The sequence below is a fragment of the Adiantum capillus-veneris genome, chromosome 3 (assembly GCF_014529385.1).
Source record: "Adiantum capillus-veneris isolate H3 chromosome 3, ASM1452938v2, whole genome shotgun sequence".
Taxonomy (NCBI): Eukaryota; Viridiplantae; Streptophyta; class Polypodiopsida; order Polypodiales; family Pteridaceae; genus Adiantum; species Adiantum capillus-veneris.
The window spans coordinates 12175608-12247696 of NC_140933.1; the positions used below are offsets into that span (position 1 = coordinate 12175608).

A 72089-nucleotide genomic window follows, 5' to 3' on the forward strand; every position below is an offset into this window, starting at 1 on the left:
CGAAGTCCGAAGTTTTTATGTGCTTCAAACAATTTCTGGCTATGGCTGAAAATGTGTGGAAATGTACTATGGGCACCCTCCGTTCCGATCGAGGAGGGGAGTATATGTCTCATAAATTTAATGCATTTCTGGCTAGTCGTGGGATAAAACACCAATGTATAGTGCCTTATACACCTCAGTAAAGTGGTGTTGCTGAGAGGAAAAACACGTCACTGACAGAAATGGCACGATGTATGGTCAAAAGTCAAGCTTTGCCGCATTCTTTTTGGCTTGAGGCCATCATGTGTGCCACTTATGTACTTAACAGGTGTCCTACGAAAGCTTTGCAATCTATTACTCCATATGAAGCATGGCATGATAGAAAGCCTTCTATTGAGCACATGCGTGTTTTTCGCTGTTTGGCATATGCTTTGGTGCCACAAACACAGCGCAGAAAATTGGATGGTAAGGTTGTCAAATGTATTTTTGTTGGTTATAGTGTTGAAAGCAAAGGTTACAAGTTATATCATCGGCAAACAAAGCATATTCTGGTTTCACGGGATGTAGTGTTTGTGGAAGATTCTGTTCAGCCCTTGCTATCATGTACTAGAGATAGTAATGTAGGCTCACAGGACATTTATGACACTTTGTTGCCTCTTTTCAGTGGTGGAAATACGAATGTAAGTTCCAATGAGGCAAATGTACAGCCTATGGGGGTTTCTGAAAATGTTTTAGATCAGCCTATTACTGATGCAGATGTACATGATGTACTTGATGAGGAAAGGACTGAAAATGAGCAGGCTAGAGGTATGCCAAAATGGCTGGTGCACACATTGCGTGACAGTAAATTGGATGCACCTTTGTCTAGTCGTACTCGTTCAGGCTCTCGCCATGCATCTTTATGCATCAGATTGTTATGCTTTGGCTGTGTCTAGCTTACATGATGTTGAGGAGTCTCTGTCTTTTGATGAAGCATAGAATTCAGAAAATCGGATGGCTACCATGCAATCAGAATATGATGCACTTATAGAAAATGACACATGGACTTTATGTGATTTGCCTCCTGGAAAAAAGGCCATTGGCACAAAGTGGGTTTACAAGTTGAAATGCAAGCTAGATGGTGAGATCGATCGCCATAAGGCTCAACTTGTTGCAAAGGGTTATGCACAGCAAAAAGGCATAGATTATGAAGAGACCTTTGCTCCCACTTTTCGTATGAATACTGTGCATTTTCTATGTGCATTTGCATCTCATTTTGGTTGGGATGTACATCAATCAGACATTGTTACTGCTTTCTTCAATGGTGACATATTTGAGGAAGTTTACGTAACGCAGCCTCGCGGTTTTGTCAAGAAAGGACAAGAGGACAAAGTGTGCAAATGTAACAAGGCTTTGTATGGGTTGAAGCAATCTCCTCGACACTCATTTGGTCAGACAAGGCTTTCGTAACAGTCCAACAGAAAGCACATATTATGTAAAGCGTGAGGGTGATGTACTTCTCATTGTGGTTCTTTATGTAGATGATTTGCTGATCATTGGACCGAATGAGAGACATATTGCTGAATTTAAGGTTGATTTGAATGCTGCTTTCAAGATGAAAGATTTGGGGCTATTGCATCATTACTTGGGTATACAGTTTAAGCAGTGTGATGGTGGTATTGCCTTGTGTCAGAAAAGTTACATAGAGACATTGCTATGTAAGTTTGGACTTGAGGATTGCAAACCTATTGCCACTCCCATGGAAACAAGTTTGAAGTTGAGTCTACATGATGTTGGCGATCCTGCTGATGTCACTCTTTACCAAACCGCTGTTGGCTGCCTCATTTATGTATGCAACACGAGGTCAGATATTCAGTTTGCAGTCTCACAATTCAACAGATTTATGCATAGCCCAGGGTCTAAGCATTGGCAGGCTGTCAAGAGGATTTTCCGCTACCTTAGTGGCACTTTACATCTTGGCTTGTTTTATCCGAAGGGGGGATCATTGCCGCCAGACTTACATGCTTTTTCAAACTCAGATTGGGCTGGTTGTTTTGACACGTGAGTATCCAAAAGTGGTTTTTGTTTCATGCTTGGTAGTTCATGTATATCATGGTTGAGCAAGAAGCAACCTACTGTGGCCACTTCGAGTTGTGAGGCTGAGTACAGGGCAATCTTCACAGCTATGGTTGAGTGTGTATGGCTCAGACGCCTTATGGCTGATTTGGGTGTTGGACAGGACACTGCCAACACTATTTACACTGACAGTCAGAGCGCATTGGTTGCAAGGAACCCAGTTTTTCATGCTCGCACAAAGCACATTGAGGTGCATTACCACTATGTCAGGGAGAGGCTCTCAGCAGCAGATATCAGCTTGGCTTATGTGCCAACACAGGACAACCTTGCAGATCTTTTCACAAAGGCATTGTCTCGTGAGAAGCTTGAAGCTTTTCGCAAAGCTTTGGGCTTACTCCCGTTTGTGGTCTGATTGTGTCCTCAGGGCATGGCACTTCCCTTTACTCATGTGCCATCTCTCGTTCACCACATCACTCCAGGGGGGATTTGTTACCATATACATGTGGTAGTGATGTGTGTGAACACACTAGGACTGCCCGGGCATTTTTTCCCTCTTTAAGAGGTTTTTCCCCCCGAGCATTCCATTGCATACTAAGTAACACACTCTCTATTGTGTGCCTTGAGCTTCCTTCGTCTTCTCCAAGCTGTGTGCATTTCTCTGCAACACTAATTCCAATATTTTATGTATAAAAAGTTCATGTCTTAAGGGCCATGTGTGTAGGCTCAATTTGATTGCAGTGGATATGTCAAACTCCAAGTGTGGGAGCCGGTTCAGTATGAAATATGGTATGGTCAAGCGCTGAGATCCCTCATGGATTATGGTTGTGATTTTAATTGTGGAAGTCGGTGTGTCTCTTAGATCTGTTTTTTGAGATATGGTTGGGTTGCCGAAATTTTGCAGCCATGTTATGTGCTAAAGTGGTTTTGCAGGCTTGGATGTGTATCACCCTGAGTTGGGTAGGTGCTCACCCTTGTGATGTGATTGGATTATGGTTTATGGTTTGGATTTGAACATGAAGTGGTTTTGATGGTTTATGGTGAACGTAGAAGGGTAGAGACACATTACAATCTAAGTGTTTGAAAGGATTGTTTGTGCATATGGAAGTGCTACTGTGATTGGACTCACTCACGTGTTATGTTTCTCGTGGAAGCATCACTACAAGACTAGGATCACCTACATCGCTTAGCCTTAGATAAAAAGGTCGATGACCCGGGGATTTATTGGACTCGGGGTGTTGCCTAGGTCTTCTATTTTTGTTAGGCTCATCTACACAGTTAGTGCATCGAGGGTTGAATGACCTACATGGATAACTTGTTAGGGACCTTGATGGACATCGAAGAGGCATGGTGCCTAAACTGGTATGGTTGGTGTTGATACCCTACCACCTGCTAGTATTTGGGATCCTTTTAGAGCTCGAGTTCATGGAGGGAGGTGAAGCGGCCTCAGCGTATGTCTGGCTCAGGTAGGTTAGAGGTGTTTTGGCTCGCTCCCGATGGCAAAATGAAATTATCTTTGTCTGTAGTAGAGCAGCCTATGTAAACACTTCTGTAGCCTTGATGAATTGTATATTGAAAATGGTATAAAAGTGTAAATTGTGTGTTTTGTGCATAGACCTCGGGGAGGGGTATCTCTCAGCTACCAATTAGAAATAAAATTCAAAGGTGTCTTTGATGATCGTATGATTGTAGGATTTGAGCAAGTGGTGAGTTTCCATCTGAATGAGCACATGCAGGGGCTTTTTAAAGCATATAGGGAGAGTTGGGAGACTTTTGAAGAAGAGCCGATTCACAAGTAAGTGCAGGTTATCTGGATTCACAAATAGAGCAATCTCTTTTTTATAATGAGGATGCTCTAGAAGAACCATATCCAAATAGGTAATTGATTACTTGGGCACATAAGCCAAGTTATATTTTTTTTTGGGAATAAGTTAGTGCAAAGCTAGAAGCAAAGAAAGATGCATGTCTTTTAAAACATGGTAACCTTATGGAATTCATAATGAAAACATAGCTAAAGACTTTTATACAACACTGGAAATAGTAGACCTAATTCCAAAGGATCATGCTTTGGGGAATTCTGTAAAAGTTGAAGACGTATCCGAAATCCAAATTGAAGGCGATGCAATTTGTTTAGAGATGGCTTACGCTACAAATTTCATTAACATTGGTTCCAATGATTATGTAAATGAAGATGTAGGTTGTTTTATGATCGGTTTGTTGGGAAGAACCATCTACATGGAGTATTTTCAGGTTTACCATGATTCTATGCATGCTAATGAAGATGTAACTATTGGTTTAGAAGTTTCTTGTGAGCAAATGCATGAAACTTTGACAATTGTTGAGGGGATGGATGCAGTTGATGATGTCTTAAAGAGTGCCTATTCAGAGGGGGTGCATGAAGATGTGCAACCTCTTAGTATCGAACCTACAAGGATATGTTATGCAATGTAAAGAGAAATCAATTGCATTTTTGTGATGCATATTGAGTTTTATGTTAGTGAGGTTCAAAGGTAATGAATGGGAGGAGGTAAGTAGGTTGAGGATCTGCATAGAGGACAACAAACCCCATCCTAGTTAGATTCAATGTGGCTCATGTTATCCAATCTACAGATAATTTGGAAAATTCTTCTTTAGAGGAAATGGATGAGAAGATTTTGGCTCTTCTAGATGATGTCTTAGGGGAATTTGAAGCTCCTTATGGTAGGAAATACCAACAACACGATGCGGAATGTGATTTAATGTGATAAAAAAATGAGGAAGTGGATGTTGGATGAAGTCTTAGAATATTTTGAGCTTATGTCTCTAAGAGAAGATTTACATGTAGTTTCTTGGGGTTTTGGATGAAATGACAGATGCTCTGAAACCCCTTGATCTATTAATGCATACTATTGAGGTTCTTGATACTAGAGGGGAAGTAGTCAAATCCCTATTGTCTTTTCCTATGATGGAGAATTTGGTGTTGCTATTCTATGATTCAGGAGGAGCTGCAGACTATCATGCCATGCGTTTAGGAGATCTTAGTTTAAGTTTACCATTTGATCCTTGTGGTTCTACATATTTCTTGGACCAAGCAAGAATTTATGTTGACTATATGATATAGAGACTTTCTCTTATGCCCTATGATCTAGGTGGAGGTTATGATGCTTATAACCCATGTAAGTTGATCTTTATGCCGTTATGTGCATAGTTCATGGAAATTTATTCGTACGCTTAATGAAGCAAAGTATTTATTGGTTCTTGGATGCCTATGCTATGTTGATCATTTTTTTTTGAGATTTCCTTATGATCTTAGAGGGGTTTTCGCTTACATGAAGCCCAAGACTAGGTGCTTATTGACAAGATGTTTACAATTTGGCCATGATTGGGGGTTTACAACTTTTTATGTATTCAACAAGATGTGTAGGTTCAGAGGGAGTGAATGTCATGGCGTATATTGAGCACGGTGAGAAAACTAGGGATTGGATAGGTTCAAAATAGTTTCTACGAAATTGGTACATTGCAATGTTTATGTGTGTGCCAGACACAGCTGCAAATGGTGGGCTGGAAGTGTTTAGTGTGCAGAGAATAGTGGGTTGGAAGTGTTTGATGTAGAGAATAGTGCTAACCTGTCGGCATTCAAATCCGTGATTGAACCGGATTTTTTAAGCTCCAATCTGGTATGGAATGGGCCTAATATGCCCAATTTTGATCCACTTATGACGATTTTATGGGTCCGTGAAATTATGAATGCATGCTAATTCAATGCAATGATCAAGGAATTTGTTGGTTTGCAAGTAGAAATTAGTGTTTTAAGTGATGGACATTGGAATCGGCGTTTGTTTGGGTTATTCCTGGTCCAATTTGGACTCAAATTGGATAAACTTGTGTGTGGCTATTGAGAGCTCAAACGGATGATCACAAGGAGGTTCCTCGTGGCAAATGATTTAAACCCACATGCCAAAAAAGCTCACACAAAACCAAGATATATATGTTATTTGGTGGCTTTGTTTGGGTATCTCATTAGGAGACTCCCCTTGTGAGGGAGCTCTCTACGTTGGTGGCTATGGCGTGGCCTTCATCGACCTCATGGGGGTGTTGTTGGGCTTTGTCCATGCTATGTTTGGTGGAGCTGCTAGCTGCCCATTGCCTGTCAAGTCCGTCGATCGGCAAGGTTCACACACACACACCAAAAAAGAGGCCACCCTTATGCTTGGGAAGCTTCAAATGGAGTGAGCTAGCTCTACTAGATATCCACCTAGTGGCCAAAGGAATGGACAAGTGGGAGATAAGAGGACGATTGCATGTGCATGACAACTAATGGTTGGGACCTTGAGTGGTTGAAAATATAAAAAAGAGTGGTACTATCCTTTTTGTGGGGTATTTTCTAAGGATCCACTAGCCAGGCAAAGGGGTGATTTGAGGGTTATTTGGGAAAATTAGGGATTATTTTTGGGAAGGGAAGCAAGCATCAAGGGGAGTTTTCCCCTCTCTCTCTCTCTCTCTCTCTCTCTCTCTACTTGGAGGGAGATTCATGGCTAGGACAGTTTTTTGTCAGGGTATGATAGGCATGATGGGGAAATTTTTGGGGATGATTATCGTGGGAAATCAAGCCTTCATGGAGAAAGAGGAGAACTAACCGAATGCTCTTGAAAACAAAGACAAAGAAGTTTACGGGGGCTCTTTCAACGAGCTTTTCTCTTATTTTCTTTTTGGATTGTGAAGTGAAAGGTGAGAAGGTCAAGGGGGTTTCTTTATCATTGATCATGAACATGTCTTAATTCTCTGGAAGTGAGGAAGAAGAAGAATTTTGGGGCTCTTTCCCTCTTGTTCTCTTTCCCTTGGTTATGAATATGAAGGCCGACAAGGAATATTTTGGGAAATTTTGGGAAGGAAAACACCAAGTTGTTTTGATGTGATTAGAGCTTGACGATCAAAGTACTTCCTATTGGGATTGAGCCTATTAATTGATTTGGGTTTGAGATTTTGGTTTTGAGTTATTCAATTGAGGTGTACACTGTCAATGCGTGTATGGTCGATTTTTCTACTTTGGTTATTAGAGATTATGAATTGGAAGCGGTTATGGTTTGCAAGTTCAAATTTTATCTTATTCTCAATTATCTACTATAATTATCATTAAACTACACATCATTTCTCTATTATTAGAGATTATAAATTGGAAGCGGTTATGGTTTACAGGTTCAAATTCTATCTTATTTCTCATTATCTACGATAATTATCATTAAACTACAAATCATTTCTTTGTTATTTCGATCTAAATTTCTTATCGTATGCTACAATTAGCACTAGATAGAGGCCCGACGCCTTCCCAGTCTCCCCTGACGAACAAAGCACTCCGACATCATGGCCCTCATTCTGCATTGTTCACTTTGTTGACGGATGAGGTTTGATTAAGAAATATATACTTTTCCTGATTCAAAATATTGACGTGCTAAGGGACATTCTCTACCCTTAGATGTAGCATTGCGTGATGATGTTTCTTTTTTTGTTTTGTTTTAAGTTAGTGGGGTGGGGGGGAGAGAGAGAGAGAGAGAGAGAGAGAGAGAGAGAGAGAGAACCCTAGAACCTCTTCTTCATAAAGAGCAAGTCGTCATAAGGCCTTCTGTATTCTTGGCTACATAAAGCCTACATAGATATTCATTAGTTTTATCCCGGTTGTATCATGCCACTTTATTGGCTAGAGATGTACTCACTCAAAACATGTTTTTCACTTTTTGGTGCTTGCTTTGCATATGAGTTTTGAGCATTGAGAGTCTAAAGAACACTAATTTTGTGGGGGTTTTGCCAATAACACATGAAGCTATTTGTAACAAAGGGTGCCGATACTTGTAATAATTATTTTGAGTTGATATGATAGAGGCCATGAGATAAGTCGGGGATGACACCTTAATGACTAACATCGTTTGAACATATATTGGTGACACTTTTCTCACGCATGCGTAAGAAATTAAAACTACGACTGCGAAAGATTATGGGGCTATATATCGGTAATCTTCTTAAATGGATTACGTGTAGCCATCGCTTTTCTAATACCTCATTGACTAAGGATGAAGTAAGAATCCCCCTTTTATGGGGTAGTATGCATGGTTGCAATTCTAAACTTCTGAGGATTGTTCTACATAGCGACACATGGGATGATTGGTGGTGTTATATAAACGTGCAATGTACTAGCATGGTGCATCTTACTTCTTAAAGTTTGGACTAGGTGGTCATGTGGTATAATGGTTTTGGGGGTCAGGAAAGTGTTGTGGGAGTGCTTGCATTTTACCATAAGCAACAAGAGCCATAACTTGTGACAATTGTAGGTTGTTCATACGTTCTGAATAAATCCTAGGCATCATACGCCTTCCGAGTAGAGCTCTATTGTGAGCTCTCTGACTTAGGAGCACTACTAATGAATGACCACCCAACCATAGGAGTCCCTTTATTAATAGATTGGGCCTTGGCCGTTCACACTTGGCCGAACATGAATGATACTCGTGGTGTGTCTCACGAGCTACACACCGTATGGTCGTATATGCCTTCTCAAACCCCGTGTGGACTCCACCTCCAAGCTCTACACGAGCAGTGGGCACTAGGCACCCTACCTGCGTGTGCCATGTGTGCTCCGTGACCCTGATGCTATAGATGACATGACATTGCCTTCCTCTGGAAAAAATTTCACATCCTCGTAAACATCCTTGGACCCTTGAGGAGAGAAAACCATAACGTGAAAAGCTTACAACACTTTTCCTTTTTGTCTTTGAGGACTGCTTATCACTTCATGAGTTTATGTAAACTCTTATATACACGTGAGTTCTCTTATCGAAAACTCCTTGTTACTTTGAAAGTTTACTCTCAAAGTAACAAGGAGTTTACTTTTTGTAAACTCCTCTCACATCTTGATGGAAACTCCTAACCTTTTAGGTTTTTAGTGGAAAAAATTACATGTGGCCCTTTGGTGCCTAAAATACATAAACCAAGCATCCATACTACTTGGTTGGACAATATGATGTCCCCTCTTAGGTAATTGTAAGCTACATATCTTTAGAGATCTATAAGTCACTGCCATGTGAGATGTCCAAAGATGACACAATGCTTGCTTAAGACATTCACTATTATTGACTTGGCATCTTTGGCCATCCACCCATTAATTTACTTCTTTCCAAGCCAATAATCTTCCTTTTCCCATAAGTGTGTACACAATTCCTAGTTAGGAACTGACCATTCACCAATAGGTGGATAGGTCCTATAAGTCTCTCTGTCACTCAACAAAATGAACATGTCTTTCCTTATCCTAGGCTTCATACATGTCTCGAGTAGATCTTGAGTGTCTCTTTGACTTAGGAGCACTGATAATGAATGACCACCCAATCATAGAAGTCCCTTTATTGATAGATTGGGCCCTGATTGTTCGTACATGACCCATACTCATGGTGTGACAGGCTACACACCGTATGGCCATATAGGCCTCCTCAAATCCCATGCGGACTCCACTCCCAAGCTCTCCACGAGCAGTGTGCACTAGGCACCCTACTTGTGCATGCCACATGTGCTCCATGGCCTTGACACTATAGATGACGTGACAATTGTATTACATACAAATCACGACATCTACCGACAAAAGGATTTGTAATCTTAATTTTAGCATAACTCGTCCTCTCCTTGTGAGGAAGTTTTTTTTATTTACACCAAGTAACAATCACAGACTTCAAATTTTGCAAGAAACTAATAATTTTTTAACAGCTTACTAGAGGTTTTGTTATTGCTTTAAAATTATGTGCACCCAAAAGGTTCTCAAACTAAGAGCTAGACAACTAGCCTCTCTAATTTCTTGGCATAAATAGTTCTAATTGTGGATCTTCAAAGGTAGTTGATCTGATGTGCTAGCAAGGGGTTATGGCCTACTATTTTTGGAAAGATGTGGATGGTTCTCATTCAAACTAGATTGGCACCATGAGAATTTCCAAGGTACTTAATAAGTGTGTTTTTATGGCATGAATCGCCGAGTCTTGGTCTCTTGTTGTTTTACACTATCTTGACAAGTTGGTACAAGCGTGGAGTTCATGATAAATGGTGTCATTGAGGACATGACCAAGTAATGTTGAGCAAGTTCACCACAAACCAAGGCAAAAGATGTTTACTACTTTGTTATGCAATTGTTTCAGTATGTAAGGCTTGAAACTTGCTGTTTTTCTAGAACTTCATATGAATATGATTAGACATCTCACGACAAAGATTGATGTGATCAGCTATCTCTTGGCTAACATACAAGGATCTATTGTTAGCAAGTTTTCAACAATTGAACAAATATGCACGACAAAGATTGATGTGATTAGCTATATCTTGGCTAAGATACAAGGATCTACTGTATAGCAACATTTCAACATATGAACAAATATGCATGACTTGATATCAATGGGCCAAGCTAGGTTGAGGAGGCTATAATGCTCTAATTCTTATTTCTAGATTTGAAACAATCATGGAGGAAGCTTGAAAAAGAGGATCTATTGCTACATCTGATATGTGTGGTAAAGGTGAGGATACTAAAGGGATGTAGGGGTCCCCGTAGAGATACAATGGAATTCTATACCTTATTTCAGATAGTAGCAACCTCAGTACAAGTCATGCAAGATCCAATATCAGTACCATTGAAAGATATCTACATTATGTATGCTAGTTGGGAATTCACATATACAATGTCTCAATTTATATAAAGAGGTGGGAAAAGAGCTAGTGTAGCCTGGTTGTTGATGCCAAGATTACCTTATGCAAACAACCTTGTACTTGGATCCCTCGCGCAAGAACTTCAAAACAATTTAAATGCATTACAAAGTTTTTGCAGGGTCGAGATCTCAACAGTGAATCTTAAAAAGACCAAATTAGAATCCAACCAAGCTTATATTCATATGCAAGTAGAAACATGCACTTAGGGCTGAGCCCCACAGCCAGCCCTTCAAGTCCATGGTTATTGCCAAAAAAGGATATGAAAGCCTTTTCAGAGGTGCTCAGAACACAAGTGAGCCACAGTTCAGAGAACTCGAACATCTCGAAGCTGAAAACCTGATAATTTTTGCTGCATAGCTTCTCAATAGTACAAAGATAATGGAATTCATTGATTTTAATATACATCAATGGACAATTAGCCTCTGGTGTACAAATGCTTGATATATGCATTCCATTAATCTCCAGCTCTATGTAGGCTTCGAGCTCACTTGATCATTGTGAGAAGTTAGAGGCCTTGAGATAATACATGACTTCCAACTTTATTTATTGACCCAATTAATTGCTCATTTATGTTTCAAATCATACTCATATCTGCCAATCTTGCCTTTAAGCTTGCATGTCATCTACTATGAGGAATCCCCTCTATTAAAGAAGTATGGCCTTGTTCAAATAAAAACATCAATTTGCACTAATACAAAAGCAACCAAAATTGAATTTTGCAGTAAAATGACATCTGTGCTTCAACTTTTAAGTTCTCTCTTCTACTCTTCTTCATATTTCAGGAAAAGACAGATGGCCAAGCAAATGCAGTAGGAGCCTCAATGATGAATCAAAAGTTACAGGACAAGCAAACATGGCATTCATACTATTCATGCCTAAAACTCACGTTGTCATCCCAGGCAACGTAAGAGATACACAAGGTGCTTACAGTACAAGCGAGCATAGCATTCATACTATTCATGCCTAAAACTCACGTTGTCATCGCAGGCAACGTAAGAGATACACAAGGTGCCTCTCTGTCATATTCTCACCTGCACACTAAGATATCAGAGAGATTCTCATTGAATTGGGGAAGTACGACCATTCTTTGATTCACTTTGACTCTCTGTCACAATTGGACTCACGAGCCTTTGCTTTGCTCCACCACTTGAGCTGCATCGGCAAGCATTCTTAGGGATGAAGGAATCGGTTGATGGCACTCTTGAAGCACAGCAATCAGCTGTGAGGCCAATGGTGCTGTTGCCCCACTACAGAAACTATAGAGCACACCGTTGATGGTATTACGAGCCATCCTCATCAGAATTTGTTGGTAAAACTCGATACTGGCTGGAAACTCATAAAGCACGATGATGCCTATGTCTGCAAGATCAATCTGGCTCACACAATCTTCAGTCGCTATTAACACTTCCACTTGCCCATTCCTGCACCACAGAATAAATCCATGTCATTTGCAGTGACTTCTTAGTTCAACCAAACATCTTTATCGAGCCCAACAGAAACAACTGCCCGGGGCCAAAGAGACATGTTTGCAGGAGAGAACTCACACACACCAATACTTTGCTTTGTCTGTGCCACGAAAGGGTATTTTGCAGCTGGGTGTACCTCGTAGACAGGTGCCAAAGAGTAAAAACAAGCGATAGTACGAGTGTGACATGAAACGTTTCATGGTTGTCTGTTTCGGGGTTTCAAGGTTTTCAAATGTTTCGTTTCAGGGTAAGAAAAAAGGGAAACGGGTTTCCTAATAATATGTATAGGTTTATTTATTTATTTATTTTCATACTTTATATTTATACACCACACACACACACATACATATATGTGTGTGTGCACACATGGCACACCCACATCTATATTCATAAGTGCACACATATAGGTGTGTGCATGCAGACATGTATACAAATGGAGAGAAAAAGGAAGGTACAGTCCACTATGCTGGAAGCTTGAGGGGAGCAAATTTCATTTTCTCGAATGAGAAAAAACACAAATCTATTCTTTCGTTTGTGTCTACGAAAACTCTTTATTTTGTCATCTAAATATAGCCCAAAACTATATACCTTCATAAGTTCAGAATAGTCTGAACTCACGAATTATAAGAGGGAATAAAGCACTCATAAAACTATAAAAGCAAGGGACACAAGAAAAGAAAAGAAAAACAAAAACAAAGAAACAAACAAACTAAATCACTTTGTTTGCTATGAAACAAAACTAGATAAAACAAAGCATTATTAACTTAAAAATGTTTTTAGAAAAGGCATGTGTAAAATAAGATGACGCAACTTACTTGGCTTAAAACAAGTAGTCAACTTTAAGCAAAAAAAGGATAAGACAACTTAAAAACTTAATCCTAGAAATCAAACTTTACACAACAACTTCTAACGCAACACATTCTTAAGTCCTCAGGTAATCTAAATACGAAAACGAAAAATGAATACTACTACAAACCTACAAAGAGCAAAGAACCAAACTTGACAATATGTGATCTCAACTTCGTTGCTTGTCCAAACAGGAAGAATAAGATTATCACCTTTATCATGCATAGCTTGGACAACAGCTATGACATCCCTACTCACGTCGTCAGTGCCCAAGAGTAGGTGCAGGTTTATATAGAGGTCATTCATGCTTTGAACGTACTCTACAAAACCAACGAGTTGAGTTTCTATCACCCTCCGGAGGTGATGGGCATACTTAGCCATGATAAAGGCTAGCATTTGTCAAGCTATAGTAAAAATACTAGAAGCGCTAAAGATCAAAACAACAACATAAGGTGTTATTAAGTCAAACAATAAGTGGGCTTTTTAGCTCCCCACTTCTATTGAATTTACTACTGATTATCTTGAATATTCCAAAAGAAGAAACATTAAAAATAAACTTACTACGATGCAAAAATGAACGAACATTTTTCATGATTCTTTTGAATGAGTATCCTTTTTCAACTAGTAAAGAAATAAGATGGCAAGATTGAACAACAAAAGTAGATTTACTAGAACAAAGACGAGAAAATCTAAAACGTTGAGAGCAAACGACATCGTACTCAACTAAAAGAGAAATGTTCGAAGAAATGTGAGGCATACGGATGATTTTCAGATTGGCATATTCTGGTTCGAGGAGCTTATCATAGATATCTACCTCTAATCCCAAGGGAGTATAAAAATCTTAAGGTCTAAAAAAGCACAACAATCACTATTTGTGGTACAGTTAAGTTCACAAAACTCCTTAGGATAAATTCCTCCACCTACAGAACTCGAATTCAAGTACATAAAATCTTGAAAAGAAGGAACGTCAGGGACAAAAAGATCATCTACAAAGCGTCTTTACATTGCATAACTTGTGCAAAAATATTGGGCAAGTGTTAGCAAGGATAAGACGCTCCATAAAATCAAACTCATAAGTAAAAAGATAGAAATTAGCAAGAAAAACAGCACAATTGGTGCCCATAGGGATACCAATTGTTTGCTTGAAAAGAGAGTCGCCGATGGTTATATATAAATTGTCCAAAAGAAAATCTAACCAAGATATGATGTCAATGTCATCTACAATTCTGGTGAATCTCTTTCTGCCTTTGTCTACATCTACATTCTTATTTTTCAGCCATAAGAAGTCAAAGTTCAAGGCTTACTTTTCTACTAGTAATGCCTTGTACCTATCCTTCTCAAGCTTGTACGCAAAAACTTTTGAAATAAGAGACTTGACTCTAAATTTAAGGTCCTCCAAATTTAGCTTCATGTGTAGCGTTGTAAAGTCAAAAGTTTGGAGACATAAACGAGAAGATTTCTCCTTAAGGCTTCTTGAAGAGTTCAAAAACTTTACAACAGGAATCACACCTAAATCCAACTTGAGTCGGTAGGTACGTCTGCTTCCTTTAACATATTTTTCACAATTCATTTACGCTAGGTAAAATGGCTTTGAAACAATAACTAAGCCATTTGGAAACCTCGGTCAAAAAGGTGTTACAAGAAGCAGCTATAAATCTAGGCTTTATAGGGTTCTTGTGGAACTTCCAAACGGTATATAAAAAAGGTAATTTAGGCTGACACTTGAAACTAAAAGACTTACAAAAGTCTTGATGTTTCAAGATAACCTCTTGAATTGAAAGATCACAATCATTGTAAGTCTGAGAGTTTACTTCACCTAACAAGCATTCTAAATAGAACTTTTTGCACGTAACAACTAAGTTATTAGAGCACTTATCTACATAAGAGATTACAAAATCACGATGAAATTTCCTAAGAGCATCACGATCAGAAGAAGATAAGCTATTCCTTCCTGAAGAAACGTTCCGAGAGCAAGATGCTAATTTCAAAGAAGCTTTCTTGAAGATTACAGACTTCCAATGGGTAAAAATACCTTGCACTCCTAAAGACTCCTCAAACTTTACTACGAAACTAGAAATTCCTTTATCTATGGCTTTGAGAAGGCAAGAGTCATTTGAGGAAGGGAGCCTATATTTAATACCTCTTGAGAAAAAGTCTTTCAAGAAATCCGATGGAAGGATAGAACAATCGGCAGTAACTACATGACCCAAAGCTCCATTTACGTAAGAAGAAAAAGCAGTTTTACTACAAGGGCAATCAATACTTGAGATTGCTAGCCTCTCTTGCCTTTTAAGATTACGTCCTATGTCACTATAGTTGAAAGCTTTTTGTCCTAAAGTTTTCACATATTTGAAAGCTACGACAGGATGGTTCCAAACCTTTCTCACACAAGGAGGGAGAGCATCCAAAACTTCTTGAGATCTCAAAATAGAGCTTAATCCAATCTTGTCTAAGTCAGGGGAGGTAAAGATAGTTATCAACAAATCTTTCTTTCCAACCAAGGGATTTTTCAGACTAGGACATTTGGACTTTGGAAATTTGCCTAACAGTACTCGAAGTTGAGTACTATGAGACTCCCTTAGCTCCAAATCTTCATAAGAGTAGTTCTCAAGGGTATACAAGAGCTTAAATAGGATCCTTATATTATACCTTTCAAATAATTTATAAGAAAAATAACCCAATTCCATGGCTTTAGATAGGTAAATCATTCTCCGTTTGAAATCTCTATAAGCAAAAATTCTATGGTTAGAAGGGTCATTACTCTCATTCTAGAGATTGAAGCCCTAGGGAGACCTTGGACTCTACTAGAAATAGTGTTGTGCAAGACAACTGGATTGATTTCAGGGATAGAAGGCGGATCAGAACGAGAACCTTTAGGAATCCAAGTTCTTTTAAACTGAATTGAAGGGAGAGCTAACTCGGGTTTCTTATGGTAAATTGTCTTATTTTTACGTAAAGAAGACTTTCCTTCCAAGTTGAAACCTTTAGGGGAAAAAGTATGCAGAGTTCTCATCCAAAACAACTCTCGAGGCCACGCTGATTTATAAAACTCTTTAGAGTTTCTAAAATTACCCTCTATGTGCTCTATGGGAAAACAACGGAAAGACTCAAAGCCATGTTTTGCTATTGCCGCATACAAGGGTTTCACACTTTCACGTACGGTGCTCTTACTTTGAACTTTTCTCGCTTCTCTCACATGTTCCTGAAAACGGACAAAAGCTATTCGAAAGGTTTGGCCAACATACATCATAGAACTATCGTGAATATTATAAATAACATAAATAACTTGAGAGGTATGAACCGGACTAGAGGACGATCTACCGCAAGATGTTTTTTCCTTAAACGCCTCAAAGGATTGAGGGCTTTTATGGAAGAACTTGTGTAATGAGTACTAACTAAGACATTCTTAAAAGAAGCCCAACGAATAGGACCATCACCAAAAACATGCAAATTCTTCAAATTAGACTTAGCTAAAAACTTAAATCTTTCTTGATACAGATTATGACTACTTCTAGCTACTGAAAAGAAAAAAGGGTCAAAAAGACGTACCTGAGAGTCGTCAACATTGCTGGTTGAAGCTGAAGAAGAAGTAAAAGTGTTTTTTATTTTTGTAGTAAGGTCAGTGTTTCAGATCAACGCCCGCCTCAAGGCTAAAGATCCTAAGGCTAAATTGGTGCTAGCCACACCCCTCATTTGTATAGCAGGGCTGCTGCCAAGCAGTGAGGTCCTTAAATAAGGCTGCTTGCTACACTCAAAAGATCATCGACAATAGCGTGCAATCGAGTGCCCGTGATCCCTTGCTAGAATCACTACTCAACCTCTCCTCTCACAAGAGATATTTCATGAAACCACACAAGAAACCCTTGATCCAAGGGACCCAAATTAAAATGTTATTTTATTTTTTAAGAGTTTAAAGAGAAAAACATTATTTATTAAAAACATGCAATCTACAAACTTAAATTTATAACTTTCTCACAACAACCACCAAACACACACACACACAATCAAAAGCACAAAACAACAAATAGATAAATCAAAACAAATTAAAAAATAAAAGACATGACACTCAAACAAACCAAAATCAAGACGAAAAGAAGCTCTACACAATAAATCAAGATACAATCAAAATTACAAAAAGACCCATTACTTATTATAAATTTAAAACCAAAAATAAAAAAATAAAAAAATAAAAATAAAACAAGGAATAAAAGTAATACACACATAAAATCACATCGACACACACATGGGTATAAGATCAGTAGCTGTTGGGGTATGCACACCCTCCCAATATATCTTCATGAAGCTCAACAGTTGGTCACCACTCGGCCGAAAATCAGAAAGATTTGCATGTCCGCTAGATGACTGAAAAATATACCTTCATAAGTTCAAAATAGTCTGAACTCACAAATTATAAGAGGGAATAAAGCACTCATAAAACTATAAAAGCAAAGGACACAAGAAAAGAAAAGAAAAACAAAAACAAAGAAACAAACAAACTAAATCACTTTGTTTGCTACGAAACAAAACTAGATAAAACAAATTAACTTAAAAATGTTTATAGAAAAGGCATGTGTAAAATAAGATGACGCAACTTACTTGGCTTAAAACAAGTACTCAACTTTAAGCAAAAAAAGGATAAGACAACTTAAAAACTTAATCCTAGAAGTCAAACTTCACACAACAACTTCTAACCCAACACATTCTTAAGTCCTCAGGTAATCTAAATACGAAAACGAAAAATGAATACTACTACAAACCTACGAAGAGCAAAGAACCAAACTATGTGATCTCAACTTCGCTACTTGTCCAAACAGGAAGAATAAGATTATCACCTTTATCATGCATAGCTTGGACAACAGCTATGACATCCCTACTCACGTCGTCAGTGCCCAATAGCTAGTTGAATACAAAGCTGTCAAGGTTGAAACCTCAAAGTTTCAGTTTTTCCAGCTCTTTCCCCGAAATGTTTTGGCGTTCTGGAGTTCAGAGCTGGGAAACGCGTTTTTATGTCACATAGTACATGACATTGTTATGTCAAACTGTGCAGCAGTACTAAAGGAACAAAGATGAGTCAAATGTAAAGCATCAATCAGAGGCAAAGGGGTGGAGAAGAGAGGCAATGAGGAGGAGATGGGACATCACCTTCTCCACCATCAATATGTGTATCTATTGCAGATACTTGTCATTGCAGATATCCATTCTAGTGTACACTTCCTAGTGACAGGACCAGTAAATGGGAAGACCCTCCTAAGACTAGAGATATCCCAGTGGCCAAATCATGTAGAACATTTGACCCTAGAAGATCTGATACTTCGAAATCCAAGCACTAGTGCTTGCATGCTTTTAGAGCACGTGATGTTTTGGGGTAGGTCCTCCATTTCTAGTCGGAATATTTTGTTCTGATCTTGGGGTCTGTGCCCACCCATCAGAAGCTCCTAGTTTAAAAACAGCCAAGCATCTGTTTCTAAGAAAGATGCAACCTCTTCAGCTATGTCCATAAGAGCCCTCTAAAGTGAGTCCATATTCTGTACTCAAGAGGCTAAGGATATGTTCTCACAGTATGTGATCATCTCTTTTCAACAAAATTATCCCTCATGTCTTAAGCACAACACAAAATTTAATAGCAGCTTACCTAAATTGCTCCAAAACAAGATTTCCAGACTGATTTGTTTTGATGTTATCATCACTAAGCACATCAACCGAGTAACCTTCCTCTTGTATCATATCTTTGACCTGTGAAAGCAACTGGCGTCGACAAAGGACTACAGGCCCTTGTGGACTAGCCCCATTCTCTCGGCTCTCCATATGATCTCTTAGAATATTTTTCAGCTACAATTTCAACCATTCATTGACTGTAAGGCACAAATCAGCTTGAGATGAAAATTAAAAATTCCAGCTCAATTTTGTCAAGAGAACCTTCTGCTGTCGCTTATCATAAGACACCATAAAATGCACATTTTGACAAATGCATGCACAAGATTGCGGTAGAGATATATTTGACATCACCCGGCGTATGGGACCTTCCAATAACTTCCGACAGATATCATGCATGCTGTGTGGAAAATGCCCACTTGAAAGAACAACTTGCACATTGTCAGGAACTCTTCCTTTTACTTGCAACAAGTCATCCGCCAACCCACACGAGACCATCTCTTCAACTCCATCCACCACCTAAGGCACATATATAATTAGTATCCACACGAACAAAGAAAAACAGTGGATTTTTGCAATGCATAAGTCCCAATGAAAACGATAAATTCCAAAAGCTGTAGCCGTGTAGAGGCAATACCATAAAACTGATATTTGTAAGAGAGACCGCATTTATTGAGAGAAGTTCACAGAGTCTTTCAGGAGTGGCAACCAAAACTTCAGCTTCTGTGCTCCTTAAGCTGATGAACAACAATTTGGTTAGCATTTCGAAGGCATCCATGTCAGCACAGCAAAATATCCTTTCTCAAATGACTACATACCCCTCAATCTGATGTTCTAGAGCAGTTTGAGGGTGCAAACTCACTGCATGTAAACCTAGCAAGGACTTGAAGACCCTGAAAATGCTTCGGACCTAAAAACTTTTCACTTAGGTTCTAAAAATCAGTATGTAACTTATAGGCACGCAAGCCCAAACATTTGAGATGCTCTTTAACTTTGGTGAGAAAACTTACTTGCAAGGTGTGCTCTTTAGACTGCACAAGAAACAGCGCAATTGGATCTTTAAACTGGATCTGAGGGGCTCTTCTTGTACCGATATGGGCTACCGCTGCAAGCACGCTGCTTATTTGAAAGATTGCAATAGCAGCTCTTCCAGTGACAAGCACATTTGAACCAGTTCCACACGCTTCCCAAAACAGCCAATCCCATTTGCTCCCTATACATTTCTCAAATGGCACCTTCTGCTCGACAGCAGCATTTACTTCATATTCTTCATTTTTAACCATATCTGCATTCAAAAGAGCACAAAGAGCTACTTCAAAAGCATCTCCACCAACACAGGTCCACGAATTGTTGTTTTTGGAGCAGTTTTCACAACTTGGCTTCCATTTATACTTCGCAAAGTGAATTGCCTGCCTTTGGAATGCATCGTTTTCACCATTACTAAGAACATGATTTGAAGGCCCTGACCGGGTGACGAAGGCCTGCCGCATCTCAGCTTCAGACCTCTTTGGAAGGGTATTACTCCCAGATTTTTCAAATTTGTTTGACTCTGCTGATGAACTCTTGACATTTGCTTTCGATTTCTCAGCCCTTGCCTTTTTTTCCTGATTCAACCCGACTTTGGTAGCTGTTTTCCCATATGGAAGGTCATTATCTCCGTCCCTTCGAGCCTCTTTCACTTTCTTTTTGGCGAGGTTCTCTTTGTACGAATCATTAAATGGATCCTTGGGTGTTGGAAGTGAATAGCACATTCCCTGTACAAAGAATCGCCATATTATCTTTTTTATTTCAACAACACGACGTGTCACGCATATGGAACAATGTCTCTATGGAGGATATTTATTTAAACCTTCACTTTATTCCATGATTTTATGACATACCATATCCTTACAGATATCCCAGCTTGTTTTAAGGAAGATAACTCTTAGCTTTCAGGATCAATTATCAACGCAAAATAAAACAACAATTTCAGCAGTTTGATATTCTGTTTCAAACTCTGAAGTTTACAGGTTTACAAACATCCAATAATTTTCCCAAACCAGTTTGAGATCAACTATGATGGAGCCTCGCAGTAAGAGAAGCATTAAATAGAATTAACCAGTACAATTCAAAAGTAGCTGTTAAGGCATATGCACCACCCAAGATAAAACGACTAAAACGATACCAAAATGTTGTTTGTTCTTCACCATAAACACCATTTTTTTCCCAGTTGTTCTACTGTTTAGTAGTTTAATTCGTTCTTAGAGAATGTTCATTGACACACACACACACACACACATGAAATGAACTGACATGTTATATTAAACGTCTTCAAAAGGCCAAAATGACCTATGAGACCAAACTGATACAATCTTGGTGGATCTAATACAATGTCTGGGTACAAAATAAAATTAAGTAAAAGTGTCCGAGGCTAACACCTATGTCCTCCATAGTGAGCACTCTGGCGACTCCTGTGTCGTGCTAGTATGGTGTGGATCCTCTATAGTAGTCTCCGCCGGTGTCAAGACGGCCCCCTCATCAGGGGGTGACGGGACCGCCCCAACTCTATTGTCCGATTAAGCAATGTGCCTCTGGTGTTGCTATATTGTGGGGCCTGCAAGGCCAACTTCTCTGTCTGTGACCGAAAAAATCTGTAACCTGCCGTTGTAGCTGTATCTCCCTCTCTAGGCCCCTCCTCAAGAGGTCCTCTGTACGTCTGCGTAGTTCCAATAAGAATAGATAGTGGAAGCGGCCTTGTACTTGCATCAGTCTCATGCATACAGTTTGTACCAGATTGTGCAATCAATAGTTGACCACTCTCGCCAACGAGAGTGGGGCCTTCGGAGGAGGGTTTTACGTCTCTGGTGTCGTATTTCTCTTTTCTCTCTATCTCTCAGTCTCATACACTTGCACGCACAGTGTCCATTCACTTTGTTTGTGATCATAGCACTCTCTCATTAAGAACGGAAGGCTCTACCTTCCCTAAGAACAAAAGGAACCTTGAGCACAGTTCGAAGCACTCATCTTGAGCAAAGCGCAAACATTCATTCCGCTGCACCTAACAAGAGAATACTATGATCACAAACAAAGTGAATGGACACCGTGCGTGCAAGTGTATGAGATTGAGAGACAGAGAGAGAAGAGAGATACGACACCAGAGACGTAAAACCCTCCTCCGAAGGCCCCAATCTCGTCGGCGAGAGTGGTCTACTTAGGATTGCACAAAGTGGTACAATGATGATGCATGGAAACTGATGCAACTTGGGACTATGTTAGTGACGATGACGGGGATGATGACGACGACCTAAAGGCTGAAATCTGCAATCTTTCTACTGCTGTCCAAAAGCGCTACGGGTTGAAATCTGCGACTGAGTAAAAAATGCTGATTCGGGGGCTCTTTTCTGTGGGTCTTTGACGCTGAAAATCTGCAGGTTTAGGGATGAAAACTGAGGTCTTTCTGGGGCTGAATCTGCTACCTTTAGGGGCTGGTCTTGATGGCCCTTTATGGCTGCAATCACTGCATGTACTGGGTCTGCAAAACTGAGGCTGAATCCAAAAACGCTAGCAAAGCTGAGAACCAAAAACGCTAGCAATCTGGAGCTTCTTCTGGTGATGGGATCTGGATGCAAAACACTAGAGACTGTGAGGCATGCTTGCGGTGGAGATCTGCTGGAAATAGAAACGCTAGGGCTGAAGCTGTAGGAAAAACACCAATGGCTGGGAGAGGAAAATCGCCAAGGCAAGGGAGGTTCTTGATGGTTCTTGCTAAGAAGGTGCATGTTGAGCGTGGAGCTTCTGCTGCCTCTTCTGCCATTGAGTGCTAACTTGGGTTTGCTTATATACAAACTTAGCAAAATTGCCCTACTTGGAAAGTCACTTAAATTAATAAGTAAAAAATGTCAAAAATAGGGAAAATAGGCTAAATGCACTGGAAAAATCCCCTAATTGATTCTAATGGATTCTGATGGGAATACCGATGATCATGCTGTGTGCAACCAGAGGATATGCATCTACACTAAGTAACTGGGCATGCACGGTCTACGAATAGACTCACAAAAAGTGTCAGATCACTTCTAATCTAGACTCACTTCTAATCTAGACTGACTGGAGTGACTGAACCCTGTTATGCTGTAGCTTGTCCACGGACACATAGGGTTGGATGTGTCACGTGACATCCCCTCCTTTTCAAAGTGAGGTATTGGTACCGAACTGTATGGTGTCGAGGGAGATCGCCAATAGCATCCGGAATCCTGGAAGGGACTCTTCGCCGGCCCACTCTGATGTGTAGGTCGTGCGGTACTTGAACTTCATAAAGGTCTGCAATGCTTACTTTTTTGGGCTGCGCCGAAAGCGACACAAAGTCTTCTGTGGCTCCTTCCATGCTTCAACTTCGTCTAGAGTCGTGCTTCTTCCTTCTTCAAGAATCTCCATGGCTGAAAATTCCTGAACCCATTTCCAACACAAAAACATGAATATACCCATTCCATGTAAAGTGACTGGAAAAAATCTTGTCTTCGCTAAAGACTGTGTATGCAATGTATATGAACATAGAGACGGAGTGACAACCCGTTCATCAAACACACGCAAACAATGAGATCGAATCTCTCTCTTATGATCTAGAGCAATCAACTGTGGCAATTCACCACGGAAATGCCCATGATTGGTGCTCATACTTTCATGTGCTCGTTCGGACACTGTGTCATGCCAAGGAAGAGACATGGAATGTGACTTCCTTACATACATACTTTTCAGCTTTTCATGAAAAATCCGCATACATTCGTGCGTATCAATTATGCCAACACATAATACTTCTTGAGAGGGTTCTTTGGACCTAGGCTCGAAAGCCAAGATCGGTTCTTCCTGAATGATCGAATCGGGGTTCTTTGGACCTCGACTCAAAAGCCAAGATCGGTTCTTCGTGATTGATTGAATCTGCAACGAGGTTAGCTTCGCTAGAAAAAGCATCCACTAACACATCATCCTTGTAAACAATCACATCATCTTCATGCAACTCATCATGCTTGTGAGAAATCACATCTTGATCATGCAAATCATCATGCTTGTGAGAAATCACATCGTAATCATCATGGAAATCATCATGCTCATCAGTATCATTCAAATCATCATGCTCATCATTATCAGTCAATTCATCATGCTTATCATCATGCAAATCATGGTCAATCAAATCATCATGCTTAGCATTGTCATTCAAATCATCATGCTTCTCATAATCATGCAAATCCTATGTGTCATGCTTGGGAGAAGAAGAGACTGAGAGAGTCTCCTTTCCCCGAATCTCTTGCATCTGTGCCTGAGCTTGAGAAAAGAGTCGCAAGAACTCTTTCATGTGTTGGTCGCTCTTTCCTTTGACGGTGGCTGCCATTCTTTCTTGGTGTCTGCGTTCCATTTCTGCTCTTCTTTCTGCGTTTCTTGCTTCGCGTTCTAAATTATGTTCCATAAACATCAGCTCCAACTCCTATGGAGGAGTGTTTTTGGTCTCCAAAATCCATCTTTTTTAAGACAATGGCTTTAAGATGTAAATCCCAAAACTTGTCTACACTTTGTGCATGGATTCGTAGGGAGAGAGCTTCAAGCTTTGCCATTCGGTGAGTACTTTGTCTTTGGCATCAGTGGCCAAAAACTGCTTCATAATGGAAGCTTTTAAAGCTTTCCATGTTCGTGGAGCTTCATCGTTGGCCCGTAGGCTAGACCACCATTGCCTGGCAGAGTGCATAGCTACATGGCGTAGCTTAGACGACTCTGTGAAGCCCTTATCTCCAAACGCCGTATTGAATTGTTGGATAAAGGCCAAGACTTTGTCCGTAGCACCAAAGGTGCCATCGTAGGTAAGGAAAGAAATGCTCTTTCCTCCCTCTTTGAACTTCTTGAGCTTGGATGATCTCTTCCACGCGGCATAGGATTTCCTATGGCCTCTTCTTTTTTATGGTTCAAAAGTTGCACCATCACTTTCTTCAGAAGATGAAGAATTTGAGGAAGATGGAGAAGAGAGTGACCTCTTTCTTGCCTTTTTCTTACCTTGTTCTTTGTCTGCACCATCACTTTCATAAGAGGAAGAGGATGAAGAAGATGAAGAAGAGGGTGTCCTCTTTCTCGCCTTTTTCTTCTCTTGCTTTTTGTCATCCCTCTTTGAATTATGGTGTGGAGAAGTGTGCGATGGTCTTCTTCGTTTAGGAGGTGATGGAGAGCGTTTTGCCCGCCGTCTTCGTGAAGCCATCTCCGCCGAGGTGGCAGGAGCCTCACTTCTTTCTCGTTCCTTCGGTGGGGGCTCTAAATTCTCCTTTGGGAAGGATATGCGTCATCAAGAAGCAAATTTTTGAGCCCTTCATAGGAGAGAGGCCTCTTTTGGGAGTCTCGCAAGGAGGCTTCCTAGATACTCTCTCGTCATGGTGGGGAGTTTGGAGAATCCCATGAACACGAAGCTGCCATTGCACTTCACTTTGGAGGGATGGATTGCCCATGGCTTGTTGAAGCCTAGAAACAAGGTAGTTAACAAGCATAGGGACATCATTAGTAGCCTGCTTATTAGCAAAATCAAAGCTATCAACATTAATTTCACTCTCTTTACTATTGTCAACCATTCTAACAACTTTAATGTATAAACTTCTTTAGGTATACTTTGGCACTTGAAGCCCTAGTTGCTACTCCTCTTTACCCCTTTACAAAAACACTCAAACTACTGTACCCGTGGCTCGAATACCATTAATTGCAAGGAATAGAAGAGAGTGTCTTTCAACACCAAAACAGCACCGGCTCCTGTCAAGCTTCTAATAGCTCAACAGTGGTTAAGCCGTAGGCAAGCTTCGTAGGACTCCACTATTAAGACCATAGCTCTCGACGGTGATGCCCCGTTATCTGCACGAAGGCAAGCGCACTGCAAGGCTGAAAAATCCCTATTCTACTTACTCAATTGCAATTAATAATATCAACCATTTATAGCTGGCTTCCCATTGGACCCCTCCAGGCTTAGCCAATAGGATTTAAGAAGCATAAGTGATAGTCTTCTGATATGTGTCCCCCTTTCCCCTTTTGTGAGAGCTTTAGGTAATTAATTAATGCAACTAAACTCTAATTGGACCCCTTTGTCTCCTGGCCAATAGGAATCAGGCAAGCCATTGGACTGCTGAATGCTCATTGGACCCCTTGAGAGATTGTCCAATAGTCTTCTAAAGAGCTTAATTCTTATTGGTTCTTTTATTGAGTGTTTTTAAATAAATTAAAGTAGATTTACTCTAGCCTAATTCTCATTGGTCTACCTCCATGGCCATCCAATAGAATTTGAGTGCACCTTGTGCGCATCTCGGCTAAGGAGCTGACATATGTCCCTCATTCCCTTTGTGTAAAGGAAGCTTGTGAGTGTGTGTTTCTCTCTCATCCCCTACTTGCAAGGCTCGCCCCCTTCTATGTAGGAATCATTGAAGACTTTTTGTACACACAAAGCATCCAATTTTTCTAAGCTTGACCATTGGACTCAATCTTTGAATTTTGAAACCTTAGCATTTTGGAAATCTTAACGAGCTGAACCTTAGAGTCTTTAAAGCCCATTGTTGCACATTGCTCTTTTGCAGATGGCCCCCCCTTTGGATCCCTATTTTTCCTCCTTTGTATCCCTATTGTGGCCGGTCTGCCAGCTTAACCAATATTCTAGCTTTTTCTCCCCTGGTACTTCCCCATATTAAATGATCAATTTAACATGAGAATCATTCAGGAGAATTAAATATTAGTTATTATGACACTACATTTCACCACTTGATTAGAGCATCTTTATCCCTAGATATATCCTGTGGGTTTCTTTTTGGGATCATCTCATTGCATATCTTTCAGGGTTGAGAATAGAAAGAGAAAAAAAGGAACAACCTTTCTAAATTCTATCACCCAAGTGTGGTAGATTGGTTATCCCATTTCCCTTTCGTTTTCAGCAACTGCCCATACTCTATTGGTTCCACACATGTTCTTTCAATGCGCAAATGTTTTTTCGATTGCTGGCTTCCATGTCCGTACGCCCAAGTTTGGGCGGGTAGTGTGCAATAAGCAGGATTGTTCCGTCTTTAAAAACTTCTCTTATCTTCTCTCCTTTCTTATAGTAGGTGATAATATCAATTGCCGTGTTCTGCAGCAAGCTAGATCACCAGGCACGCATACTCTAGTCTCTATGGTGTTGAACTGCCACTCTGTGCACTCCAAAATGAGAATAAAAGATGACTGCATTCAAGCTCTCTCTCTCTCTCTCTCTCTCTCTCTCTCTCTCTCTCTCTCTGTGTGTGTGTGTGGGGGGGGGGGGGGGGGGGGGGGGGGGGGGGGGGGGGGGGGTACCTCACAAATACGGCGGCGCCCAGCCTTGCGCCTGCGTTTGGCGGCCTGAACTCCGTGCGTAAAGTCGACAGTGTTGCTCAAGCGCTTGCGCGCGGCCTTGTTTCGCTTCTTCGCCTGGTACTCCTCTGCTTTGCCCATTTCTGAACTAAAGCATGAGATGAGAGCACATCAGTTGATTGGAAATAGGTTGAACATGGTTTTACAAAATAAATCAATACTGCAATTTATTAAACGCAATGCACCAACTTTTGATCATAAGGTATGCTGTGAGGACTTAAAACCTATGACGGAGCCAGTATATCTATATCTATACTATAATAAAGAGGGGGGGGGGGGGGGGGGGGGGACGGGGACGGAATATAATAAAAGGGGGAGGGATTCCCCCGCCCCCCCCAAACATGTGGCAACAGCATGATGATCCGGTGTGTGCGCCCTACGCGTCCCGGCTACACAAGGGAGTCTGGACTAAGCGCCCGTGTGAGAGAGAGAGAAGGAGAGGCGGCCGAAGGCCGTCGGCCACACTAGTTCCCCATGAAGTTTAGTCGCATTCTCAACCCTGAAACATTCCCATGGTTCTCTTTTTTTTAATTTATAAAAGAATGATTCTCTCTCTCTCTCTCTCTCTCTCTCTCTCTCTCTCACACACACACACACACACACACACACACACACACACACACACACATGGGGACATCATAGTGAGCATGGAAGAGACGTAACTTTGGACAAACTTGATGGCAATCAAGGAGGTTGCCTAACTCTATTTTGGTGGCGGACCACCATCTACAGCCCCATCTAATGCCTCACCTCTGTACCTGGCACATTTATCGCCCAAACCCAAGCTACAAGTTGTGGTTGTGCAAGTGGAGAAGGACTAGTATTGCAAGAATTGATGGACACAACTAGGTATCATGTCCATGAACCCCGAATCAACAAGGTTTGCAAACTATGGAAAAATGAGCCAAAGAGAGATTGCAATATTTTCACTTCAGGTCCTTCTATTTTTTGTGGCTTCATGATTCATCTGCTACTCTTATGTGCATAGAGAGAGAGAGAGAGAGAGCAATTGCTATCACACATTTGCATCAAATATCTAGATTCTCGTGTGCATGTGTGTATGTCAGTAGAAAGAGAGCTTTTTCCCCCCTCTAATATTTTTGAGTAGCATAACTAAATACCATCCCCCCTCCATGGTTGTTACACAAGAGAGGGGAGAAAGCCTAGTCCCTAGAGAGAGACTGTGGAGCATCTCAAAAGCTCAAGTTTGTGGAAGTACCATATCACAAGAATTTGCTTACCTTTTCAAAGACAAATGTGACGGGTGTATATTCAAAATTATGAAGAAGGTTGTTTTAGGAAATAATTACGATTGGAAGGTGCCAGAAAGTAGCATAGGATGTTTCTTTCTACTTGGTTTACCCAACATGGATTTCCCCAATGTTGAAACAAGAGAAGTCCGTGTGGATGCATTCAAGCCGTTCAACCATGTAGAGAATAGTGTTTACCCATGAAAAGCCACATGCAAACATTGAGGAGGAGGGGTAGAATCCTTAATGTCATAGGAAAGCCATGTGTTGTTGTTGCAGTGGGCTACTCTAGAAATCATCTACGGAAGTTACTTGCAACCCCAACCTCTAGTGGAAGACCCAAACCAATTTGCTGAGAGTAGCAATAATAGAGTGCTCTACAATAGCTCTCATGTAATCCGCCGAAGGACTATCGACGATAGGATAGGAGGGAAGAGGATAGATCCCATCTCTAAGGCACCAATTGAGGCAAAGTTTAGCATATTAGGCATGGTAGTTAAGAGGAGGATGTCTTCTCTAGTTGGGCTTCCATCACCCCATATATGATGTCATAGAGGGGGAGATTTGAAGTTCACTTCCAAAGAGATTGATGGGTGTGTCACAACTTGTGTCCAAGAGGAGAGGAACAGTTTATGTTCGAAAGGTGAAGGGAAAAGGCAATACTATTGATTAGGTTGGTTAAAGGTGAGGATAGACCAAAGGCCAATTCTGACACATCTGTTAAGGAGAGGCATCTTGAGGAGAGGTCAAAGGATAGCAAAGAGAGAAACCACTAAGAGGGGATTGAATCTAGGATTAGGGACTTCAACAAGAGAGAGAATAATTTGAACTCTCATGAAAGAGAGTTTGACCATGACTAGAAGAGGCACACAAAGAGGGAAATACAATGCTGACCAACATGAGAAGATGACTTGAGAAAAAGGCCAAGCAATCTTATCCTCATGCATGAAGGAAGTGAAGTAGAGGGTAATCTATTTCTTAGAGCTTATGGTGGATTAATTAAAGGAGCACTCTTGATTAGTAGAGTACTCAAGTGACACAATAGCTTAAAACACATGAAACTAGAATTGTCTTAGATAAACTAGAGCTCAAAAATATAGGAGTAATGACGGCATCTAGGGCTAGTACAACTAGTGTAGTACATCGTATGTGGATACAAAGATCCTCTAAAATCAGCTCCTACAAAGAGGGACCCTAGAAGTATGCAACGCTCATTAGCATGATATACTACTCATTTGGCTCCATGTACACCTCAACAAGAGCACATGATTTTCACATGACCATCACAAGACTCTCTGCCACATAACCATGACTGGACAAGGGATGGTACACACCAAGATACAATGAATAACCAAAGGTAGGGCTCTCACACAAATCTTGGTGCATAGGACAAAGCCTATACCCCGAATAACCCTCCCCTTGGGGTTTCACATGTGGCTAATTATATATAGGCAGACAATGCCATGCAAGCTAATCAAGTCACATAGATTGACCATGTTGCAAAGGTTACAATGTCTCAAAACCCACCATGTCACACAGATTGAAGAAACCTTCACTCAAACAAAAGAGCCATGTCATACCAAGCTAACATAGCTATCTAGAAGATGACTCCAAGGTATGAAGTTGAGGATCACTCATGACCTCTATATGGTGTCATTGTCACTCTGGTCACCATTCATGAAGGAGATATGAATGTTATTTTCTTGCTCCTCTTTATCTTCTTCCTCTTACTTTGCTTCTATAGCATGTGTTTCTCCCTTCTTGAATCTGCTATTCCTAAATTGATTCCTTTTGGGCATTTAGAGGGTGGATGCCAACCCACGAGAAGCATTGTGAAATTCATTGAGAAATTTCCGACAAGCAAATTCCAAAAATATCTCTCTCTCTCTCTCTCTCTCTCTCTCTCTCTCTCTCTCTCTCTCTCTCTCTCTCTCTCTCACAGCCGTTTTTTGACCTAGTAGACAACAGTTCACTCTTTTGACCATAACTTGCTCATCTGAACTCCGATTTAGGTGATCTATAGCCTCAATCGAAGAGCACGAAGCCCTCTACGCATTGATGTAAAGACAGAATTTTTCTGTGTAATGGAAGGCTTTGCTGTAACAGCATCTCAGAACTGAAAAAACTGTCAAAACTTTGCGTTTTTGCTGCCGACTTGAAGGCAATGTCAGACAAAACTCGCAAGGGTGGAAAAGCCACACTCGCCATGGAGAATGATGCAAAATCTCCAAGGAATTTGGATGCTAATCCAACCACATCATCTACAACAACGGAAGCAATGATCATGGCTTACTTGATCTCGTTACAAGAAACCGTCAACAAACAAGGTGAAGAGTTGCGCGCACTTGCAATGGAGAATGGTACTTTAAGAGTTCTCGTTGTGGAGAATGAGCACCTCAAGAAGGTTCTTGAAATGCAAACAACACGCTTGATGCATCTTGAGACTGAAGTTCAAGAATGTAAACGCTCTCTTGTTGACATGAATGTATTGAAAGAGCGCTTGAGCAAAGTTGAGAGTGATCATGTATTGAAAGAGGAAACAATAGATACAATACGACATGATGTATGTGAGATGAGAAATGCATCCAAATCATGGGCTGATATATGTAAGGATAATGTGGTTTCTACATCTCCTATCACGCAAGCCGCTGTCCAAGCAAAGAATGTAGAGAATGTGGACACTCAAGAATTGCATGAACGACAAAAACGCTCAAAGAACATCGTCATTCGTGGAATCAAGGAGGAAAGCATGGAAACACCCCAATCTCTTGCAGTTGCTATTGAAGAGTTTTTTGCTACACACTTTGGCATGTCAGGAATCATGGCTTATGGTGCACATCGAGTTGGAAAACAAGGAGTCCCTCGCTCGAGAGAAAGACCTATTGTATGTACCATGGCTGATGAGGTAAAGAGAAAGATCATCCTTGACAATGGTTGGATCTACCTCAAAGGAACGGGTTGTAATGTATATGAGGATCGCACTCTTATGCAACAAAATGTACGTCGCAAAGCATATGAGGAAAGAAGCAAGAAGGTTAAGGTATCATCTCATGAAGAGAAGCCACTTGAGGAGGATGCAAGTCCACCCAACAAATAGGGACACATGATCTATGAGACCGACTCACGCTTGCGAATAAGCTTTTGGAATTGTAACGGGTATCCATGGAATGCGGGAATTGGCATTGATGAGCTTACCAATGACTCCGATGTGATACTTCTTGTCGAAACATGGGAGCATGATGCGCAACGAATTCTTGGATTTGACAAATACGATGTGCATTCTTTGATGTGGGCCAAAAATGCAAAGCAACGAAGAGGCCAAGGAGGCGTAGCATGTATGACCAAAAAGGGTTTGAAAGATGTTTCCATTGTCAAAGAAGATAAGTATAAACGCTACTTATGGATGAAAATCAGCCCACCAAATGGTCAAGTCATGTTTGTGGCCGGTTGCTACATTCCTCACTATGACTCCAACTTTTATGCTTGCTTGAATATGGATAGAGATTAGCCCTTTGTTGAACTAGAGGAAGACATTGCTCATTACAAGGATCAAGGTGAAGTCATTGTTTTTGGAGACATGAATGCTCGCACAAATATGCTACAACACGACACACAACAAGTAGACATGCCGCATGTCTCAAGAAGAATGGATGACTCATACATGTATAATCGAAGTTCTAATGATGCAAAAGAAGTGGATCACTATGGAAAGTCACTTCTACATATGTGCAACAGTACCGGAATGCTCATTGCAAATGGTGTATCTCTATGGCAAGGCACCAATGACTTTACATGTAGAAAGCATAACGGTGCTAGCGTGATTGACTATATGTTGTTCTCGGAAGCCACTCTAGAATGCATACAAAGCTTTACACTTGGTGAATGGAATCCGGAATCGGATTATAGGATGTTATGTATTGACCTCAAGTGTGGTAAACGGCCCGAGCATGTAGCCTCCAATCATGATGTGAATCATTTGTACCTACGTCTAGACTTCAAACGAGCACTTATATATGCTGATATGGTGGACCAAATGTTAAGCATGATAGAGCATCAAGAGAGCCCAACATTAGAATGCAAGTGGAAAGTTTTCAAAGAAGTAATTTTCTCTTGTGCGAAGGAATGCTTTTCGGTGAAACACATGTCTTGCAAAAGGTCTAAGAAGGGTAGCACCAAGAAGAAATGGTTTGACATGGAATGTAGTCAAGCCCGAAAACACTTGCTAAGATTGGATGCAATCAAAGACAAGGAAGTTTACTTGGAATGTTCACATACATACAAAGCACTTGTTCAAAAGAAGAGGAGAAGGTGGGAAGTCGAAAAACAACTTCTTTTAGCACAAGAGAAAGCACATGCATGTGGCAAGTTTTGGCAAAATCTAAAAGGCAAGCGCGTTAAGAGCTTTGGTGACTTGACTCTTGAGGATATGTATATGCATTGTAAGAATCTCTATGAGCAACCCAATGTTGATAAGATGGAGTGTTGTAGCTCCCTTCCATTTATGTCTCCCTTCTTTACCATTGAAGATGTATGCCGCGCGCTTGAGAAACTTGCTACTCGTAAGGCAGGTGACCTTCAAGGTGTCAAGGCTGAAATGATTAAATGGACAAGCAAGAAAACACGATATTGGATATGCGATATGTTTAACCTTGCACTTCAGTATGGCATGCCTCATGATTGGAGTGCAAATTGGATCAAACCTTTGCACAAAGGAGGAGATGTAAACAATGTGAACAACTATCGCACTATAATGGTTGGTTCTTTAATGGCAAAGTTATTTGGATGTATCATGGAGATGAAGATAAGTGAATGGGCTGAAAGAATGGCAAACGTGCACTTGGCCAAGCAAGTTTTCGAAAGCATCATAGCACTATTGATCACCTTGTCACTCTTCGAGTTCTTATGGAAGCGTCTCGATTGAAAGGAAAAAAGTTGTATTGTTGCTTTGTGGATTTCAAGAAATCTTTTGACATGGTACCGCGAGGAAATCTTTGGAGACGTATGCAAAGCCTTCAAGTGCCGAGAGAATTTATGCATGCAGTCTTTCGCATCTACCAAAAAGTGATATGTTGATTACGTATGGGAGATGGAATTTCAGAATTTTTTGCAAGCACTATTGGTGTCAAACAAGGATGCCCACTTTCCCCAACCCTCTTTGGGCTACTCATTGATGAATTGGAATGCATGGTTCTTGACTTTATGCAGCAAGAAGGCATAGAAGAGGTTAAGATTGGAAATGCGGTGATCATGCTTTTGCTTTATGCCGATGATGTAGTGCTCTTGGCACATACCTTAGAAGATGCACAAAAGCTTATGAGTGTCTTGGAACGCTTTTGCCTACATAGCGGGCTGATCGTGAATGGATCCAAAACCAAGGTTATGCTTGTAAAGACCCTCAATGATGAAAATCCATGCATTGTATATAACAATGAGAAACTTGAAGTGGTAGATCACTTCAAGTACCTTGGCCTTGAGGTTCCATCCAATCATAAATGGAAGGATTGTGCAATGCGTCGCTTGGAAGCCGGAAAGAGGGCCTATTATGCATTTGAGAACATGTGCAATGCAGGAGAGATTAAGTGTTGGGCTCTCAAAAAGTACCTCTTTGACACATTGGTGACACCGGTGCTTCTTTACGGAGTGGAGGTGTGGGGTGGAAGCATTGGGAAGTCTACTTGGAAAGAGTTTGAGAATGTCCAAAAGCGTTTTCTCACCAACTTTCTCCAAGTCAAGACACAAACACCCTACATGCTCTTACTTCTTGAGTCCGGATTGCTTCCCATTGAGGTCTTGGGCATGCAAAGGGTTGTGGAGTACATGCGTAAGACACAACGTAGCCCTTTGCATCGACTTCCTAGAATCGCATATGAAGCAAGTCAAATGGTTCAAAAGACATGCAAGAGCAAAATACTAAGTTCGGGGTGGATGCTTGATATCAAGAAATGGTTTGGAAGATGGGATGCATGTCACTTGGTCAAGGATGCGTCGATCGACTCCCAAGTTAATGAGGCCTTCTTACAACGCCAATGTATCACGGCATGGGAGAAATCCGGAGGTTCTCGCTTCAGCCATTACACCACACGTTGCCCCAAACTACAAATCTCTCTTCTTCTCGGAACGAGGTAACCGAACCCATTCCTACATCCTTGAGACCATCCCGTTGAGTGCGATCCGCACCATTGCCTCCATTCGTCTTAACTCCCATTCTCTACGCTGCGAGACAGGACGTTGGGGCACTGGCGAGGAGTGTCATCGACTTTGCACCTTATGCCCTCGTCAAGTGTGAGAGAGTGAGTACCACACACTACTTGAGTGCTCAGCTTTTGACCACATTAGGTCCTCTTTTTCCCATATATTCAGCCATGATCTCTCCCTACATACCTTCCTCTCCCAACCACGATGTGGACTCTCTATTGCGACGCTCATTTCAGCCATTTTTGAGCATCGAGAGTCACTTATGAACTCCACTCACACCACGTGACATGTTCATTTGGTCCCATAGGTCATATTTGACCTCCCAGGACGATAATAGAACTATCTATCTATCTCTCTCTCTCTCTACACTCACATGTCTCTGCATGGCCAGATCAACATGTTTTTGTACGCGCAAATAAAAACTCCGACACACAGAGCTCCCCCCCTACTCAAGAAGAGCTTAAGCAATGGAAGAATTTTTCCATTGACGATGGCTACTTACTCCACAAGGGTAGAGTATGCGTGACAAAGGACTTAGACTCTAGGCGCTTTCTCTAACGTATAGGTCAAGTCGCATATAAGTTAGCTCTTCTCGAGCACTCACGAGTTCATCCTGTTTTTCATGTTAGCCATTTACAAAAATAGTTAGAACAGAATGATAATGTCATTGACAGAGGTGTGTTAGTTGACATTATAGAACCGACAAGCATCCTTCGTGAACCCAAAAAGATTTTGGATTCTCATGAGCTTTGCACTAGATATCATGTTTGACGACAGGTGTTGGTAAAATGGCTAGATAGACCTGAAAAAGGTTTTACATGGGAGAATGTCTTCGCACTTAAGAAACATTTTCCTACGTTTGTTTTTGAGGACGAAAACGATTCTCCAAGGGAGGGTAATGTAAGAACACAGGTACTATGGGCAAGGCCACCAGCACGGCCGAACATTGTGTACTCTAGAGGGAGGCTATAAGATAGCATTGTTGGGTGGAGACTAGCACACGACATTACTCTCCTGCTTTCGCCTACAATATTTGGCCACTAAAATGTCTCTGGCACTATGTGCACAAAATGGTCTAATAAACGGATTTGACCAACACTTAGGGACTCTGTCACGACACCTAATTGAAATAACAAGCGCCAGTGTGTCAATCCCATAGACTCATATCCTCTACATGTGGAATATGTCTTAGTTAAGGATGTCCAAAAAAAGGACATCCTTCAAGTAAGAGATGTGTGTGGAGGTAATTATAAACATTCTGCGACATGAGTGAGAGGGACCCTAGTTATCCTTGCTCCACACTGGCTAAATCGAACTCCATGAGTTCCTAGATCATGTTGTAGCCTATGTGACTACATGTGCCAAACCAAACCCTACATGTAGGTCCAAAACTGCATAATGCAAAAATGTATTTTGGACACTACGGCCCAAAATACTTTGCTCCTACATGACCTAGTCATGTCTCTTGAAGAGAAAAATGGATGAAGCATAGAAGCTTATACATCCTACTTGGAAAAATCAATCAAAACATATTCAAAAATGATATAAAATCAAATCGAATGCGTACTTGGAGGTTTAACAGAGTGTTTACTTACCCTTAGTCAAATGCAGGTGACCAAATATCGTACCGAAAAGGGCCTAGTAACACTAAGTGAAAGATTAGTGAAAATCAAGTAGTATTGTACTGGTAACCCTGGGTGTTGCCTTTGCAATCCAAACCCCTTTGTTAAAATATGGATTGTTAAACCCCTTTGTTTAGACTTTGTTCACTACCTCTTGATAGATTGCGAACTACTTTCCTTGAAAGTACAACTATGATGAGATCATACCGTGACCCTCAACACCTATGGAGTGATTATATGCTATTTTGGTCATACCACTAAAATTACCACTCCTAGAGAAAAATTGTCAACACCCCAAACAAAGTAGTCATACTAAAGTTTCTTGGGTGTTCAAATAAGAGATCACCTACATTGAGTCTCTCTGAGTGTACTCATGTCGTTGCGTGATTTATTTACGTGATAGCGAGGCCATGCCTACTTCTACACTTATTGAGTGATTTAGTAATCAGAAGTTGGGTCCTACCCTAAAACACGGTGCTTCTATAGACACTCCTAGTGCTGTAGAGAAAACAGAAGATCCATTGAAGTGGGACTCCTAGTTCTTCTCAATACCCATGCTATCTGAAATGCTTTACTACATATATACACTATGGTATAGATAAGTCTAGATGAGTTTACAATCATCAAAATCTCAATTGGATGGATGCACTAGAAACATGCAGTGCTAAAGTGATACCCAAAAAACCATTAAGGGCAAGACTCTTTCTTGACCATTAAAGTCAATGGGTACTCTATTGAGTAGATATGTGCGATCTTGAGAACAATTACTCGTGGCTTAAAACAATTGACTCTTAGCCATTCTAAAATAGATGACTCTTTGCCTCTGTGGCTCTTAGCCTTTGTGCCAGTAATATGTACTCAATCTACTTACCCATGAATACAAAATTTTTGTGTGGTCATTGTCAATTTCTTGTTGAGAGTTAGAGCATCTTGGCTCATGACTATGTACAACCAGAACATGTATCAAATGCCTACTAATAAGGTTTGTATTATTCGTTTAAAGAAAGAGGAAAGATAGATAGATTGATAGAGAGAAAGAGAGAGAGAGCATGTTGGGTTGAGGCAGTTTACTTAAGCTATGGTAGTGTGTACCCTTTGCATATGTTGTTGTGCATCTTATGCATGGTGTGTAGCTTATCCTATAATCATGCAACATTTTTCTTGTATGCCTCTCTCTCATAGAGAAGTAGCAAAAACATAAGTCACATCTTGACCCACCTACCTTGTATGTGGTCGTGACTATACCAGGGTGACTTAACTATAACACTTTGCCTCTGAATTAAGTCATATACTTAGGTTTCTTTTAGTGTTGTTGTGCACTGACACAAACATGGGAAACATAAAGAAAAAATATTTCAAGCCATTAATATCTTACCTTGTCCGTGGCTGTTGTTGTAGCGGAAGCATAAACAATGATTGAGGGAAATGAATTCCACCTGATTGGCATGTCATGCATGCTACACAGAGAAAGAAATTAGAATCTCTTGGCTACAATGACGGCCTCAAGAGTTTGAGCCGATACTAGAAGTGCCTTGCACAATCTGTATTGGCATGGATACATCACAATTTTTCATTGGCATACGTAAAATGTGAGCTTGTATCCCTACTTTGCCAAATTCCCACAAATGTGTGCCAATGCCCTTGAGCCTAAATCAATGGGTAGTACCTTGGCACATGTTAGAAGCCTTGTAACATTTAATGGCCTAAAAACTTGTGTGTAGCGGAAATTAGCATGAACATAGTGGGCATTTCATTAGAATAGATTCCTAATGAGAATTACAAGAGTGCTTGGGTGGAGAGAGCAACAAAAAACATAACACCTAGTTAGATAGCATGAACAATACTTTCCAAAGAGAGAGAAATTAAGCTATTGACAACAGTTGAGGACCGGATTTGCATGGAGCCGGTCCCCCCTCCAAAAGGCTTTGTATAATGGTTTCTCCCATCAAGAGAGACATTGTACAATACAATTCTTTGTGTTCCTTCAAGACTAGCTAGTGCAATGAAGATGAAAGCTTCATGCACTAAGCAAAACACATAGCAAACACAACATCAATTATCCCCTGTCTCAGACCCAAGACCTCACACACCTTCGAAGATGGTGAGAGCTAGCAGGGTATGAGAGTAGATTGAGAGGAAGAAGGAGTATCTTACGAGAAAGATGTACATCTCCTCACATAATCACTCATATTAGCATAGCTTAGCTTAGTAATTAGCATGGTAGAGGAGATGAGCATGCATTGAAGCTTGGCTCTCGGTTGGATTTGCATCCACATGCCAAGAGTGTGTCGATGTAGGCTTCTATCTCACAAGCATGGAGTAGGTGATGAGCTCTCCATTAAAGCATGGGAAGAGATAGTCTTCTTTTCTTCACACATGAGATTGTGTGAGAGTGTGTGTGTGATAATGCCTTGCAAAAATCAGCCCCCTCTCTCTCTTGGGCGAGCCCTCTTGCTATTTGCTCTTGCTCTACCCTCATTGGACCTCCCTAGGTCAAGCCAATGACTATTAAGCAGCATAAGTGATAGCCTTCTGACATGTGCACCCTTTCCCCTTTTGTGAGAGCTTTAGGTAATTTAATAATTCAACTAAACTCTCATTGGACCCCTTTGCCTCTTGGCCAATAGGAATTAGGCAAGCCATTGGGCTGCTGAATGCTCATTGGACCCCTTGGGAGACTGTCCAATAGTCTTCTAGAGGACTTAATTCTCATTGGTTCTTTTATTAAGTGTTTTTAAATTGATTAAACTAGATTTACTCTAGCCTAATTCTCATCGGTCCACCTCCAAGGCCATCCAATAGGAATTGGGTACACATTGTGGGCATCTGGCCTAGGGAGCTGACATGTGTCCCTCATTCCCTTTGTGTAAAGGGAGCTTGTGTGTGTGTGTGTGTGGCTTTCTCTCTCATCCCCTACATGCAAGGCTCGCCCCCTCCCAAGTAGGGATTGCAAAGACTTTTTGTACACACACAAAGCATCCAATTCCCTTAAGGTTGACCTTTGGACACAACCTTTGAATTTTGGAACCTTAGCATTTTGGAAGTCTTAATGGGCTGAACCTTAGGGTCTTTTTAGCCCATTGTTGCACATGGCTCTTTTGCAGATGGCCCCCCCTTTGGATCCCTATTTTCCCTCCTTTGGATCCCTACTGTGGCCGATCTGCTAGCTTAACCAATATTCTAGCTTTTTCTCCCCTGGCACTTCCCCATATTAAATGATCAGTTTAACATGAGAAATCATTTAGGAGAATTAGATATTGATTATTATGACATTACCTCTCTCTTGAAATCATAGTCGTCCTCGACTATGGTGTAGAGAAGATAAATCATATTCATGAGTCCTTTTCTTAGCGGGTAGAGGATCCCTATGTTACCCTACGACATCATTCCACAATGGATGACTAGTCCATTTGGCGCTTGAGAGCCTGAGGCTGCCGCAATGTCCGCACATTAGTCCTATCAGTCTTCCATAGTAGAGTGACAATCTCTACTTGGTGTTTGGGAGACGTCGTCTCCACAAACTTGATCTAAGCATGCATACTACTTCATTTTCGTGCACAATAAAGAAAAAGAGAGTCTTATAAGACAAAAAAAACATTTTTAACATTTTGTACATTTGCTTACTCTTGGGAAGCATTGTAAGCATTGACAAAGTTTAGGTTATCCTTTAATTGTATGCCTTGCATCCATCTAGCATCTTCAAAAGGATAATTCTTAAACTTAATAAGATATCGTCGGATAGTCTTACCGCCTCTTAGTACCTTGTCTTCATGTCGGAGGATGGACTCGGGCTGCAGCACCTCTTCTTGGTCCTTGATCTCCGGTGGGTATTCAACAGTTGGTTCTTGAGGTGGCTCTCCTTTGTAAGGCTTTAATAGGCTCACATGGAAAGCATTGTGTATGAGCCAATGATTGGGCAACTTGAGTTGATAGGCCATCTCATTGATTGGCCTAAGAATCTAGAAGGGACCATAGTACCTTTTTGCTAGTTTAGCATAGTACTTTTGGTGGCCCGTAGGATTCTTGCCCATCGTGTGCCTTAATCGAGCCTTGGGAAACTTTAATAAGACCCAATCATTTTCTTTAAAGGCTTGGGCTCTTCTATGCTTGTCAGCAGCAGCCTTTTGCCTTTGCTGTGAGATAGAGATAGCATCCTTAATCTTTTGAAAAGATTCTTGTAGATCTCAGCTATACTCATCTGCAGCGAAGATCTTCCCATGTACCTTAAGTAGCAAGGGACTTTTTGATCTCCCCTCAATTACCTCGAAAGGTGCTTTTCCCGTGGAAGTATGTACAATGTTATTGTAAGCATACTCCACTAAGGGTAAGTACTTCTCCCATTGGGATCTTTGATCTACTTCCGTTACATAGGCTTTTAGTAGATCGAGAATTGTTAGGTTAGCTATTTCACTTTGGCCATCCGTTTGTGGATGATGGACCGAAGAGAAGTTTAGCCTTGTCCCTAAATTCTCAAAGAGACCCTTCCAAAAATTACTGGTCATTCTAGGATCTCTATCCGACACTATGGACATTGGCAAGCCATGGTACTTGAAAATTTGTGAAATGAAGAGGGTTGCCATTTGATGGGCTTTGATAGTCTTTTTGACAGCTATAAAATGAGCTTGTTTACTGAACCTATCTACTATCGTCCATATTCCCGTATTCCCATGGATAGAGTTAGGCAATCCAAAGATAAAATCCATGGATATGCTCTCCCATGGTGAATTTGGGATTGGCAAGGGTTGAAGCAATCCAAGTTGCTTCCCTCTATCAAATTTTGTCTTTTGGCATACCACACATTTAGAAACATACTCTTGTATGTTCACTTTCATGGTAGGCCAATATAAATATGTTTCAATACCCTTTAAGGTAGATTGAATCCCTCTATGCCCCGCATAAGGTGGAGCATGAGATTCATACATTACTTTCTCACGTAGTGAGTTAGTAACGCATAGTCTATTGCCATAGAGAAGATAATCATCTTGTAAAGTAAATGGTTCTTGTTTCTTCCCTAATGCAAGGGCTGAATTCACATCTCTAAAATCGGGATCAATAGCGTACTCATCTATCATTGAAGATAGATCATTGTGAGTTGCTATGGAAACTGCATTCACTCTCGGTCGTCTTGAGAGTGCATCAGCTACTTGATTATGCTTGCCAGCAATGTGAGCAATATGAAAATGAAATTGTGAAAGGAAATTTGCCCACCTCATTTGTTTGTCGGAGAGCTTGGTCTGCGTCATGAAGTACTTAAGACTTTGGTGATCCGTTCGTAGAATGAAAGGAGTCCCCAATAAATAGTGCTTCCATGAGTCTAAGGCATGTATAAATGCAAGGAGTTCCTTTTCATTAATGCCTAGAGCTTGCTCAATAGGGTCGAGCCTTCGACTTTCATAGCCTATGGCGTGCCCTTCTTGAAGCAAAACAGCTCCAAGGAAATCACCACAAGCATCACATTGGACCTCAAATGGTTTTGAGAGGTTCGGTAGTGTAAGCACAGGTTTAGAGATAAGCTTTTCTTTAAGCTTTTCGAAAGCATTGTTCTCCTTAGCAGACCATGTATACCTAACGTTTTTCTTTGTTAGGTCATGTAATGGTCCCGCAATTTGTGAGAACTTTTCTATGAAGCGTCTATAGTATGCACACATACCTATAAAGCTTCTTAGTTCATGAAGATTCCTTGGTTTAGGCCATCCTTTTATTACCTCTAACTTTGATGGATCCATTTGGATGCCATCTTGAGAGATAATGTGACCTAAATATTGAATCTCTTGCAAGAAAAAATCACTTTTCTTTCGATTAACATAAAGTTTATTCTCTCTTAAAACTTGAAATATTACGTGGAGGTGTTGCTTGTGTTCGTCTAATGAATTAGAGTAGATGATAATATCATCAAAGAACACTCCAGTGAAGGTTCAATGAGGCCTGAACAGCTTCTCCATCAAGCGGTTGAATGTGGCTGGTGCATTGGTCAAGCCAAAAGGCATGACAATGTATTCGTAAAGACCAAATGTGGTGCGAAATGCGGTCTTTACAATGTCTTGATCAACTATCCTTATTTGATGATAGCCACTTTTTAGGTCAATCCTACTGAAGTAGGTTGATCCTTGTAGCTTATCAAATAGGTCTTCTATCTGTGGAACGGGAAACCTATTCTTGATAGTGATCCTATTTAGTGCTCTATAGTCAACACACATACGATATGTGCCGTCTTTCTTTTGCACTAATAGCACAGGTGAGCAAAATGGAGATGAGCTAGGCCTAACCATGCCCTTCTCAACTAACTCATGCACTTGCCGCATAATGTCCTCTTGTTGAGCTTGAGAAACTCTATAAGGAGGTTTGTTAGGCGGTGAACTTCCTAGAAGAAGTTCAATTGCATGGTCATCATTACCTCGTTTAGGAGGTAGCTCACAAGGGATGTCGTCAATAAAAACATCTTGAAACCCCATGAGAAAATTGGATAACTCTAATTCCTTTTGGTTGCTTTTATTTTCTTTTGCTAAAGCATTAGGTTCATTTTGAGAATCTTTAACAAAAATCATGTACACGGAAATAGAGCTCTTTATTAACTTGTTGAAAGCTGGTGTATGTACATGGGAATAGTGTTACCCATTTCCTTAGCATCTATATACATGTATTTTTCCCTAAACTTAAAGGAGATTCTCCTTTCAAGGAATTTAACATTGGCAGCCAGGCGGTCAAACCATGGTGCCCCTAGGATTACATCCTCATGCTTGAGAGGAGAGATAAAGAAGTCCTGTTTGTCCACATAGCTTTGAACATGAAGCCTCAATATCCCGATTAAGGGAGTGACTGAAGCTTCTTGCTCCTTGAAAGCACTGTCTGCGGGTAGGACATCTCCCATCTCGTAAGCTTGTATGCCTAGCTTGGTGGCCAACTCTATAGATATAAAATTGTGAGTAGAACCAGGGTCAAAGAGAATAAAAGCATCATGTTCTCTTACCTTTCCCCAAGCATGGCATAGAGGAGATCCTTTGTGGTGAGTTTGGTGAGTCTCCTCCTCTTGGATTTCAACCAAGGAAGCTCTAGGAGGATCTTGGCGGTTGTTCTTTTGGGGACAAGCGCGGTACGCATGCCCTTGTTCGGCGCACTTGAAACACCGGTTATCCTTGCGATAACGCTCAAGCTCTTCAGGAGAGAGTTTGTTTTTACCTTTGTAAACTCCCTTCTCTTTAGCTTTGTTTTTACCTTTGTAAACTCCCTTCTCTTTAGCTTTGTCTGAGTTGCCCTTATGAGACTTTTGGACATTGTCCTTCCTCTTAGGTTCATTGGAACCCTTGTTTTCCGTGGGCTTATTATTTCTTTTAGCCCCCGTTTGGAAATTGATTCGAGAGGCCACCATAGTATGGTGTATTACCGCCGATATGGTATGTGGCCTTGGGGAGTTTACATACTCCGCCATTCCTTCAGTTAAGCCCGCACAAAATTGTTGCTTTTGCTCTCCAAAATCCAACTTTTTGAAGACAGTGGCTTTGAGTTGTAGGTCCCAAAACTTGTCTACATATTTGTGGATGGATTCATAGGGAGAGAGCTTTAAGCTTCGCCATTCGGTGAGTACTTTGTCTTTGGCATCGGTGGCCAAAAACTGCTTCATAATGGAAGCTCTTAAAGCTTTCCATGTTCGTGGAGCTTCACCGTTGGCTCGTAGGCTAGACCACCATTGCCTGGCGGACTTTTGAAAGTGCATAGCTACATGGCATAGCTTAGAGGACTCCGTGAAGCCCTCATCTCCAAACGCCGCATCGAACTGTTGGATAAAGGCCAAGACTTTGTCCGTAGTACCAAAGGTACCATCATAGGTAAGGAAAGAGATGCTCTTCCCTCCCTCTTTGAATTTCTTCAACTTGGACGACCTCTTCCATGCGGCATAGGATTTCCTATGGCCTCTTCTTTTTTATGGTTCAAAGGTTGCACCATCACTTTCTTCAGAAGGTGAAGAATTTGAAGAAGGTGGAGAAGAGGGTGACCTCTTTCTCGCCTTTTTCTTGTCTTGGTCTTCGTCATCTTCACCATCACTTTCATAAGAGGAAGAGGATGAAGAAGATGGAGAAGAGGGTGTCCTCTTTCTCGCCATTTTCTTCTATTGCTTTTTATCATCCCTCTTTGAATTATGATGTGGAGAAGAGTGCGATGGTCTTCTCCGCTTTGGTGGTAATGGAGAGCGTTTAGCCCGCTGTCTTCGTGGAGCCATCTCCGTCGAGGTGGCGGGAGACTCACTTCTTTCTCGTTCCTTCGATGGAGGCTCTTGAGTTCTCCTTTGGGAAAGAGATGCATCATCAAGAAGTAAATTCTTGAGCCCTTCATATGGATTCTCTTCTTCTTCCCGAATCGGAGAGAGACCTCTTTTGGGAGTCTCACAAGGAGGCTTCCTAGGTGTTCTCTCGTCATGGTGATGAGCTTGGAGAATCCCGTGAGCACGGAGCTGCCGCCGCACTTCACTTTGGAGAGATGGATTGCCCATGGCTTGTTGAAGCCTAGAAACAAGATAGTTAATAAGCATCGGAGCATCATTAGTAGCTTGCTCATTAGCAAAATCAAAGTTATCAACATTAATTTCACTCTCTTTACTATTGTCAGCCATTCTAACAACTTTTAGGTGTACTTTGGCACTTCAAGCCCTAGTCGCTACTCCTCTTTACCCCTTTAGAAAAAGCACTCAAGCTACTGTACCCGTGGCTCGAATATCATTAATTGCAAGGAATAGAAGAGAGGGTCTTTCAACACCAAAACAACACCGGCTCCTGTCAAGCTTCTAATAGCTCAATAGTGGTTAAGCGGTAGGCAAGCCCCGTAGGACTCCACTATTAAGACCATAGCTCTCGACGGTGATGCCCCGTTAACTGCACGAAGGCAGGCGCACTGCAAGGCTGAAAAATCGCTATTCTACTTACTCACAGGCAATTAATAATACCAACCATTTCTAGCTAGCTTGAGGACCTCCCTCTTGAGCAAGAAAAGAGAAACCTTGTGCTCTGATACCAATGTAACATTTAATGGCCTAAAAACTTGTGTGTAGCGGAAATTAGCATGAACATAGTGGGCATTTCATTAGAATAGATTCCTAATGAGAATTACAAGAGTGCTTGGGTGGAGAGAGCAACAAAAAACATAACACCTAGTTAGATAGCATGAACAATACTTTCCAAAGAGAGAGAAATTAAGCTATTGACAACAGTTGAGGACCGGATTTGCATGGAGCCGGTCCCCCCTCCAAAAGGCTTTGTATAATGGTTTCTCCCATCAAGAGAGACATTGTACAATACAATTCTTTGTGTTCCTTCAAGACTAGCTAGTGCAATGAAGATGAAAGCTTCATGCACTAAGCAAAACACATAGCAAACACAACATCAATTATCCCCTGTCTCAGACCCAAGACCTCACACACCTTCGAAGATGGTGAGAGCTAGCAGGGTATGAGAGTAGATTGAGAGGAAGAAGGAGTATCTTACGAGAAAGATGTACATCTCCTCACATAATCACTCATATTAGCATAGCTTAGCTTAGTAATTAGCATGGTAGAGGAGATGAGCATGCATTGAAGCTTGGCTCTCGGTTGGATTTGCATCCACATGCCAAGAGTGTGTCGATGTAGGCTTCTATCTCACAAGCATGGAGTAGGTGATGAGCTCTCCATTAAAGCATGGGAAGAGATAGTCTTCTTTTCTTCACACATGAGATTGTGTGAGAGTGTGTGTGTGATAATGCCTTGCAAAAATCAGCCCCCTCTCTCTCTTGGGCGAGCCCTCTTGCTATTTGCTCTTGCTCTACCCTCATTGGACCTCCCTAGGTCAAGCCAATGACTATTAAGCAGCATAAGTGATAGCCTTCTGACATGTGCACCCTTTCCCCTTTTGTGAGAGCTTTAGGTAATTTAATATTTCAACTAAACTCTCATTGGACCCCTTTGTCTCCTGGCCAATAGGAATTAGGCAAGCCATTGGGCTGCTGAATGCTCATTGGACCCCTTGGGAGACTGTCCAATAGTCTTCTAGAAGACTTAATTCTCATTGGTTCTTTTATTAAGTGTTTTTAAATTAATTAAACTAGATTTACTCTAACCTAATTCTCATTGGTCCACCTCCAAGGCCATCCAATAGGAATTGGGTACACCTTGTGGGCATCTGGCCTAGGGAGCTGACATGTGTCCCTCATTCCCTTTGTGTAAAGGGAGCTTGTGTGTGTGTGTGTGTGGCTTTCTCTCTCATCCCCTACATGCAAGGCTCGCCCCCTCCCAAGTAGGGATTGCAAAGACTTTTTTGTACACACACAAAGCATCCAATTCCCTTAAGGTTGACCTTTGGACACAACCTTTGAATTTTGGAAGTCTTAATGGGCTGAACCTTAGGGTCTTTTTAGCCCATTGTTGCACATGGCTCTTTTGCAGATGGCCCCCTCCTCTGGATCCCTACTGTGGCCGGTCTGCTAGCTTAACCAATATTCTAGCTTTTTCTCCCCTGGCACTTCCCCATATTAAATGATCAGTTTAACATGAGAAAATCATTTAGGAGAATTAGATATTGATTATTATGACAAGCCTTGCTTCTAATGAATTCTGTAAAGCACTTTGCTTTGGACAACAAGAAATCCTTGCCATCTTAAAGGCCAAAAACTATAAAAATAAGAAAACTTGACATTGTCTTACCTGGTCGCTCTGTTGTAGGAGTTGTCTAGAATATTAGTAATACAAGCTCCCTTGAACATGACTTATAGCCATATCCTCTGCTAGAGTGAATGTTGTCGTATGTTCCATGTACCATAGATTCCCTCTTGGCATGTGATGAAATAACATGTAGGCACATTACCAAGTCTCCCTAAGTTCGTATGCTCATAGCATATTCCAAACGTGGAAAATCTCAATGCAAGATGGCTAAATTGAAGCCTTGCTTCACATAAGTACTTTTGTTCTTATAGCCAACAGATGTTGTTGCCAACATAGAGATATCATGGCAAAAAAGAATCTATATTGTCGAACACTTTCAACTAAAATTGGCTACTAGTATCGTGTGGTAAGTATCCTCCACCGGCTTCTACAAGCGATGACAAGTAACGTAGTTCTTGTGGCGGTTGTGCCATTGGGACCCTTGCATGTGGGGGCCCCATGGGTAGTGAGGGAAATATTGGCCTATAGAGCGGTTGGCTTGGCCAACCTGGAACTACAGGTGGTGATCTACTCATCAGGGGTGGAACAGACGGCACAGTCAGCTATGGTGGTGTGGTAAAGGCGAAGGAGCTGGTTGTGATTGTGTGGAACGTGATACCTCGCCCACATGAAGAATGTCTTATATTATAGCATGCAAGATCTCCTCACTATTTCAACTTGTGAGATGAAAGAGGAGTACATGGAAGCACAAATTCTTTTCTGGTAGTGCATGAATGAAGTTATGGAGGGACATGGATGTGAGAGAGCGAATTTCCATGGATTCATGGTCGATAAAGCTTAAGCCAACTAGAATACAATTTGAATTGTGTTCAATGGTGGGAAAAACAATGTTCTACAACATTGAGAACGATCTTGCATTTTTCATTGGAAGCAAAGCATGGTTGCGCACACAACAAAGTTCATTGTCTCTTTATCTCAACAGACTCACAAAGACTTGTGCAAAAAGTGGCGATTAGTCCCTTTTAGAGAGGCAGCTGCAACAAAGTCTCGTCTCCTTCGACAATGGTGGAAAATTGAAAATTGCATGGACAAAAACATCCCCGCAATGGACTCTTGGGTGAGTTGGTGGTAGGTGCGTATTGCACATTGGGGGAGCATCATGATAGTAGTTGAGAGAAGTAGTGATAGGGCAAACACTCCCAAGAACCAACTTGGCTGAGAGTAAGCATGTGAGCTGGTTTGCAGGCGAGGGGTTCAAAAAATAATAATAATCTCATTTTATCATGCATGTACTTCAGATATGGCAAATGAAATACTAGAAAGCACAAAGGCAGTTTCTTACTCTCAAGGTAAACATATTGGAAATGGCCCTTCATTAGAGACACTCAAAGAGAGAGTTTCCTCTAGTCCAACACAAGTGATAAGAGTAGTAAATGAGGCTACATCTAAAACACCCATGTATAAGGCTCACACTCCTCTTGAATAAGACAGAGTACAATGCAAAAACACGTGACCGCACATCACGTGGAAGGCCTAGGAAGATCATTTTCAAAGAGGATTCAGGGGCAACAGATGGGAGTGACAATTTGAAAGACAAAACAAAGGTTTGTGTTTGGAACAAAAGGTCAAAGAAGCTATATGAGCAATTATAAGAACAATCGGTAGCCGTGTAAGATGTAGTGGCACCCCCAGTGGTAGAAAAGATATGTGGACAAAGTATAGTGACATGTAGTAAAGGGACTCCTGCACCTTCTTTTGAGGGGTATAGAAAACATCCAAAAGAGCTATTCAGGCAATGGTTGTGGTTCTGTCCCAACCATGTTATCCGTTGTTATGTGGTGGATCATAACATAGATCCAAGACCAGCTCCTCCACCAACAATTTGGCCGGTTGATCTTGGAACAAATCTTACAGATGAAGAAGTTGAGATATTTCTTGACGGAGGATTTCAAGTGAGTCTGTTGGAAAAGAGAAAATGGGTACAACACCAATGCGAACTCCTCCTAGGGGTGGAGGTGACTCCTCCACCTCTTCAACAAAAGTAGGAAGTAGTGGTTCAATACTAAAAAATGGCATAAGAGTCAAATTTCGTACTTCCATTTCAGAGGAGGCAGCAAAGAAAATTGGTTAGGCTCTTTGTTTAAAGGCTAAGGTGATTGAGGAGAAATCCATCGTAGACAATGTACATGAAGTCTTCACGATGGAGTCTCATGCATGAGACGGACATGTGGGGGTGGATGAGGTGCACATCAAGGATGAACCTTATTGCACATGCCCCAATTTCACCAACAGGGAGGCCAAGAAGAAAACTTAATTGGCTTGCAAGCACTTGTACTTCATTTTCTTGAGAGTGCTTGGATTGAGTCAAAATGAGAACATGTTCATACATCAAGCATGTGTTAGGCAAAGTCGATGTCTACTACAATGCTCTTAGTTGTGAACGCACATATCCCAACCTAGAGTAAAGCCCCATGTTTGGATAATTTCGTGACACATTTTCCGCCATGTGTTGAATCGGACAAAGTTGATTTGGATTGTTTTGGTATTGGACCATTGGCGCGCGCATGTGTGTGTGTGTGTGTGTGTGTGTGTGTGTGTGAGTGAGAGAGAGAGAGAGAGAGAGAGAGAGAGAGAGAGAGAGAGAGAGAGAGAGAGAGAGAGAAATCATAATCTGTGATTGAGTTGTGTTGAATATTTGAAAGAGTGTGTATGTGTTTAATGTTTCGAGGGTGCTTTAGTCCTTGATAGATGTGTGCTCACCAAGAAAGAAATTTGTGAGAGAGAGATAGAGAGGAGAGAGAAGAAAAAGAGGGAGATTTGCGAATGATGGATGTTTTGATCAAGGTGTGTTCACCAAGGGAAAAATTGTGTGTGTGTGTGTGTGTGTGTGTGTGTGTGTGTGAGAGAGAGAGAGAGAGAGAGAGAGAGAGAGAGAGAGAGAGAGTGTGTGTGTGTGTGTGAGAGAGAGAGAGAGAGAGAGAGAGAGAGAGAGAGAGAGAGAGAGAGAGATAGATAGATAGATAGATTTTATTATCGTCCTCGGAGGTCAAATATGACCTATGGGACCAAAGTTACATGTGATGTAGTATGTGTATGGATGATGAGTGACTCTCGATGCTCCAAAATTGTAGTGATGAGAGTCGCAATGGAGAGCCCACACTTTGGCTGGGAGAGGAAAGTGTGTAGGTCTAAGTTATGGCTGAAAATGTGAGAGAAGCAAGTTCGGATGTGATCAAAAGCTGAGCACTCTAGTAGTGTGTGGTACTCAGACTCTCGAACTTGCAATGAGCATAATGTGCACAATCGACTTGACTCTTCTCCATTGCCCCAACGCCCTATCTCGCATCGAAGGAAATGGGAGCTAAGCCGAATTGCTGCGATAGTGCGTATCGCGGACAAGGGAATAGGCTCAAGCATGTAAGTGTGAGTACGGTTTCCTCTCTCAGCGAAGAACATGGTTTTGTAGTTGGGGGCAATATAGGTGGTGTAATGTATGAAGCGTGACCCACCGGATTTCTCCCAAGCTGTAATACATTGGCGTTGTAGAAAAGCTTCATTCACTTGAGAGTCAATTGAAGCATCATGTAGCAAGTGTAATGCATCCCATCTCCCAAACCACTTCTTTATGTCTTGCATCCATCCCGTGCTCAAGATCTTGCTTTTATGCGTCTTTTGAACTTTTTTGCTTGCTTCCCATGCAATTGTAGGAAGTCGATGTGAGGGGTTTTGACGCATCTTTATCATGTACTCCACAACCCTTTCCATGCCCATAACCTCAATTGGAAGAGATCCCGACTCAAGAAGTAGGAGCATATATGGTGTTTGTGTCTTAACTTGGAGAAAGTTTGTAAGAAAACGCTTTTGGACATTCTCAAACTCTTTCCAAGTAGACTTTGAGATGCTCCCGCCCCACACTTCAACTCCATAAAGAAGAACCGGTGTCACCAATGCATCAAAAAGATACTTCTTGAGAACCCAACACTTGATGTTTCCCGCATTACACATGTTCTCAAATGCATAATATGCTCTCTTTCCCGCTTCCAAACGACGCATAGCACATTCATGCCACTTGTGATTGGATGGAACCTCAAGGCCAAGGTACTTAAAGCTCTCAACAACTTCAAGTGTCTCCTTGTTGTACACAATGCATGGCTTCTCCTTATGGTTGGTTTTCACAAGCATAACCTTTGTTTTGGATTCATTTACAATCAGCCCACTATGCAAGCAAAAGTTCTCAAGGACAACCATAAGCTTTTGTGCATCTTCTAAAGTGTGTGCTAGAAGCACTACATCATCCGCATACAACAAAAGCATGATTACCGCATTGCAAATAGTGACCTCTTCAATGCCGTCTTCTTGCATAAAGTCAAGTACCATTTGTTCCAATTGATCGATGCATAGACCAAAGAGAGTTGGTGACAATGGACATCCTTGTTTAACCCCAATAGTGCTTACAAAAATTTCTGAAATTTCTCTTCCCATGCGCAATTGACAAATCACCTTCTCATAGATTCGAGAAACCGCAAGCATAAACTCACTTGGCACTTGGAGTTCTTCCATCCTTCTCCACAAATTGTTACGTGGAATCATATCAAAGGCTTTCTTAAAGTCCACAAAACAACAATACAATCGCTTGCCTTTCAACCGACTTTCCTCCATGAGAACACGAAGAGTGACAAGATGATCAATGGTGCTATGGCATCGACGAAAACCCGCTTGTCCCTTTGCACGCTTGTCATTCTGTTCAGCCCAATCACTCAATTTCATCTCCATTATGCACCCAAACAACTTTTCCATAAGAGACCCAATCATTATAGTCCGGTAGTTGCTTACATTCTTTACATCCCCTCCTTTATGCAAAGGCTTAACCCAATTAGTACTCCAATCATAAGGCATACCATGTTGAAGTGCAAGGTTGAACATATCACACATCCACTCATGGGTAAAATCTCCCATCCATTTGATCATCTCCGGCTTGATACCTTGAAGATCTCCTGCTTTGCGAGTGGCCAACTTTTCAAGCCCACCGCATACATCCTCAATAGTAAAAAAAGACGGCATACATGGGAGTGAACCATAAAATGACATTTTTTCAGTATTTTCTTGCTCATATAATTGCCTACAATGTGTGTACATATCCACTAGACTCAAGTTACCAAAATTCTCAACCCGCTTGCCTCTCAAGTTTCTCCAAAATCTTCCACATGCATGTGCCTTTTCTTGGACTTGAAATTCTTGTTGCTTTACTTCCGATCTTCTTCTCTTCTTTTGAATCAATGCCTTGTATGTATGCAAATGACTTTGATAGTTGTCTTTGTCCATAGTTGCATCAAGCTTTATCAAGGACTTTCGAGCATCTTGACATTCTTTATCAAACCACCTTTTGCGTGATCTATCTTTGTTGATACCATGGAGATGCTTTATGGCAAAGCATTCTTCCGCACAAGAACAAATAGTTTTCTTGAAGGCTTCCCATTTAGTTTCCAATGGTGCATCACATTGAAGCTTTGTCATCCATAATTTTTGCTCAACCATTTCAATGTACATTGGTGCCCGTTTGAAATCCATACATAGTGATAACTTCTCTTTCCTTTGGCTGAGATTATCATGGTTAGTTGCTTCTCCACATGAAAGGTCAATACATAACGTGCGATGGTCGGACTCCGGGGTCCATTGACCAAACATAAAACTCTTTATGCGATACATGATGGCTTCAGAGAGTAGCATATAGTCAATCACACTATCCCCATTATGTCTTCTACATGTAAATCCATTGGTTCCACTCCACAAAGATACACCATTGGCAATGAGCATACCGGTGCTATTACACATGTGTAAAAGTAACTTTCCATAGTGATCCGGCTCTTTCTCATCCATTGAAGTACGATCATACAAGTGAACTTCCTCCAACTCCCTTGAAATGTATGGCATATCAAATTGTTGAGTATCATGTTGCAATGTTTTTGTACGAGCATTCATATCCCCAAATACAATAACATCACCTTCACCTTTGAAATAAGCAATGTCCTCTTCCAAATCAGAAAATGGTTGATCTCTATCCATGTAAGCATAAAAGGGAGAATCATGATGAGGAATGTAGCAACCGGCTACAAAAATGGGTGCTCGTTTTGGTGTCATAATTTTCAGCCATACATAACGTTTGTACTTGTCATCTTTCACAATTGATACAAAATCTTCCAATCCTTTCTTAACCATACATGCCAACCCTCCTTGTCCTCTTCGTTGCTTGAGATTCTTTGACCACATCAATGAATGTACATTGTAATCCTCCAAGCCGTTAATCCTTTGTGTATCATGCTCCCAAGTTTCAACAAGAAGTACAACATCGGCTTTGCTTGTTAGTTCATCAATGCCAACCCCCGCATTCCATGGGTATCCATTACAATTCCAAAAGCATATTTTCAATTGTAACTCGGTCTCATAGGTCACGCATCCCTATTTGCTTGAGAGACTTGCCTCCTCCTTGGGCACATTTTCTTCATGAGAGATCTCCTTGTTTTTATTATTCTTTTCCTCATATGCCTTGCGACGCATATTTTGTTGCTTAATAGTGCGATCTTCACATACAAAACATTTTGTATCCCTCAAATAGATCCAACTATTATCAAGGATAATCTTTCGCTTGGTCTCATCCGGCATGGTGCATACAATTGGCCGTTCTCCCGAGCGAGGAGCTCCTTGCTTCCCCACTCTATGTGCTCCATAGACCATAACTCCGGACATGCCAAAGTGGGTTTTGAAGAAATCTTGAATAACAATGGCAAGAGAAGGAGGTGTCTCTAACTTCTCTTCGGGAATTCCACGAATAACAATGTTCTTGGAACGTCGCTCCCGTTCCTTCAACTCCTCCACATCCACATTCTCAACATTCTTTGTTTGAACTATAGCTTGCATGAGTGAGGAATTAGAAACCACATTGCTACCACATACATCAGCCCAAGACTTGTTTGTGCATACATTTTTCATGTCGCATACATCCCGGCTCATAGTGTCAAATTTCTCCTCTTTCAATACATGGTCATGCTCTACTTTGCTCATCCGCTCCTTCAAAGCATTCAAGTCCACAAGAGAGCGTTTACATTCCTTGACTTCCTCTTCAAGTTGCATCAAACGTGTTGTTTGCATCTCAAGTGTCCTCTTGAGATTCTCATTCTCAACCACAAGTACCCTTAGTGTGCCATTCTCCATTGCAAGTGCTCGTAAGTCTTCGCCTTGTTTGTTTACGGTCTCTTGCAATGATACCAAGTACGCCATGATCGTGGTTTCCGATGTCGTTGGTTGGGTGGTTGTGTTGCTATCTCCACACTTAGGAGATTTTGGATCATTTTCCACAATGGTTGTGGACCTTGTTGAAGAAGAAGAACCCTTGCGAGTGCCGGAAGACATTGTATGTAAAATAGGAGATGAGAATCAATTTTGTTGAACCTATTCACTTCGGAAATGCTGCTACAAAAACGCCTTCCATAACTCTGAAAATTTCTGTCTTTACATCAATGCGTAGAGGACTTTGTGCTCTTCGATTGAGGCTATAGATCACCCAAATCGGAGTTCGGATGAAGAAGTTATGATCAAAAGAGTGGACTGCTGTCTACTAGGTCAAAAAACGGCTGCACTGAGAGAGAGAGAGAGAGAGAGAGAGAGAGAGAGAGAGAGAGAGAGAGAGAGAGAGAGAGAGAGAGAGAGAGAGAGAGAGAGAGTACATGTGTATGAGTGTGCATGGTGAGGCAGAGAATATCTTTGGTTGTAGTATTATCCTCTCAACATATATTATGATGTTTGAAAGAGTGTATGAGTGTGCCAATGATTCGAGTCAAATTATGAGCTTGTATGAGTGTACATGATAGAGACAAAAAAAAAGAGGGATATTTTTAAATGATGGATGATTGATCGAGGTGTGCTCACTAAGGAAACAATTCTATGTGTGTGTGTGTGTGTGTGTGTGTGTATGAGGAGAGAGAGAGAGAGAGAGAGAGAGAGAGAGAGAGAGAGAGAGAGAGAGGACAAGGCCGAGGGAGGGTCAAGAGAGAGAAAGAAGGAGGGGATCCTCAAGTATGAAGGGTTGATAGAGGAAAAGAATCTTTTTGGAATCTGCTCGTCGAATTTCAAAAAAGTGCTCCCCAAAAAAAATTACCAGTTGTTTGCAGGGCTGTGTGTGGTACATAAATAGCACCACAAAGCTATGAGTATCTCCTCTTGCTAGGAGAATAACATGAAAGGGTAGTAAAAGCTTCCTCTTAATAAATGATGGCACTAGGTGCGAGAAGGTTTATTTGGCCAACCCATGGGAAGCATTGTTTCTAGACTTGACTAGAAAGTAAGCTATATTTGAGTTTTTGTGGCATTTGGATCTTGAACAAAGTGTGGTTCTGTGTGAACCCTCCCAGTAAGACCCAAAAGAATATCTTCACTTTGATTGATTGCCCATTTGGAGTCCACATGAGTTTCCTCCCAATATTAATTTCCCAACCTCCCCACCATAAAGATACACTATTGTTAGGTTATCCAAGTGGCCCTTGTGGCCTCAATGCTTAGGGAGTAAGAAATAGAGATTATATGCTTATTTTAGCAAGGACTCTCTCTCTCTCTCTCACACACACACACACACACACACGCTCTCTCTCTCTCTCTCTCTCTCTCTCTCTCTCTCTATTTCTTACTCCCTCAATGCTTAAGGAGTAAGAAATAGAGATTATATGCTTATTTTAGCAAGGACTCTCTCTCTCTCTCTCTCTCTAGAATACTTAATTGAGATTGAGTATGCTAATGGGCTCCAAATTTTAGGTTATGGAGTTAATGAAAGTGTGATGCCGCATAGATTTCAACACATTCAATCATGCAATGATTTTTGCTTAAGGGGCGAGTAATTGGAAGTGGAATGCAATAACAAGATTACCCAACAAATTTATAGAAAAGCTAGTGTAAGTTGAAACTTAAATGCTCTTAATGCAGGCCTAACCTCCACTAATCAGCATTTTGTTGGTCAAGAAGGGTAGTGGCTACCAAGGGCATGGCCAAAGCTTGATTAGATTACAAAAGAATATGGATGAATAGGGACTAGATGCTAATTAGGATTAGGCGACTATAATAAAGGTCCCATTATGATAAAGAAATACGACCATCTCATCAACCCCCAAGCCAAATTGTTAGAACTTATGGTGGATTAAATCAAAGCAACATTCATGACAAATAGAATACTTACTTGATGCAATAGATGGAAACTAGAATTGCATCAGATGTGTGAGTGCACGAATATGTGTGTGTGTAGAGAGGGAGAAGGGGGGAGAGAGAGAACACAGGATGTGGGTGGAGCAACTCAATACAATGTGTGTGTGTGATCCCCTTATACTTCTAACTAGTTTGTACGAGTGATGGGCGGTCAGACGCCTTTGACGTGTCCGACCAGGGTAAGAGGCACACCGCCTTTACCCAAAAATCTCCCTCTTAAAGGCAAATGTGACGATAAGTGGTAATGCTATAGGATCTAGTATATGTATAGTAGGTAAAGGGAGGAATCTCGTCTCAACCTTTACCTATTGGCTCTCTCAAAGCCAATGCATGTCACTATATAGACTCTAGCTGTGTTTGGAAGCGTATATCCTTGCTAGAATCAGCATGCGTATCTTGTAATGAATTGCATTGCTCCACGATGCATCATGCTAGTGTCAGTCATGGCACGGTTGACAACCCCAACTGCAAACACTCTCGTTGCAGCTGTTATGTCAGGTCTCGACACTAGTAGGTCGTACATGAGACACTTGAACACTGACAAAATGTGTGCAAACCTGGCTGCCCTAGCCTCCCCTACTCTATCTGCATGTTGTGCATCATCACGACTACACATCACTTATGGATGTGTTATCACTGACACTAGGATGGCTACACCCCTCTCACCCATAGGTGGAATTGTGTATCCTAGCATCAACTCATCAGCCTCCCATGAGCATATCATACAACTCCATACAACTCCATATCCGCCATCTTCATGGTAGGAGGCATCTCTGCCCTAAGAGGATCAATCCGCTGTGTCTCGCTTGAGCATGGCCGCTCTAACTCTACATCTACAGACATGTTGTGCACAACATTCTCGAGCTCATCTGCAAAAGATACATGTTTAGTCTCTTGCTGACATGGTTGCAATGTATCAAAATCTGTCACCACCATTGATGAATGCTCTAGTCGTGCAATCGAAGAGCTATCCTTCTCTACATGTCTGTCTTTAGACCCTGCATGCACAACAAACAAAGTGTCACACTGCTCATCGAGAAAGTGTTGGGGTGTGTGACACATCCGCACCACCACAAAGTGATAAAACCCTCTACTTTGGAAGTCTACACACTTGACATCATTGATTAGGTCACCAGATGCCCTCTCCCAACTCTATAAAAGAAGCCCCAAGTTGCACACTTTGTAATTACTTTTGCACCCTATGCACTAGCCATCACTTTTTACTCATTTGCATCTTAATCTACTTATGATTTGCTACTTGTATTAGTGTCAATATATCTCTAGTCTCTTGTGTAATTAACTCTCTAATCATATCATGAACGGCTCACTCACATTTCTACCATAATCATCATCCCTTTCATGTGGTATTAGAGCCAACAGCTCATACCTAGGCCTAATTAGTTTTCCTAATTACACATCTGATTACTCTCACTTCTATTAAGCATCAATAGCAATAAGCTACACAATCTCGTTGTGATTCTCATAGAGTTTGGGCACGTTCATTGCGAGCCACTACCCTCGTTTATGAGAAAAGCACATGATTAGTAGCAAATAATGGTTTGTTTTATCGCATTTGCATTGCAGTTAGGATTGATTTTGCACATTTTTTGTTCCCCTAATTACTTTCCCTTTAAGCCAAATATCATTGCATTGTGTGTGTGTGGAGTAAGCACTCGTCAAGAGCAATTCGTCAAATATCTATTTACTCTAATTGGGTTTTACATGCACAATCAATTGCTTGATCAATTTGCAAGATTAGTGGTCTTCACTTTCTAAAATCTTTGTATCACAGCAGCCCAAGGAATTTTTTGTGTGTGTGCACCATAAGAGCATTTAATTCTTAGAGCCATTTTTGTGAAAAAAATAACTTTTACAGTTTGCTACCACGTGTGAATCTCCCAAAAATAGGAGGGCAAGGAAGTCAAACCCCCAAAGGAAGGGCATTCACACCCAAGTCCCGCTAATCGGTGGGCAATTAAAAAAAAAAAAAGGGTCCAAAAATGGCCTTGAGCAATAGGAAATTCCGCTAGATCTTTCGGTGCCCTGCAATGTCTTCTCTCTCCGTTGGCCCATCATCACTTGGCGCCTGCCACAACAACGTGTGAGCTTCAAGTAACACCTTCAACCCTTGCCACTGGCCTCGGTGCTCATCTTGCAGACCTTAGCTGCGGACATTGGAAGGTATAGAGAACATGAATTGGTGTTCATTCGGTGCTTATTGCTTGTTTAATATTGCACTGCAAATCAATACCATCCCTATTCAAAGCCAGCCATGTAGTGTGTCAAGGTCGTGTATCTATGTCACTGCTCAGTGCCTATTGGCCTCTCCTACATGCTCTTTGGTTGTGGCCGAACCACTCACCATCACTGCAAAAACTCTCACCGCCTGTAGACCATCGTCGCCACCACATCTACTGCAACACAAACTTTGCATTTGAAGATTGGTTTTTCAACCTGCTCACAATACCTTCACCACTCACCTGTGAATCCTCCTTGTGCCCTATTGCTCACGTGATACTTGAGCCTCATCGTGAGCCACTTCATACCCTTCATTGGCCTTAATTCCACGGCCAAGTTGCCTCAAAGACTCAAACTATTCAAAGGCTCAAACTAAGGGTTTTCCATGGGATGGAAGGAGAGATTTCTCATTCTCACAAAGGGTCGGGCCTAAAGCTCCTTCAAATGGTGGAAAAGGAAGACAGTTTTGTTTTCCCCTTCAAGAGGATCTTCTCGTAGAGCTTTCAACACCGAACTAGTTTGCAAGCCAAAGGACTTGAAATGTTTGCAATATTCAATTTGAAGATTGTATAATACCACACTATTCGCACAAAAACCTCTGCATTTACACAAACCCTATGCATCCACATTTTGGATTGGACACAAAGCATTACATTTGGCTTCACAAAAACGAGAAAAGTTGTACAAGGATTAGACACTGCCCGACATCGGGTAAGACCATTCTCACACACATTTACAAAAAAAATTTCATACATGTTATGCCGCCATCGGCATCTACTTTGACGATCATGACAACATTTTTGGAGGGGAGGAGCTTCAACAATGACGACACCTTGCGGTCGACTTTGGCTACAAAGCACTTTGACAATTTGCAGTAGGACTTCACCTTTTGATAAAGCCCATTTGTATTTGACCTACCACCTACTTGCTTACAATTCTCTAGCGAAGGTGCACATCTTTTTGATCCTACACTGCATATTCCCTAAGCTTGAAAAATCCCCACTTGAGATGTATGTGATTCCTTTTATGGATATGAGATTATTTGCATTGTAAATCAACTAGAGGCTAGACATTGCCCAAATAAATGGGGAAGACCTTATCCACACTACAGATTGGGAGACACCATGGGAAAAGAAGCACTCATTGTTCTTGGTGGCCAAGGTTTCCATACTAGGAAAATCAAAATAAAGGGGCATTTAATTCAAGGCAATTGTGTTCACAGTCAAGCCATTGGGAGAGGGAGAGAGGATCAAGACTCTACGGTCTCAAGCACGATTCATAGAACGAGATGATCAAGCATCAGTCATTCTTCTCAGAAAAGTAGGAAAAAATTACATCCACTACTTGGATGAGTGCACTACTTCCTATGATGCATGGGTCACACTAAAGAGAAACTTTGTAGCCATAGCCAAATACTTCAATTTTTTTAAATTAAATGTAGCTCTATGGTCTCACCATGGAACCAAGATAGGACCTTCCTTTTCTTGTGAACAGAATGAAGAGCATTTGCACCCAATTGGCATACATAAAGTGCCCAGTGGAAAATGAAGACCAGGTAGCCATTCTATTTAAAGCTATACAAGATGTAGAATACGGTTAAATTGTCACTATACTCAAAGAAAAGGAGCATGTACCCAACCTAAAGGGCGTCATCAACTCACTCCAAGAGCACAAGAAGAAGATCAAAGACACAAGGACCTCATGAGGAGCTTTTGTTCCTACATCATCAAGGAATCCAACAAAGAAGAGATGCAAACAATGCAACCGCACCAACCACACATCTGAAAAATGTTATAAAATTAACCCTTTTGTACATTGTGGTAAAAATAACCATGGGTCTAATTGGTGTTTGTCCAAAGATAAAAACAAAGATAAAGGCAAAGCCAACATAACTGAAGAATCAAGTGATGAAGACCACAAAATAGTGTGCTTCATAGATGTACTCTGAGACACTCACTTTTTTTTGTCCTACACCCTAATTGCTTACTACTCTCTAGGGGAAGAATTTTTGCCTTGCACCTTTGTTTCCTATTCTCAAGGGGAGGAATTTTTGGCCTACACCCTAATTCCACCACTCTCTAGGGGAGGCATTCATTTGTACACCCACACACACTCATGGAGAAGCATGAATGACCAAGAAGAGATTTGGACTAATGTCCACTCATTCCATCTTCCATGATGTCATCCAAAGCTCCCTCTAGAAGCCCATATAATGGGTCACTATGTACTTGCTTTTCTAGTTCAATTATCAATCCATTTTGTGTGCAGTCTCTTTGTGCATAGAGTCTCCTAATTGTGTTCAATGTGGTTGCAGATGATTCTCTCCCTATCATCATGGATGTAAACATAATCTATCCTCTTTAATATCTCTACTTTACACCAAGGTGTTTGAATGGGGATTTGTCATCATAGGGATCTCTTTTAGGGTATGATCTATTTGGGTAGTAAGTTTGAGCACATTTGAAGTATTGTAGCTATCTCACATCACCACTTGCGGCTTATAAGAAAGAGTAGCAGAAGAGACTACAACGTATGGTGTATGGCAAAAGCTATGTGGTATGTACGAGAAACAAAGTGCTGCTTCTCAGATTTACTGGCTCAAGAAATTGGTGGATTTGAAGATGAAGGAAGGGACAGCCATGTGAAATTCATTGAGATGATTTGACATGGATGTACCTTCCTTCATCTTCAAATCCACCAATTTCTTGAGCCAGTAAATCTGAGAAGCAGCACTTTGTTTCTCATACATACCACATAGCTTTTGCCATACGCCATACGCTGTAGTCTCTTCTGCTACGTTGAAGTAAACATTTTCTGCCAATGTCAACATGATTGTGGAACAAGCTAACTCATCACGCTCTTCCCACTCATCTTCAGCCATACCTTCTGGTCTCTCCCCTTTGAGCTTCAGTGGCTTCACTTGTTTTTTCTGCACCAAAACCTGCCAAATCTGCTTCTTCTAGAATGGAAAGTTTGTGCCATCCAACTTCTTTATGTTGTAAAGAGTCTCACTTTGAGAAGATGCCATGTCTGCCAAACTGTTTACTCCTGGGAAAAATCCGGCAGAGTTTCCCCTATAAACTGGCCTCTGTACACAATAAACAAGCTGTAAACAACAAGCTGAACACCTCTTCTCAAGAACTGTCAGTATTTTGAAATTTTTTGACAGAGTCTCCCCTATAAACTGATCTCTGGAAACCAAAAGATAGCTCAAAAACAACCATAAATAGCTGACCAGTGACAAATCTAAAAATCTCTGTAATATGCTATCCTGTAAGCATATACTGTCTCCTGTTTGGGCGATCACAGAACCTGTATCTGTCTCAAGACTGAACCCTAAACAATGCCTCAACGGCCTGACGCATAAGGTGCAATCCAATGTCTACACAAAGTCATACATCCTATGGGATAAAAGTCGCCGAAGAGGATGCATGTAGAGGGGAACTCTAGCAACCTAATCCACCTCACACTGGGTAACCCAGCCCCCAGTGCTTGGTTTCAAAAAACCTCACACACGACCATCTCAGATGGCTCATCAAACTGCCCAGAACTAGCATACATCCTACAATAGACCAATCACTGTCCTATGACCGCTGCGGTGGTTTGTCTGCTAGCGTGACTCACAACTAGCAGACCCACAATCACAGTAGATCAATCTGCAATACATGCCAGTGGTGTCAAGCCGTCGTATGGCCACACCTCCCCTAGAACCTGGCAAGCATAAGAAGTAGCAATGCAGACTGCAATATATATATCTGATGATATATATGTGTACCTGGTCTATAGATGATGCTTTGAAGATTAATGAGTGATGTATGTCGATGCCGATATTGATGTCGACCACCTTCTGCTTGCCAATCTACACAAGATGGGTTTCTTTGCAGCTGAAACCTATCTTTTGATGTAGTGCTCAGAACGAAATTCTGAGGGCATAAACAGCTTCGAAAGGAGGGTAAAACCACAAGTCACCTGCTGGAAATACTCCCGGAACGCCGAGTGTGATTTTCCAAGCTCCATATCCAGAATCTGCCTGAAAAGTGCGTGCGCACGCGATTACGCAAAAATGCATTGAACCTTGCTTTGATACCAATTGAAGTCGTGAAGCGGAGCTTAGATTGACTCACGCACACACACACACACACACACACACACACACACACACACACACACACACACACACACAACACACAACACACAACACACAAAGATACACAAACAAAGAGCTTACACAGTACGCAGAGAATTCGTTGAAGGGTTATATCCCAAATCTTATTATTCACACAAGTATAAGTGAGTATATACAAAGAGTTAGTGATAAGCGAGTTAGGCGGGCGGGCGGCCATATCCGTATAAGAGACCACTTGGGATTTAATTCCAACAAAGAGGACTAGCTTTTACTGTTTGAAGTGCACTTGAGATTAGCACCACAAATTAGCAAGATAGAATGGTTTTTAGCAGTTTAGCTACCTCTTGTAGCCTCCATGCACTAGTCCGGGTCAGCTATGTCCCATGGGTTGGCATATTTTGTGTATGTGGATCTATTAACCTTGTATACAACCAATGTCCATGGGGCTCAAATTTTGAACCCTAATGGGGGAGTATGCAGTTTGACTTGATGACCATGGCATTGAGTTTGAGGAGGAGCCAGCTAGCCTAAAATTTTTCTACATGGATAGAAATGAAACTCAATAATTAAACATTATAAATCTTGACATTGTGGATAAATGGTGATTGGAGTTTGATACACTAATTCCAGACATGACCGCCAAGGAAGGAATAGCAGTGCTTGAGGTCGAGGGTTATGATCATGTAGTGATGAAGCCATTGAAGCATATTAAGAGTGATAACCCACGACTAGGAGTCTACTATTTGGAGGATAAAAATGCCAAGGATTTGCTATGGACAACTCATGTCAAACCAGGAGATTTAGCACCTTTGAAGATCATTTATGTATTCAAGATCATGAAGAAGGGTTTAGTAGATCTTCCCATGTATCTCTTTAGGAATTGCTTTAACAATAGTATTGTTATGATGAATCTTAAAGAGGTAGAACATACCAAATATAAGGGCTATTCAATCAAAGATCGGATCTTGGGAGTTGAGCCTAAAACAACTAGAAAGGTTGAGCAAGCAAAAAATTAATTTGGCAATATGGCCAATCAACAGGGTAGTATAGGGATGAAGCTGGGTGAAAGGAGCATAATGCACCTTGAATGGAGGAAAATCAAGTGATGCAAGAGCCAGTAAAGGGCTACCACTCACCAACTGGTTTGAGGGCTTAGAAATAGGAGCACCAACCAAGAGAGTGGGCGTTCAGAGAATAATTGGAGTGCCAGACCAACATACTTAAAAAAATGGGTCAATTAGGGGCAAAATTGATCTCGGGGGGTGCACTATGTAATCATGTTAATGTATAATGTGAGTTCGAAAGGAAGGGTTTTAAAATGCAACAATTTTAGGCAATTTAACAGAGATACATTAAAATAAGGGGTTTTTATATTTAATTTCGAAAAAAAATCCAAAAGTAAGAGGTCATTTTATTGATTCAAACATGTTAAAAGAGGGGTCTTTTTAATACCCCACGAACGCACGTTATATAAGGGGGTAATGAATGGTGAACCCCCCCAGAAATTGATACCAGAGGGTTGAGATGGGTTCTAAATCTCCACATATACACTTTTAGTGAAAAATTGACATTAAAACCCCATCAAATCAGGAAATTGGGCAAAGACACAAAAAACCTTGGAAATAGATAAAAGTTGGGGCTTTTTGATTTCTTGCTGTCCAAACTCAAAAATAAGTGAAAATCTAACCTCTACAAGGTCTAGGCATACAACTGACAAATTTCATGACCAGATGAGGTGGAACATGGATCATGATTCATGACCCCCTAAAGCATCTGAGGCTGAGATTGGGGCAGGTTACTAGATTAACCCAAAAAATTAAAAAATAGAGGATATTGGTTGCGAGCTAAATAGAGGACATTGGTTGCTAGCTTAATCATAAAAATAAAAAAAACCAAAGATATTGTGTGCTTAATTGTTTATTATTTCCTCTTAATTTAGATCTTTTTTTTTAATATAGCAAAACTCACAATTGTGAGTGAATTATATTGAGCAGCCGAAAAAATTACAAGGTTTTCTCATGCTCATGTTAAGCCATGACAACATCCAGGAATCATAATCACAACGGCTATAAGGGCAGCCACTCCCACTGATGGCCAAGGTTTGCCCCCGGTATTCCGTCTGCTTACAACAAGGCACAAGTAGTCCTAGACCAGTCCTCAGAGTGATGCTTGCGGCCGAGTGCCCATATTAGCACTTTGCTTTCCTGTATAATTTCTGCGAAGCTTGCCACCTGAAATCCTCCTTCAAACACACGGCGGTTCCTTGTTTGCCATACATTATGAAAGAAGAAGTATCTGACAAGTGCTAACGAGGAGTGTAGGACTACTTGAGTTTTTACCTCCAAAGCATAGGTCAGTCTTGAAAAATCTAATTTTCCATGTTCTCTGGACCCACTTGCATACTTTCCCTGCAAGGCCTTTTATAGCTGGGCAGTCCATGAACAGGTGGGCCAGATCTTCACTAGTCAACCTGCACCCCAAGCATCGATCTGACCCAATCCCTCTCTCCTGAATCTTCACCCCCGTCGGTAGAGCACCCCAAGCATAAGAAAACCTTCATGTATTGTGGAACCTTTGGCTTCCATATGTTCTCCATTACATGCTCCCACCTTTCCTCCGGCCATTGCTTTTTCCAAAGCTTATTAAGGGGGCTAGACCAATTCTTCTTTTGCATCATTGTCTAATAAATGATTTTAGTATGGGGTTTCCACAAGAGACTGCTTCCGAGCCATTTCCAGGCTTTCCAGTCCAACCCCGAGTCACAGAGTGGCATCACTAGATTGTCAAGTTCTTTCATCACTTTGTGGATAAGCAAGACCTCCAAGCTATTGAGTTGGTACTGGGCAATCAAAGGGTCAATGGTTTTCCACCTCTTTTTGACACTATCCCAGAAGTGCTCAAGTCGGATCAGACCCTTATTATTCAGATTCCTTGTTGTCTCAATCCAATAGGGATTTTGTGGCGGATCAACAAATTTGGAGAGCCAGGGGGACCGATGTAAAATGGAGTTCTTGAAGTATCTGGCTTCTCCCCCCCACTTTAAGGCTCCTGCTACTCTATTGCATTTTCTTACCAATTCTCCTAGGCTGCCCCCCAGACTTAAGGTAGACCACGCCGGGGCAAGCAGCTTTTCATGAACCTCCACCCCTCTCCACTTTCCTCCCTTAGAGCCCAGTTTAGCTGCTTCTATCATATCTCTGATCATAACTACCCAAACTTGATCCTGTTTCGCCAAGGAAACCACAAATTTGGTACAACAAGCTTTTGCATGGGTCACAGGGTTAAGAATCTCGAGGCCTCCTTAATTCCCCGGCCGAGCAACCGATTCCCAACTAGCCCATTGCCATGGCCTGGAAGATTTTGTGTTATTTTTCCATAAAAATGTTTTTACTAGTTTTAAGAGCTCTTTCCAGTGACACTTAGCCATCTTGAGAAGCGGGCTAGTGAAGGCAATATAAGGCATCATGAAGGCATTCATCACTTTTATCCGACTTGGGAATGGGAGAAGAGCATACTCCCACCTTCTCATTTTTGTTTTGATTTTTTCTAGCACCCACTCGAATCTTTGCTTGTGAGTTACATCCAGCCCCAAGGGGGCTCCCAGATGTCTAAAGATCTTTCCTTTTGTGACAATCTCCCCTGACCAGACAGAAGGATCAAATGAGTCATTTTCAGATAGGGAAATCATCCTTGACTTCTCTATATTACACTGGGATCCCGAAGCTACCGAGAACATCTGAACAATCTCTAGAGCTTTTCTAATGACTTGGGGCCACGCCTTCAAGAAGAGGAGAGAATCGTCTGCAAAAAGTTTCTCCAGGAGTTGTCTATTTCTTGGTAAAACAAGGACTTGCACCTCCCCGCGCTCAGCACTAGCTTCGAGCGTCGTGATTAGAGGATGTGATCCTATGGCGAAAAGTAGGGGGGCAAGAGGGCATCCCTGTTGAATAGACCTTTTAACCTCAAAAGAGCCCACAATTCTACCGTTAAATAGGAGCTCAGACTAGCTTCCAGCCCCCATTACACGAACCATCCGACAGAGGCGCGGCCCAAAGCCTAGAGCTTCCATGATGGCTTCTATATATGTCCATGTTATTCTGTCATAGGCCATGTCCAGGTCCAACTTCAGTAGAATGCACTCCTGCTTAGTGACAGTTGCGTATTCTATGCCCACCATTGCTGCCAATCTGTTATCGTATATGGACCTTCCTTTAATGAAACCATGTTGATGGGGGGAGATAATCTTGGTTAGTAAGGGGGCTAGTCTGAGGGCCACTGCTTTAGCTATAATTTTGTAGGCCACCGACATCATCATTATAGGGCGCCAATGTTGTAGTTTAGAGCAGAAGATCTGTTTTGGGATGGGCTTGATAAGCCCTCTCTTCACACTTGTCTCCAACGACCCTTCGACCATGGCTTTATTGGCCAAACTTGTGATTGGGGCCTTGAGATCATCCCAAAATTATGCATAGAATTCCACCGTCATCCCATCCCAACCAGGGGACTTTTCCTTGCCAAGGGCTTGCAATGCTAGTGAACATTTGTCTTCAGAAAATGCCCGTTCCAAGTTATTAGCTTCTGAGTGGGGAATTTCTTTTTTAACACTCTGTAGTAAGGTCCCTTTGGCTTCCTCCCCTTCTTGGGACCCGGTCTCCGGCTGTCCAATGATTTGACTTAGATAGCTCAGCATCATACCAGCCAGTTCATCCTGGTTATGAATAGCTGTCCCTTTCTCATCCTCGAGCGAGCAGATGTGGCCCCGGCTCTTCTTGGTTTTTAGAGCCCTAAAAAAATGAGCTTGATTGGAGGCTTCCGGTTGCAAATAAATCTCCCTAGAGAGAATTCTAGCCTTTTTTATATCTTCTACCTGCTCATTAGCGAGGTTCGACTTGGCTTCAAGCCATCGTTTGTGTTCGCCCTCAGTAGCCTGTCCATTGGCTTTCATAGCGGTAAGCAATTGTACCTCCGTTGAAAGATGCAACAAGTGATCCTCCCTAGCTTTTTTGATTCGGGGGCCCGAAGTTTTGATTGCATTCTGGATGCTCCGAGCAAAGAGGTCCCACGCATTGTGCTTGTTGAGGTCGACATCTTTTTTTAGCTTACCCAGTGCTTTCTTGGCCAGATTCCTGAAAAGAGGGTCTTTGAAGAGGTGTGCCCCTGTTACCAACATTTTTTTTAACCTCTTGGGGCCTGCTCCTCCTCTTTATTCTTCTTAAACTGAATGTGCAGAGGAATGTGATCCGAGAGGATTGTTGTTGGGACTACCTTCATTTCCATCAGCGTCGGTATCCAGTCAGCTTGGTGCGAGCAATAGCATTTGTCCAGTCTGGAGGCAGTGCGGGCGTACTAAAGGCTTGTGTAGGTGAACCCAAGCGTGTTGTTCCATGGGCCAACATCCCATAAGTCGATCATTGCCCACTTTTCGCACAAACTTTGCCATTTAGACCTTTCTGATCCAGCCAGCACACTGGAAGATCCCGTTCTATCCCTGCTCTTTTCTACCATGTTAAAGTCACCAACTAACAACCACTCCCCTTCAATAGGGGTATCTCTGAGATGCATCCATAGTTTGGCTCTATCTTTTGCATTGCAAGGGCCATACACATTCACAATGGTGAGGGGACGCCCTTCCCATCTGAATTTAATCCCCAGGATCCTGTCGGATGGGTGGTTAAGAACCAACTTCGGCTCCAATTCTCTGTCCACAATGCTGAGGACGCCACTGAAGGCGTTATTTCCTTCTCCATAGAATACCAGTTTCTTTCCTAGCATTTGCTTTCTCTTGCTATGGGCGTCAAGATGGTGTTCCTGAATGGCCCAAAAGTTGACTGTCTTCTCCTTTTTTATTTCCTCTTAGAAAAGGGTACTCTTCTTCCGGGTTTTCACCCCCTTTACGTTCCAAGATTGGATAGTGAGAGATTCCATCATTAATACAGGGTTCATTGGGATAGAGGAACGAATTCTTCAGCGTCCGAATCATTCCCTCCCCCCCCCCCCCCCCCCCCCCCTTCTCCTTGGTCACAGGAGAATCCGGGGGTCCTCTTAATTTAGATCTTACCAAGACATTGACTCTAGAGCCATTCACGTCGATGCAAATGGCTATAGAGGAGCTTAGCAATAATTAATTTGGTGTTCACTTTCAAAAAATCTTTGTGAAACTTAAACTCTACAATAATTGATTTGGTGATTTTCATTTCAAAAGATCTCTGCAAAACTTAAACTCTACTCAAAGAATTTTTAGCAAAGTCTACTAGCACTTTCCTCTAGCCATCTGTCGTGATGACATGGATGGCTATAGCGAGTGCTTCATCAACTATGTCAAGCAAGAGATCATTGCATCACGCATTTTATGAAAAGCAATTCTTGGCAAAATACATGATGATCTTAATGGTGCACGAGGCAATGTTGCCAATGGTTTAATAACAAGCAGCGGATTATGGGGAAATGGGCGGATAGTCATTGATTTCTTCATCACTGAGACAAACTTGACAAGGAAACAAGCCCCAACAATGAATGAGTCAAAGAGAACTTGTTGGAAGAGTGTTATGCACAAGGATAAAGGTTCAAAGGTGTATATTAAGAGAGATTTCGTGGGAATTATGAGTTTTGTTGGTGCAATCTATTTGTCTAGTAGCCTTTTGCTTATAATCTTAGATGGAGATTTTTGTGTGTGTATATTGTTTGAATGCTGTGCACACCCTCCAAGCCCAACTTTACATTATTTATAGCAGTTGATAGTGTAGAAGTGTGATTTTTAGGATTGAGTTTATGAGGATGATCTAAATTGAATGAGATGCAACCTATGAATATTGTTTTTCACCCCTCTTAAATAGTGTTTTAGCGGTGGATAATAGAATGCATCAAGGAATACAACCACTTTGTCGCATGACCAGTGGTAATGCAAACACCTCAGCAACCGAAAGAAAGAAGGATATTGAACTTGCTGCCATCCTGTGTCCTCAGTAGAATAATCTCAAGCCATGAGGCAATCCTTAGCAGCTGTGTGCGTCTCCCCAAGACCAGGAAAACAAGTGCCCACAAGCTGTCATGAAGAGCTACTTGTTGCCTTGCACATTAGCTCTTCAGCTATCGCCCCTTACGCAGTTTTGCCAATTTCCCCTTCCCTCATAAAGTCATCTATAGGTCATTTTTCAACTCTATCTGTATGCATACCGCCATTTGCTTAGCCTCCTGTGCCGCCGTGGATGGCTCGGAGAAGTTTAAACACCACAGTTAAGGGTTATTGAAAGGCGCAATTGCAAAAAGAAATATGGAGAGCCAATGTACACATATTGTTTAAGAGCTACAAGCATCAGGGTCCAAAATAAAGTCTGAGTGGCCATCCGCGGCTAGGAGGAGTTTTCCTTGACATCTCAATGTCCATCCGAGCCGATTGCGGCCAATGAAAGTTAATCTTTGCACTCCGCTCAGCAAACGATCGTCTTGTAATGTCTATTAAATTTCCTAATAGTACAAGTGCTTTTTCAATACCCCCTCGCCGATGTTCGAGAAAAATCGTTGTCCCAAACATACAAAAATCCTTCTTTTTCCCTTGATTTTTTACACTATTTTTTCTCTATTTTAGGGTGGATTTTTTTTCCTTTTCCCCATTGACTATTTTATCTCTATTTAAGTGCGGATTTTTTTTCCTTTTCCACTTGTCCTCAATCAACAGTTTTGAAATTGAAAACCCACGATATTAAGCAAGATGTTGTAGATTTGTGGCAATTGATGTTGAAGTTTCATATCATGCAAGATGGTGGTATTGTTTGAATATGAATGATAAATACAAAATAAATCTAGGACCTTCAAAATGTCATTGATAATGACTTTCTCGGACGTTTTGCGAATGGCACATCTTTAGCATGCATGATTTTTTTATAATATTGTCATTCACATTTATCTTTTTGCAGCAAATATTTATAAATATTTTACTTCTCTTTTAGTAATACTTTAAGCTAGTTATAATTATATCTACTTGCATCCCATGCATATAATAATAATATCGTTTTCTTTTTCTCTTTTTTATAGCAGATGGTCATAAATATTTTACTTGTCCTTTAGTAATATTTTTAGTGAGTAGTAAATATATCTATTTGCATCCCCTGCATAGTATTTGTTGCTCTTTCACTCTCTGTAAACTACAAACATCTTGCTCAAGGTGAAATCTTCATAGGTAGGTATATCAATGTCTTTGGGCCTTACATTCGTTAGATACTCATGCTAGATAGTTTTTGAAAGCTGAATATATAAGCTCAAGTCAAGTTATTGCTCTGAAAGAACATGAGTAATTTATCCATTAGGCTATTTTGACAAAGGGCTGAGTTGTTTCAAGCACTGGGAGTGAAAAGGGTGAATGTGCAAAAGCAATGTAATGTGTTGTAATGGTTTTATGAAATAGAGTTATGCTAGGTAGCTCATTTTGACCCTTTCATATTTATAAATTGGACGAGTTGATTTGAAGTATACCTTTCTACGAACATAAGATGTGCCAAGAAAACATTTTTTTTTGTGTGGTTGCTGTATTGCCTTACAAAAAACATCCCTCGGTGTTGTAGTTGACAAAGTTGATAATGCATTGTATATATATTGATTGGAAGCACAAAAAATACTATCTTATGTGGTCAATCTTACATATAATGCTAGACAAAAAACATGTTCTCTTAGTATTTGTTATTATGTAGGTGGCAAAATGAAAGAGTTCTGGTTGTTTAACATCACTTGTGCTTGCTCAAAAAACTTCAACTTTCACCACAAGAGCATAAATTTAACACTACCATGAGTTTTGGATTGTGTTCATGCAAATGTACAACCCCTTTCTATTTCTCTTATATATATATGGTGCTCTCTCTAATGTTTCTCGGTTTTGCGATTGCTTGGAAAGGTTCGCTCGGACTTTGAGAGTCCTCCAACGACTCAAATGAGACCAGAAACTGGGTACGTGAGTCCGATAAGAACGAGGGTGTAAGATTAATTTGGGCACCAACGATTCTCGAATATGCAGGGCCCATGGGGTCAATGGGGTCTAGGGTTTCTTTGAACACACACAGGGACAGTGTAGCACGTGATTTAGCTTGCACAACTAGAATCCCTCCGACTATTACATGAGATCAAACAGGACAACCGGATGAACGTATGGCGGAGAAGACACTGATTGTAGTGCCAAGGGGAGAATACAAAACTAGAGAGACTATGTTAGGAGGATTGAGGATGGTTAGGATGCTTGCAGATACAAGACGCATGCGACTGTGTACCCAAAAAGTATAGTGGATCGGGGGATCCGTACGCTCATGTTTCAATCTTCAAACAAGTATTGTGGGCTGAACAGGTAACAAATTTCCATACTCAATATGAAGGATTTGGATTGACCCTAAAAGGAACAGCCTTGACTTGGTTCCAACCATTAAACAGCCGGGAATTCCCAAGCATAGAGCAACTTCTTTGAGAATCTGCAAAGGAATTCTCAAAGAGAGGAATTAAGCATAATATTGTCTCCCAAATCTATGCATTTAGACAAAAAGAGAAAGAAAAGGTGAAGGAAGCCTCGCTTTGATTTAAGCAATACATAGAAATATGTCTTGCTAGAGAGCTACCGCAGGATGAGAGGTTGTGAGTCCTTTTCATATAGAGGGATTGTGAAATGATACTCTCAAAATGGATTTACACTTAAAGGCGTGTATTACTTTCAAGCAAGTCACGAAAGAGGCGTTGTATTTGGTAGAC

General features: G+C 41.2%; 1 protein-coding gene across 2 annotated transcripts; it reads right to left on the reverse strand.

The window, feature by feature from the left end:
• Positions 1-11529: 11529 nt before the first annotated feature.
• Positions 11530-27196, reverse strand: LOC147460507 (P-loop containing nucleoside triphosphate hydrolases superfamily protein). 2 transcript variants are annotated; one of them, XR_015187433.1, is made up of 8 exons: positions 27009-27196; positions 19709-20452; positions 19517-19608; positions 19336-19435; positions 18963-19217; positions 18679-18875; positions 13259-13366; positions 12029-12155 (listed from the first exon to the last, which is right to left on the reverse strand). XR_015187433.1 is itself a non-coding variant. In XM_086507854.1 (7 exons), exons 1-7 carry the CDS (start codon positions 27144-27146, stop codon positions 11855-11857), a joined length of 1827 nt encoding a protein of 608 aa, XP_086363980.1. In that variant the 5' UTR covers positions 27147-27195; the 3' UTR covers positions 11530-11854. The 2 variants fall into 2 exon arrangements, 1 of the variants encoding a protein (XP_086363980.1); XM_086507854.1 differs by lacking the exon at positions 13259-13366 and having other exon boundaries at positions 11530-12155; positions 27009-27195.
• Between the last annotated feature and the right edge of the window lie 44893 nt (positions 27197-72089).

Excerpts from the sequence above, each read along its gene's own strand:
- LOC147460507 (XM_086507854.1), bottom strand. The coding sequence starts at position 27,146 with ATGGGCAAAGCAGAGGAGTACCAGGCGAAGAAGCGAAACAAGGCCGCG. Across the intron at positions 19,436-19,516 it reads CTAGAACATCAGATTGAGGG|CTTAAGGAGCACAGAAGCTG; the intron begins GTATGTAGTCAT and ends GTTGTTCATCAG. Across the intron at positions 12,156-18,678 it reads CTTGTTTTGGAGCAATTTAG|GAATGGGCAAGTGGAAGTGT; the intron begins GTAAGCTGCTAT and ends TCTGTGGTGCAG.